The sequence below is a fragment of the Indicator indicator genome, chromosome Z (genome assembly GCF_027791375.1).
Source record: "Indicator indicator isolate 239-I01 chromosome Z, UM_Iind_1.1, whole genome shotgun sequence".
Lineage (NCBI taxonomy): Eukaryota > Metazoa > Chordata > Aves > Piciformes > Indicatoridae > Indicator > Indicator indicator.
Genome location: NC_072053.1, coordinates 3,401,374 through 3,473,462, shown reverse-complemented (window position 1 = coordinate 3,473,462; position 72,089 = coordinate 3,401,374).

Here is a 72,089-nt window from a genome sequence, read left to right as displayed (position 1 = left end):
TAGAATAAGAAAGAAAAGAGGGGAAATAATGAAAAACATGTAATGTGCAAACAGTTTATGTCTTACATATGCAATACATGATACAAGGAAAGGAGAGAAATAGGGAAGGAATGCAGAGGTAGTGCAGAGCAGAGGTAAAATGTCACAATTTATGATATTTGGGACATAATCCAGGAATTGTATCCTGCCCTGAATTATGTCTGTGGATACCCTGAGGCTGTAGGGGACTACACAGAGTTCTAGTAACACAACGAGGATCACAGAAAGCCTCCTTAACACCAGCTTTCAAAACACAGGCTTTCAGGCACAAACACATTACAGGACAACGAAGGCAGTAAATTTCCTTTTAAAAAGTGTTGAAGCATATTGACATGCTTGATTAGCAGAAGTAATGCAATGCTGTATCACTTTAAACTCAAAATGAAATTCAAAAGCTTGGAGGAACTCGCAGCCACTGAAAGATCCAATATTATTTTTAGGGTGGATGAACAGTAAACATGGAATTGGTTTACAACAAATCTAAAACACAGTGGCTTCAAATGCTCAGTTTGATACAGGTTTATTTTTACCCAATCTCTCTCTTTTTTTTTTTTTTTTTTTTTTTTTGTGAAGTTCCATCAGTTCAACCTCTATTTTTATTTCCCGTTGCAGAAAATATTCCAAGAGTGTGTTGTTACTTGGTGTCCTGAAGGGTCAAACCCCCAAACATGCCCTAGCCCAGACAATGTGCTAAGCACCTGCAAATATGTTTACCTGCACAGTTCCTGGGGTCCAGATGGCCAAGGTAAATGTCTAGCAGGTGTCATTAAGGTTGTAAGCACCCCTGAATGTGCTAACCTGGACACTTCTGGGGTCCAGACAAACATGTACCACTTGTAATTAACTTTGTAGCACAGCTGGGAACTGTGTGTGCCCCTGCCCATGTTTGGATATGTCCCATCCCATAGGTGCAGTTATCAGGGTCTGGTGTTACCAAAGGGCTTTAATTTTCTTGGGACAGTATTTAAACCAGCCAAGAAGTCAGGCAACTTGCCTTGTTCTCACCCAGACAGCAACAAGAGCCAAGTGCTGCTGGAGTAGCAGCTGAAGAACCTGCTCTAGCAGACCAACAACTTCAGCCAGGCTTTGCACCTGGACCGAGGCAGAAAGCGGAAAAGCTCCAAGGGAACTGAATCCCAGAAGAGGCTGCAGCCCAGCAACAAAGCATGACAAGAGAGAGGCCTCCTAGCCCTGTTTGAGCCAAGGGCAAGCTCCAGACTGCGACTGGGCATGACAAGAGAGAGGCTCCTTAGCCCTCTCCGAGCCAAGGACTGATCAAATCACAGCCACAGCATCTGGGAAGACACCAGACAGAGGAGCAAGTTGTGAGTCCCTGGGCAATCTGCCACAGAATCCCACTTGTGGGAAACCACAGCTCACAGCACCTGTATGTCCAATTGCTGTATTGGAAAGGTTAGATCTGTGCTTAAATCATTTAACTGTCTTTAGATGTGCAGTGTAAAATCCACAACTGAATAATTGAACCTGTGAATGCATTTTGTAAATAAGTTATGGTGGTGTTTGAAGAGACTGTTGCCAGGAAATATTAATCATAAGATATATAAATATATACCTTTTTATTACACTTGGCTATTATCAATTTTATATGAATTCTTTACTCCTTCCTAACTTTGTCTCATATTTTAGTGTAAGGAAAGGTTAAGGGAAAATAAGAAAGGAAAGCTATTCTTGAAGTATATCCAACATGATCAGAATACCAAACAGCTTCAGCAAGTTGTTGCAATAAATACACAGGCTAATATTTCCAAAATTACCTCTGGACAAAGTAGAAATACATAGAGGAACAATGGATTTTTTTTTCCTTTCCTTAAAAAAAAAGCTTTCATTTTCAAAGCCTTTTGTTTGTTTGTTTTGTGGGGGTTTTGGGGGTTTTGTTGGTTTTTTTTTTCTCCCTTTGAAATTTCTTCTGTTTTGATCATTCATTAATGTGGACATTCTGATTTTTGCCTGAATGTATCACAATAACTCACCAGAGAAATGATGATGTGAAGCAGACTAAAATAATTGATTTACATAAGTGATGAATAATCAGGTCAATTAAGGAATGAAAGCAACTGAATCACTTATACGGCCTGATCAAAACAGACCAACATCACATAGTTTGTGCTTGATACAGCAAGCACATCTTCCACCATAAATAGCTGTGGAGATAGAAATATTTTGTGGCATGAGTAAAGCTGTCAATATCTTGCTGTTACTGATTTGTACCAGGGACTGCAGCCTTGTGCAAAGGAGTGTGACCTGTTTGGTTCGTGACTAACTGCTGGAGAAAATGGACTGATGGCTGCCAAAACTGAAAAGCGTGGGTTGTGGATAGGCTGGGGGTAGACATGAACCAGGTCCTGGTTGCTGTGCATGACAGATGGCTAGATGAGCAAAAATGTGATGCAATTAATGCCCATTACAGTTTTTATTAGACTACAGCTCCTATTGCAACATGGGCAGCAATTAAGCTCCCACTGTTATCTCTTATTTTACTGCAGCACTGGTGCTCCTTGAAATCAATACTTGTGACTAAAGAGAAACAAATTATAAACACTTATGAAACTCAGGTTTAGCAAGATCAAATTTTATGTGCCTGAGATGCTATCAATAGCACACATGTAAGACTGATGCAGAATTTTTACTAAAGAGTATAACTACTGTAAAGTAAATCAGTTTTTTTCAGGGTACAGCATCAGTTGTCCATCTTGCAATCAATAAATGTCTTCTAACACAAGTTCTTTTAACCAAAATTGCTTTACTGAATGGGAGAAGAGCTGGCCTCATTCCTTCCTGACAAAGCTTTGTCAGAGTACTTCAACAGATACTTCCAGGCTGAGGATGAACTTCATGAAAGAGTTTTATATGTTGATTTATTTGAGGACAGGTAAACTACTGTGCAAAACACGACAAAACAAAACAAAACAAAAGCAAAACCAGAAAAAGAAAACAACAAAACAAAACAACTCCAAAGAAAACAAACAATTAAAAAAAACCCAACAAACAAAAAAAACACCAAATCAAAAAATGGTTGAGGTTGGAAGGAAAAATATTTGAATATTTGTTTTAACTCATAGGATTGCAGGATGTTAGGGGTTGGAAGGGACTTCCAAAGACCATCAAGGCCAACCCCTCTGCCAGAGCAGGGCCATTGGCTCTAGCACAGGTCACACAGGAAGGCATCCAGATGGGTCTTGAAAGTCTTCAGAGAAGGAGACTCCATAACCTCTCTGGGCAGCCTGTCCCAGTGCTCTGTGACCCTCACAGTGAAGAAGTTCCTCCTCATGTTGAGGTGGAACTTCCTGTGCTGTAGTTTACATCCATTGCCCCTTGACCTGTCACAAGGTGCAATTGAGCAGAGCCTGTCCCCTCCTTCTTGACACCCAGCCCTCAGATATTTATAAGAATTTATTAAATACCCTCTCAGTCTTCTCTTCACCCGACTAAAGAGCCTCAGGGCTCTGAACCTCTCCTCATAGAGCAGTGCTCCAATCCCTTAATCATCCTGGAAGCTCTTTGCTGAACTCTCTCTAGCAGATCCTTGTCCTCTTGAACTGGGGAGCCCAAAACCAAACGCAGTACTCAAGATGAGGTCTCACCAGGGCAGAGTAGAGGGGGAGGAGAACCTCCCTGAATCTGCTGGACACACTTCTCCTAATGCACCCCAGGACCCCACTGGCCTTCTTGGCCACAAGGGCACATTGCTAACGTGGGTAATCTGTTTTCCATCCGGACTCCCAGGTCCTTTTCCACAGGGCTGCTCTCCAGCAGATCACTTCCTAACCTGTTGATTTACCTCTTCTTCAAAACCTTTAAGATTTCTCAAGTATTTTACTCCACTATCCTAAATTAATATATCTGAAAGATGAAAAAAATATGTTTGAAATTTGAAAATGAGATTTTTAGACAACCTGATGCTGCTATGTCTGTTCTCACATATTAGAAAATCCTGAAACACCACTTCAGGTTAAAGAAACACAGGATCTACAGTTGGTGAAGGAAAAGGTGTTGCTCTGGGATGAAAAATAATGATTTTCAGAGCTCTATTTCAATAACAAACGAGAACTAACTCTCTTCTTGTACATTCATCTCTATGGGTTGTTGCTTCCTGATGTTGTTGGAGTTTTATTGCAACTGGGCAAGAGGCAATAGGGCCAGCAAAGAGTAATATTGCAGTCTAATATGGCTATTGCTCGTATGAAAATGAGCCCAAATGGCTTCTGTCTATTCTCTCTACCCTCAGGAAAATTAAAATCACTTCCATGTGCATTATAACTAGTGCACTTCAAAACAAAAATGAGCAGCAATAAAAAAATAATCACTTCATTTTCTGTTTATACACCATCCTATATTTACATGTGTACATAAAATGATGATGAAGTCATCATTTAGCACAATTCTTTCAATTATGTGAATGCATTTTGCTCAGAAGCAGAGACATTTTGCTATGAATATTTCACCCAGCTTCAGAGGTGTTATTATCCAGCCTGACTCATAACATTTGAACCTGTAACCAGTGAGCTGCTGAAGGAGGAACAGCTGACATTTTAAAAGATGCAGTTTCTTTTCTTGATAAGCCTGTAGCTGTAGCTCAGATAAAGACACTTTCTTGAATCTGTGCCTGCTGATGTAAATTCTCTGCTGTGTATTTCACTGTTTGGGAGTTTTGTAAATGAATTGTGCTGCATAGAAAGTTAGGAAAAAAGACAAGCCATGCAGGGAAAAAATAGTTCTTTGTATTGTTCATTCTCTTTATCTTTTTTCCCTCCTATTTTTTCACACCTTCATCATTGCACCATGCTTCCACATGTTTTTCTTTTGAAAACACTCCTCCACTTTCAGCTCCCACTCTTTTTTTTCTTCCAGTCTGCCAGCTAATTAAACACATAAACCTGTGAGAAAGCCACAGTTAAGCCCACTCTGCTAACAAAGACGACTTCTCAATAGGCCTAATCTCGAATATGTTTCAGATGCTTGGTGAAACTTCTTCATGAAGCAGTACATTTAGCCACACGGCTGCCACTTGAGGTTGGTGATTACCCACAACTGTAAGGCAGGGACTCAGCACTGCATCTGCATGCAGAAAAGTTTAATGAATGCCCCAACTATGGGTCTAAAAACGTGACACTTGTGTGCAGGCATTGGTACATGCAAGAACTTTATAGAGTGGACACTTAAAGCACTATGTCGATTGTTGTTAAATAAACTCATTCCTGCCATTAGCAGCAGGCTCATTCTGTAGCTCTTGTCACTAATTGGGGTGTAGACACCAAAATGATAATGCCTTAAAATACCCTGGGTAGATGGATGGAGGGAGAGCTAGGCTTTCTTTGCAGTCAAAACCACTTCTGCACTTTGCCCACTTTGAATAACAGGTTTGTGAGCCCTGTGTGCCTGGTTTATTCAATACACCCTTGCTGTATTTGCTCTTTAAGATCATCTGTTTTTCACAATTACAGAACCATTACATGCAAGAGGATTTACTGTCTATAGTAAATATAACTAATTACTCTTGGTGCACATAACTGTAATTTTATTTGGCAAGTGTAAATCATTTCTCATTCAGCAAATGATCCTGTAGAAAGCCTGGTAAACTAAATGCTCTTTCACTTAATGTTGTTAAATAATTAAATAAAAAGAAGTTCAGGGTAAATGGTGTGGAAGTAGTATCTAGCATCACTCTTATCAAAATATAAGTTATTCAAAGCCAAATGAAAACCCTAAGCAAAGAAGCTGTTCCCTTATCTCTCATAGGAAAACAAACAACCAACCAAACAACCCTAAAACTGTATATTAACTAAATATATAATATATTTAGTTTTAATTTTATGGTATTAGTTTCCTGCAGGACTACTGGTAGCACACACTGGAGTTTCATTTTTGGAGTTACCAAACATTTGCCTACTTCCTTGACATGTCTTGTAGTCAGATATAATTTAATAGATGCAGTAAGAGGGAAGCAAGAAAAAAAAAAATCACAATTATACAATCTACCACACATATACTAAAGTCTTATTAATGGAATGGATGAACCAGAAATAGTCAATGTAGAATAAACTTTTAAGAATATCCATCACTGTTGGCTATTAAGGGAAAAAAATGTTTTTGTATATATAAGAGTTCTGAGATTATCTATAAATGGATTGAAATGCAGAAAGGCAGAAAGAAAAAGTAGATAAAAGTGAAATTTTGTTTCAGCAAAGTATAATAGTTAATGTTTTAAGTCCTCTAGAGTAATTGATGCAATCTATTCCTTAACGATCAAGAAAAACCTGGCAAGGTCTGCAAGTAACCAAAAAAAAAAACATTTTAAAAATAAAACTAATTATTTTAGTCAAGACAAGAATGACTGCAAGAACCTGCAGAAGCAGCTAAGAAGGTTTGTGTCCGGAGAGGTCAAAGGCAGGTGGAATTCAGTATCAGGGCATGTAAATGAAGAAGTTCTGAAAACAGTTCAAGAATAGTTTGAAATACTTATGCCCAGGTTGTGATTTAAATACAGGTGTTTTCAAAGGAAAAAAGAAAGCCAAGAAAGTACTGCAAATTGAATAACAGAAGATTCTCTGTGCCAAACATTACAGAATCCATTTTTTAAAAGGGAATCAAAAGAAATTGCATGATAGATGTACATAAAAAAAAAATGTGAGCAGAAGGTGAATCACACACAGAACGTGTGACAAGGATGTTAGATGAAAATACAATGAGAATGAGCAATGTCTTGGTTTGTAGCATGTGTAATATGCCTATGGAAATAACTGCCATCAGATACCACAAAAATCTGTAGTTTCTCATTCCAAGAAAGACATTGAGGTGCTGGAGCATGTCCAGAGAAGGGCAACAAAGCTGGTGAAGGGTCTTAAGAGAACAGTTCTTACGAGGATCAGTTGAGAGAACTGGAGAAAAGGAAGCTGATGAGAGACCTCACTGATCTCTACAACTCCCTGAAAGGAGGTGGGAGAGAGGGGGGGCTTAGTCTCTTCTTCCTAGTATCAAATTATATAAGATGAGGAAATATACTCAAGTTAAACCAGGGGAGGTTTAGATTGCATATGAGGAAAAATTTATTTCATAGAATAGAATCATGGAATCAGCCAGGTTGGAAGAGACCTCCAAGATGATACAGTCCAACCTATCACCCAGCCCTATCCAATCAACCAGACCATGGCACTAAATGCCTCATCCAGTCTTCTCTTGAACGTCTCCAGGAACAATGACTCCACCACCTCTCTGGGCAGCCCATTCCAATGGGCAATCACCCTGTCTGTGAAGAACTTCCTCCATGGCACAACGTGGGTCCCTTTCTGTCCGGCTGCTCTCCAGCCACTCTGTCCCCAGCCTGTAGTGCTGCATGGGGTTGTTGTGGCCACAGTGTAGAACCCTGCACTTAGCCTTGTTAAATCTCATCCCATTGGCCTCTGCCCACCCATCCAGCCTGTCAAGGTCCCTCTGCAGAGCCCTTCTACCCTCCAACAGATCAACTCCTGCTCCTAACTTGGTGTCATCTGCAAACTTACTCGATTCCCTTGTCCAGATCATCAATAAAGATATTGAAGAAGATGGGGCCCAACACTGATCCCTAGGGGACACCACTAGTGACAGGCTGCCAGCTGGATGTGGCACCATTCACCACCACTCTCTGGGCCAAGCCCTCCAGCCAGGTCTTGACCCGGTGGAAGGAACAAGTGAGGAAGAAGTTCTTCACCATGAGAGTGGTGAGAGCCTGGAATGGGATGTCCAGGGAGGTGGTTGGGGTCCCATCCCTGGAGGTGTTTGCAGCCAGGCTGGATGAGGCTCTGGCCAGCCTGCTGTAGTGTGAGGTGTCCCTGCCCATGGCAGGGGGTTTGGAACTAGATGGTCCTTGTGGTCCCTTCCAACCCTGACTGTTGGATGATTCTATGATTCTGTGATTCAGTGCAGAGTGAATCTGTCCATACCATGACCTGCCAGCTTTGCCAGGAGCTTGTTGTGGCAGACAGTGTCAAAGGCTTTGCTGAAGTCCAGGTAGACTACAGCAAGGGCAAGACCACTTCCTGCAAGAGTGGGCAGGCATTGGAACAGGCTGCTCAGGGAGGTGGTGGAGTCACCATTCCTGGAGGGGTTCAAGGAAACATGTGCATGTGGTACTCTGGGATGTGGTTTAATGACCACGTGTTAGGTTGATGTTTGAACTCGATGATTTCAGAGGCCTTTTCCAACCCAAAAAATGTTATGATTATCTGAAATCAAGACAGATTTAGATGCTGGTATAAGTATTGAGGTTATCTGTACTTGTATTAGATAGGTTCTGTACTAATTAAAGAATAAATACCCAACTGTTCCACTGTGTGAGATAGTTGTGTATGCACAGCAATAGAATAAAGGCAGGAAGAGGAAAATCCTGCTTGGCTGTAGTGTCTGCACTTCCCTGTGAGTCATGTGGCCTGGACCAGTGTCACTTAGGATGCTTACAAAGAAACATCTGAGTGATCTGCCACGCTACTGCAGATTTCCTTGATTCCTATTTAGAAATGGGTTAACTGTGAGAAAGTTACTTCCAATTAAATGTGGATCTGGCTGTAAAATGCAGCAGCTAGTTCTTTTTAGCTTACTTTTTCAAATCAGTTACAAAGGCTTTGAAAAATGATACTGAAATAACATTTCAAGTATATCACTGTGCCTTATGAATTACAGAGCTCTTGAGTAATGGCACTTATTCAACATCACACTGACAGTAGTACAAAGTGTAAAAGCCAGAAAACTTCAGCCAACAGACAGCACAGTGTCAGTGAAGTAAAAAGGAGGGAGAAGAAATGAGCCAAAGGCATGCACTGGTCAGATCCATCAGCAAACAAACAAAGCTGCTAGAGTATCCATCATGATGCCTCCAGTGAATTGCAGTTGACTGGAGGCATGCTTCACTGTGTGGAATCAGAGCTTATTTATTTTCCTAACCTCATTTCACTGGGTTGAGGCTCTACAACTTTACAGGTCTCCCAGTCTTCCACAGTTTGAAGTAAGTTCTTGCTGAGCTGTATATCAGAGCATCACAAGAGTTGCAGGGCCACCCTTGTGTTTTAGTTATTGCCTGCGTTTTATCTGCTGTTTCCAGACCAGGAGGTCACTGGAGGCATGGAGGCATGCTGTAGGACCAAGAGACAATAGCAATTTCCAGCCCTTTGTTAGGCTATCTGCATCCACAGTGGGGAAGGTTTGCACTGTTACAGCTATCTTCGCTCTAGAGCTTTGTCCTCTCCTCTGCAGCATCTGTGGCACAGAGTTTTACAGCAGCAAGACTAGTTTGGTCTGCAGAATTTCTTTACCCATTTCATGTCTTGTCTAATGAACATGAGTGATCTCTGCAGGAAAATGCTGCCAACTCATCCAGGTCCTGTCTTGTCATCCTTATGTGTCCCCTATTCTCGAAAAAACAAACAAACAAAAAAAAGCCAACCAAGCTTACCTCTGGGCACAAGTAAAAAGTGCCACAGAGGGCTAGAGGTGAATTAAAATTGCCTTTGGAAATATATCAGTTAATGGAATCATATGAGCAATCTATTTTTATGGGGTTTGGGAAATGAGCTCCACTGAGGATCAGGAACGGTTCCTTCACCTTAATAGATAGTACTGCAAGAGGAGTGTACTACTGGAGAAAGTAAAAGGATGAAGGCCACAGAAAAAATCATTCTTTTCTCTGTGGCAGCACCTCTGGGCTTTAAAGTAGTTTTCAGTAGTCTAAAGATATTCTCACTGCTGAAGCAACATTACTTAATCTGTAATGTTTGACAAAGTAATGTCCTTTCTTCCACTGAAACACTCAGAGTCTGATTTCCAGCAGTGATAACTCTCCAGTGTATGCAATTTCATACTGGTCAATGCAGCTAAAAGATAGGAGAAGAAATGATGACATTGCTTCCACTCTCAGTTTGAACCTGTGACTTTTTACTCCCCTAAAAATAAATACTACTGGTTAAAAAAAAAAAAAAAACCAACACATAAAAAGCACAAGTTCTTTGAAGACAGATGTGATCTGAGTGTAAAGTGAAAGCCCTGAGTCTTCTCCCTACTCTCTACCACTGTGCTGTGTGACCCTAAGCAATGTCTGCCTCAGTTTCCTCATCCAAAATCATCAAATTTTCTCAGAGGCACCAAGGGCTCATGCTACATGACAGATATTTGACCTTTGTCGCCCACTAAAAGTCAAAGCACTGCAACCACTACAACATCACTGATACATGGTTTAGTTAAAGCAGTAAGTTTTGTGTCCAAAAGAGAGAGAAATGTTCACATTCTCTACAAAAGGCATGTCCCATTTTAACAAGTACAACACGGGGAGTAGCTGAAAGCATGGCTTAAGGATAGAAGAAGCTTTTTCCTAGTGATTATCAGATGCATCATCCTATCTGACCATCCCATTTTTGAAGTAACACAGAGAAGGCTAGGGAATCACAACTAAGCTATGAAGAGGAAAAGCAGGATATCAAAATGGTATTGCATATGGAAACACTACAACACTGTGCTGGGCTACACCCATCCTGGATGGGGGCTGAAAGAACCCAGCCCCTGCCAGTGGACAAAAGAAACTTGTTCCTGGTGGGCAGAGAATGACTTGGTTTCCCCCGTCCCAGAAGGAGGGGTCCCATGGGTCAAAGGTGGTCTATTCCAGTCCCCCTTCCTGTCCAGTAAGCCTATAAAAGGGTAGACATCTTTTACTGCTTTCTATCTTTCTTGCCTTTCTTGCTTGAAAGGAGATCGTCTGCTGCCACTGCCTCCTGCACTGACCAGGCGGTCAGGGCCTATTTCTTCCAAACTGAATTCACTCACATTCAGGGAAATACAAAGCCATCCAGGCTTGGTTTTGTATATTTTCCTCTGTACCCTTATGCCTTACCTTTGTGAACCCTCCCTGTTACTGAGATATATATATACATACCTCTTCTACTTCCAAACCGATCCTAGACTATTGCTTTCGTGATTTTACCTCTCCCTTTTTTTCCTACCTTACTGGGAAAAGGGAGGGGGGAGAAATCTTAATCTGTTAGAATTTGAATTTATAAACTCCAGTTAAAGCTCAAACCAGCAGAAACACACACACACCCCAAAAAAAAAAAAAGCTATTTTTTAAATTAAAGATGACAGTTTATCCATGTGCTGGACAAGCAGTAGTGTCTGGGTAGCCCCCATGATCATCCATCAGTAGAAATAATCACAGTAGTTTTACCTAGAAGTGACAAAACAGAGTAAAGGATTGCAATTCAGATATTCAGATAGACCTTGAGTAATGAATTTTTAAAGTCTTCCAGCTGAGCTGTTGAACAATGTCCTTCTGATTTTCTGTAAAACAAGAATCTGGACAAGATTCATCTCTGAAGCATTATTCTTTTATTGAGAGACCAGGGCTCTTCCTGGACACATCCTTGTCAAGTGTAGGATGCTGGGTTTTGATTGCTTCCAAGAAAAAAAAAAAAAAAAAAGACTGGGGGAGAGGGGGGATTGTGTTATTTATGCTGTATTTATTTGGAATAGTAGCTCATGCTGTGACATTAATCTGATCTGAACAACTCTGCATGAGAAGCAGTTTTCAGCATTTCTGCTGAAATTGCTGGAAGCTGAGTTTTGCCTTTATGGAGCCCCTTCCATGTGATACCTTTGGTGAAATTGCAGGCTGTCATACCATACAGAGTTTTTTATCAATATGCCTTCAGAAGTACCTACTTTGCAGGACGTCTTCAGCCTGCCCCAAACGCAATGAAAGGGTTTTCAATCAATGTATCCCTTTATTAGGGAAGATGAAGATCAGAACATCAGCCACAGCTGGTGATTTAGGGCATGTTGAATATGTTTGAGCTTTCCCAGTGCTCATCTTCAGACACTTAGAGCAATGCTTTTCTTGTTGTTGTATTGGATTTTTTGTGTGAAAACTCCTTGGATATTGCCAAGGTAAGAGATCTCGTGTGCTGTTGACTTAGGGGCTTAGCTGTAGGGGCAACAGCTGAGTGACAACAGAGCCAAGAGCTCTTTATTGAAGACAGAAGACAGATTTGAGACTAGAAACCCATTTCAGCATCCAGTGGTTCACAGGAGCAGCTGGACAAAATCTGGCTTTTAGAGGAAGGTCAGGAAATTGAGTGGTGCTAGAAGTGGCATTACCAAACTGTCTCTGGATGCAACCGGGGACCTGGTTAGAGATGGATTGAGAGAACATGCACAAGGAGAGGTGTTTTCTTGACCTGCAGAAGAACTATAGGATGCCTCTTCTGGCCCTGGGTTGTCCATCTGCCTCCCTCCCTCCCCCCTCTCTTCTTCCATGATCACGAGGGACACCTTTAAGAGGTATTATGGGATATATTAAGATTATAGCCTGCAGGTCAATGGAGGTTCTTCTTCCTCTCTGCTCTGCCCTGATGAGGCCACACTTGGAGTAACATGTCCAGTACAGGGCTCTACTGCAGAGAGTCCAACAGAGGTCCACAAAGATGATGAGGGGATTGGAGCATCCCTTTTATGAGCAGAGGTTGAGAGACCTTGGGCTATTTATCTTGTAGAAGAGAGGGGATCTTATCAATGCATATAATTATCTAAAGGGTGGAGATCATGAGGATGGGGCTGTGCTCTTTTGAGTGGTGGGCAGTGATCAAGCAAGGGGCTCAGGTACAAACTAGAAGCCAGTAGGTTTCATTTGAACTTAAGGAGAAACTTGTTAGCTGTGAGGGTGCTAGAGCACTAGACCAGACTGTGCAGAGAGGTGGTGGAGTCTCCCTTCCTGGAGAGAGGAAATCTGCTTTAACAGGGGAGTTGGACTGGATGATGTGCAGAGGTCCCTTCTAACCCACATGGTTTTGTGATTTCATATGAAGTCACCACATTTCCTTTCTGCACTCTCCATACAGACACACCTGCTTCAGCATCTGCAGATTTTCAGCAGTCAACATCCCCATCCTCCAAACACCTTCCTTTTTTTCCAAGCATCTGTAAGATCCCTCCTCAATATTCTCTAGGCTAAAAAGCCCCAAGTCCCACAGCCTTTCTTCATAATAGCAATGGGGATGAATAAATAAATACAGCTATGTTCTGCAATGAGCCCTCCCCTCCTTGCCTGGCTCTTGAGCATAAGGAGTTGTGAGAAGGCAGCAGGAAGTAGAAGCATCCATCGGCTCTGGCAGCAGCAGTCCCCTGGGGACTGCGTGGCTGTAGCTACAGGCAGAGCTGTGTATCCCCTCCGGCTCTGCCATCACTCTGACTGGCTTTACTGGGATGATGCTGCAGAAGTAAGTAACCCAGACTTTGTGCATTCATTTCTAGGAGGGGGAAGATGGGCAGGACATATTTCCAGCCCTAGGCTCTGTATCACCTTCCTGTAGATGAAAGCAGAGAAGGCAGCTGCAGGCAGCAACTCTTAAATCAGTACAGTTTCCCACTCAGCCCTGCTCTGCCATGCTTGAGAAGGCAGAGCAATAATGCATGGCTGTCTTTCCACAGCCCCATGGATGTGGGGCTCACATTGTGCAGCCTTCCTTTCTGATCCCCACATCCCTTTTATTCCATGACAATAACACAACTTTCATGTGTTTTTCTGTAAAAAGAAAAGACTAATTAACTATTAAGCACTGAAGGCTGTTTTTCAGCCTTGTAGAGGCACAGAGATGCAGTGGTGGAAGGTGACATAGAGAAACCTATAAACTATGAAATAACTGCAAATATAACTACTGCAATAACAAAGTTTATTGTGATACTTGATCTGTCTTCCTTTTCTTTATTCCCAGAGATATTTGCTTTGCCTTAGGGTGCCTATAAGCAACTCTGTCTATAGCATGACAGTCACCATGGTGCTTATGCATCCTCTACACGGTTTTGAAGGTTTTTTAATTCCCCCATCAAGGTAGATGCATTTCTCTGTCCTTCTTTGGGAGAGGAGGTCCTGCCACTCAGCTAGTCCCTCTCTTAAGGAAAGGTCTGCTCCAGAAAGTTGTGCTGTACTCCTAAAGAAGATCTGTAGTCCTTTCATTTTTTTACCTGCAAAGAGTTGAAAGTAAATGTGCGTTGGCTAGTCCAGGCTGCTTTTCCCTGAGTGCAGTCAATGCATTCCTGCTCAGCATGTTTGGGTATGGGGCACAAGGGGACTGTGTAGCTAACAGCTTGCCCTTTGAGAAGATACCTCAATAGGGAGATTATCAATAGGGCAATTATCACCTCTACATGAAGATCTGTCTCTAAAAGACTGCTGCATAGCAGAGCTATAAGCCATCCTCTAAGCACCCTGTATCTTAAGTGATGTATGATAGCTGGAGGCACAAGGGATCTGTTGCAACCATGACTTTGCAGTAGAGATCTCTCCAGTCCTCTAAGGCTGCCTCATCACTTGGAGAGTATGCAGTGGAGTTAGGCTGGACTGCCACCTCATGGGAGCCCTGCACTGTGTCATTAGAGCAGCAGAAGCTAGAGGCATTACCCATTCATGGAGAGGGACTTGTGCTAAAGGTTTTTGCCGTCTCAATTGATTTCACTGAGAGCCCTGCTTGTAGCAGTGCAGTGGAAAGGTGGGCCCAGTGCATTTACCCATGTTCCTCCCGATATTTGCAGATGAAAGCAGGAATTTAGATGAGTTCACCATTTGTTCTCCTCCAAATTACAAAGAGAAAACCCTTCCCCACCTCCCCCAAATACCAGACTAATAGTTTTTTTACAAACAGTATGAAAAGACTTCATATCTCTTGCTGGATTTACCACCTAATGATGAAAATGATGTTAAGGTAACAATCTGGATGGTGCACACCTTCACATGCTCCTATCAAGTTTATGTCAGCAGCAAGGTCTGAAAGGAGGCTCTTTAACAGCTTTGACTTTTACTGGCCCCAGAAAGCTCAGAATTAGACATATTCTAATAATAACCATTCTCCTTAACAGATTTAGTCTTCAGCCTTCCTGTGCAGGGTCAGAAATTTGCTATGTAAATTTGCTTTGTCAATTACTATACCCAATAAAATGACATTAGTCGTCTGCATTAGGGTTTCCCAGAATTACTACTATTGCTGCTAAAGGGGCTGCTTTACAAAAGAAAAGGACACTGCAGGTGGTTCCCCTACAACAGCAGCACCAGCAGCAGCAATTATTAGCAGTGAACAAGACATAGAACACAATACTGGGGTTTAGAAGGTAAAATGTGTCGTGTGACAGAGGACGGAGTTACAACGTAGTTATCTCCTGACCCAAATACAATGTGATCCTGTTTTGAAGTGTTGATGGGTCTATAACTATGTTCCACAGCAAGGCTTAAAGGTTAAGGTTACCAGCTGCACACTACAAAGGAACTGTGTTGTAAGTAGGTCCCATGATACAATTGCATTTCTAGTATAGGAGAAAAAAACAAAACAAAACAAAACAAAAAAAGAAAACCTAAATAGGCAAGATGCTGCAGATCTCTCCCCTTTCCTCCTTGCGTATGCATACACAGTTTGCCCTAAGGGTATCTCCAGAGAACTGTGCTCCTCCATTTACTGTAGTAGGAAGTGCTTTGATATGATGACAGGGTCACTGTCTATCAAAATTGAGAGATCAAAAGATTCACAATTAAGTACTAACAAGTCATCAAAGCACTTTATGACAAAATTTGAAAGAGCCAAGCCCTTCTCCTCATTAAGCAGTGACATTTTCCCATTGTCTCTTCCAGCAATTTAGTTGCTATTTTGGAGTTCAGTTGGGCTCCTTCATCGAATATACCTGGATACTTCAGCTTTGTGAGAATAGAGAAAGGGGTTTGGGGGAATAAAAAGAAGAGAGAGTCTGACCTCTATGGTGGTTGTCAATATCTCAATAGATAACTTATAGTTCTTCAACACTTAATGCCAAGTACTGGCTGTAAGACAAGAGGCAGAGAATGAGGTCTACCCTAGTAGTGAGAAATTCCTAGGAATCTGAACACTGTTGGTCAGATGAACTGATGGAGATATGTGAAAGCTGCGAGCTTGCTTTTGCATCAGGAGAGTTCTTTCATGTGATGGTGTTATGTGCCTTCTAAAAGGTAGGTTTGAGAAACACAGGTACAAAGCAAAGTCTAGAAGTCAAAAAGGTGAAGAAATCAATTTAATAGATTCTAATTCAGAGTTTGTGCACTTCAGTATCTTCCAGATTTCTTTGGCATCTGTTTTTAGTGCAAGCAGCACAAGTTTTCGTTGTTATGCCAGTGACTCCTCATCAAGGTCTACCTGCTCCATCGGCTGGTCAGAAGATCTCAGCTCTGTCATCATGCCAGATGAAGTGCAAAAGTAGATGTCACTTCATTTCTCACAGATCTTAGCTGAAATGTTGAAAATTGGCCCCCTCCTGATTTATTAAAATCTGCTCTAGATTTTAAAATAGGGGAGGTTTTTCCATCATCCATCTTCCTGGACACTAATCTGATCATCTCTTCCAAAGTTAATTTCTTTAATGTTAAGTGATGTCACAGTTGGCCACCTTAGACACCTGCTGTTTCGTAACACAGTGCTGGAATCTGTTGCTGAAGAATGTGCACAACCCAACAGCAGTGGAAGATCTCAATGCAAAGTTTGGCCCTCCTCCTTTTACATAAATAATGGTGGACTGGGACATTGCCTAGTCCACTCTGATAAAAAAGTGGTTCTCCTTGCCTTTTGTTGTCATAGAATTGTAGAATTGTTTTGGTAGGAAAAGACCTCTAATATCATTGAGTCCAAGTATCTATCTAACACCACCATGGCCATCAAACCATATCCAGGAGTAATTTGTCCTGAAGTTGTCATATGGCAATGAGAGAGAACCCCAATTTTGCTGTTTTTTTAATGCCAAGATGTGTTTTAAATCATGGCACAGGAAAAGCTTCTTAAAATCCTTTTGGGTTTTGAATTAGCTAGGGTTCTGTCTTTATATCTGATAAAGCTGTTCAATGTTGTGGTGTTGAAAATTTGGGGATGCAAATGTGAGAATATGGCAAATTATTGCAATGCATGTTAAAACCCATTAAATGTGCTCCAACGTGCTTTGCTGAATGGCACCTTTCTGGTTTCTGTTGCAGGGCAGTGCTGTGGAAACCAAGACATAAGAGATATCATAAAATGCAGACTGAGATTCAGAGGCACACAATCTGCTTAGAAAGGAGGCCATAGGAGTCAATTAGACCAATAAAAATTGGGCAGTGGATTAGTTACATCCCTCAGGTATTTGCCCTATCTGTCCCACACCACATCCTGGTCTCCAAACTGGTGACACATGGGTTTGATGGGTGGACCACGAGATGGATAAAGAACTGGCTTGATGGCCACACCCAAAGAGTGGCTGTCAATGGCTCCATGTCCCAGTGGAGGCCAGTGACAAGTGGAGTCCCTCAGGGATCAGTCCTGGGACCAGTCTTGTTCAACATCTTTGTTGGTGCCATGGACAGTGGCACTGAGTGCACCCTCAGCAAGTTTGCTGATGACACCAAGCTGTGTGGTGCAGCAGACAGCTGGAGGGAAGGGATCCATCCAGAGGGACCTGGACAGGCTGGAGAGGTAGGCACAAGCCAACCTCATGAGGTTCAACAAGTCCAAGTGCAGGGTCCTGCATCTGGGGCGAGGCAATCCCAAGCACAAATCCAGGCTGGGCAGGGACTGGCTGGAAAGTAGCTCTGAGGAGAGGGCCTTGGGGGTGCTGGTGGAGGAGAAGCTCAACATGAGCTGTCAGTGTTAACCTGCAGCCCAGAAAGCCAACCAGAGCCTGGGCTGCATCAGGAGAAGTGTGGCCAGCAGGTCAAGGGAGGTGATTCTCCCCCTCTGCTCAGCTCTGGTGAGACCCCACCTGGAGTACTAAGTCCAGTTCTGGAGCCCCTATTACAAGAGGGATCTGGACATGCTGGAAGGTGTCCAGAGAAGGGCCACCAGGATGAGCAGAGGGCTGGAGCACCTCTGCTATGAGGACAGACTGAAAGAGTTGGGGCTGTTCAGTCTGGAGAAGAGAAGGCTCTGAGGTGACCTTCTTGTGGCCTTCCAGTATCTGAAGGGGGTAAAAGAAAGCTGGGGAGGGACTTTTTAGGCTATCAGGGAGTGACAGGACTAGGGGGAATGGAATAAAGCTGGAAGTGGGGAGATTCAGGCTGGAAGTGAGGAAGAAGTTCTTCAGCATGAGAGTGGTGAGAGCCTGGAATGGGTTGTCCAGGGAGGTGGTTGAGGCCCCATCCCTGGAGGTGTTTGCAGCCAGGCTGGATGAGGCTCTGGCCAGCCTGATCTAGTGTGAGGTGTCCCTGCCCATGGCAGGGGGGGTTGGAACTGGATGATCCTTGTGGTCCCTTCCAACCCTGACTGATTCTATGATTCTGTGATTTTTATCCCTAAGGTAAAACCATGCAGTTGATTCATGAATCAGCTCCTGAACCGCCACTGATTTCAGCATGGTTTATTAAGAAAAAACAAAATCTGGACTGGGTCATGCTAATGTGCCAGGCTGAAAACCAGCAAGTCAGGGACTGATTTGTGAGTAGGTCAGTTCATTCTGAGCTAGCCATCCACCTCTTTAAGGAATAGGTCAAACACTTGGAAGCAGCAACAGCTTTAGCATCCTGCTTTTATTTCACTGTCTCGAAACTATCTGCCCTCCTAGACCCACTGGAGGCTCCCTTTTCCCCTTCTGCAAGTGCAGCTGTGCCGTTTCACAACTTTATGTTTATTTCCCCTTTTGTATTTCCAAAGGCACTTTACTGTCCTAGCCCAATTTTACATAAATAAATAACCAAGTAAGTAAATAACAAACAAACAAACAAACAAAAAAACAAATAAATAAGTAAAATAATACCGTTTCCAATGAACTTCCTTGTGGAGTTATTTATTTTAAACAACATATAAAGTGTGAGATATTCATGTGAACTCTTTCCAATTTTTTTTTTTTGGAGGGGGAGGGGTCATTTTGCCTACAGAAATCAGGCATGCAATAAATGTATTATATATAATTCACAGGAAAAGTTTTAAAATTAACATTACGTCATGAAGAACTGTATATGACTAGTTAGCTATATGCTTTAAGCCTTACTAGTGGACTAGAGTCACTGTTGTTTTGTTACAAGTAATTTGAAGACTTGAGGCACATCTCAGAAAAATTAGGGGGAAATAGATATATGCCCAAATTTAAGCCTGTGAACAGCCTTAAAAGGATGAATGGCAGACAGCTCACTGGACCGAGTGTCTTATTAATTCCATCACTGGTTTGCATCCTATTCAAAATTCAAAAAGCAGCCTCTTGCCACAACTGGTGTATGTTTTGCAGTGGTCTACTGGAGTTTCTTCTGAATGAATGGGAAGAGGCAGCAGTGGAGAAGACTCAAGTGTGTGGCTTCCTCATCTCACTAAATTTACAAATTTTTTCCATTCATTTGAAGAGGTCACCTCAAGCATTCAAACTAGAAGCAATGTCAAATTTTATCAGCTCTCACTTACTTGGAAGTGAACTTTTTGAGAGTAGTTACAAACTGTCAGTGAGAGGGCCAGAACTGGGGTGGGCTCATTTGGGGTTTCCATTTTTGGAACAACTCTAATGGCAATTAGTAAGTCACTAAGCATAGCCCTCCCTAGCCATTTAGGTAATTTAATATTGTTAAATGTTTCTAAAATAAGAAGTGGGTTATAAAGTATATCATTTAACTTAAGAGTAATTTGTTCCATCATTTAAATTTCCCCAAAGGATTTTACCATGGTACAGTCTTCCAAAGTATGTACAATGTGCCCATAACACCTGGGTCTTTAATTTCAGGAGATGCCATCCTCATAACTTATCTTACTTGTGATTGTTTCTACCTGATAAGTTTCTTTCCCTCTTATAACCATGGTACACAGATATACGTCAACATTCTTCTCATATCTACATAAAGGTTCACCACATGTGGAATGGTCCAGATTGTGTGGAACATGCTCAAGATGTGTTTGTGTGAGCACAAAGGTGTACAAACACAAACGGCTCCCTTTTAGCATCCCCTTCATTGTGAAAACAATCCTGAAGAGAATGTTATTTGAAGATGTCTTGCCAGAGCACCATAAACAGGAATGCCTTGCTCTGAAGACCATAACTACCTAACCTCTCACTACAGTTCTGTCTCACATTATCACATCAAAGTCTTGATTTCACTTTAACTTTGCTTACCTTCACTGCTTTTTCAATTCTCTATTCTCCTTCTGCTTTAATGCCCTGTATTAGTACAGTAAACTCCTTATTAAAACTACCATTGTACTGTACTTTTTTGGCTTGGGTCTCCTGGGACACACAGTGAAAAAACACAACCTATGGCAGGTTAATTAATAATTAGTCATTAATAATTTGCCTACCATACTCTTAACTTGTAATAAAACTTACGGTTTTAGCAATTTCATTCTTTATCCAGACATAACACTGCCAACTGTTGTCCTGTCAGATGCCATAAATTTGTTTGCATCAGGCAGAGTAATGCATTAATGACCCTCTTGGCACCAGATAATCACTGTCCCAAGAGGCAGCCCAACCTCCATCTGAACTTGTGGTCAGTAGGTGGCAGGGGATGCCATGGGGGGGAAAGTCCATTCATCTGAAAAATAAAATTAAGATCCTCCACCCTCACAGACATTTGAAGTTTCCTGTGGCGTTTTGCATTTGAGTAAGTTATTTCACAGGACCCAGCAAAATTCCCTGGACAATCCCTCTGACCAATACCTTTTAGTTGGACATTCCTTTAGAAGCTTCTACACAGCTGGTTCATGTCTGGGTGGTCACTGCAAGTGGGAGGCTAGCTTAGTTATTTTGGTGGGATCAAAATTTAATGATTTGACTGGGTGCTAAATCTCCCTTTACACTGATAGCCCTTTGCCTCCCATCCTCCTTGGGAACATGCTACTTTGAAATGAAAAACTGCAGAACAGATACTTTTAAAATAGAAAACACTGACCATATTTTTTTTTTCCTTCTGAGACACCTGTGGAACCAAAGTCATGCTGTTTTGTGGCCCTCCCTGCTATCTAGAAGCATGGCCTTCCCTTGGGACATATTAATTTCTAATATTTCTCTCCTCATAACTTCATTGTTGCATGTTTTAAAGCTGTCTACAATGCCTCAAACCTTGGGATGTGCCTAAGGAATGAAGTGGAGCTGCTGTAGCTTTAACAAATGCCAGCAGGCAATTAAAATATTCTATTTCCAGCAAGAACTGAATACTTTCCAGCATGTTTATTTTCCTCAAAATCAGTTCTTGTTCTATTGAATGTAATGCAGCAATGTGTTGTTGAGTGAAAGCAAATGTTATGACTATGAAGTGAAATTTCAGACCTGTAAGTCCCACTGATATCATAAATATTTCAGAAATCCAAGGCTAAAGGCTTCTTCAGTGGTTAAAAAAAAATGTATTTTGACCATGAACTTCCATACCATTAACTCTGCCAGACATTCATCTACTACCAATATCAAGATTTTGGCTTAACATGCAGATGTTTTGCTTTTATAAATCATTGTTTCCATTTTCCAATGGTGTCGTCTTGGGTTTTTTCTGCAATCTGGAGGTTTAGGAGCAGGCTAATTAATAAAGGACTCCTTCCCCTCCACTCTACACTGGTGAAACCACACAAAAAGGATTGTGTGCAGTTCTTGACACCCCAGGGAAACTCAGGAGAGTGCCCAACACAACCTATGAGAATGATTAAGGGACTGGAACATTTGTCTAACGATAAAAGGCTGAGAGACCTGGACCTGTTTACTCTGCAGAAGAGAGGACTGAGGGGAGATCTAACTAATGTTTATAAATATCTGCAGGGTGGGTGTCAAGAAGAAGGGGGCAGTCTCTTTTCAGGGGTGTCCTCTAATAGAACAAGGGGCAGTGGATACAAACTGGAACACAGGAAGTTCCACCTCAGCATGAGGAAAAATTTCTTCACTGTGATGTTGATGGAGCACTGGAACAGGCTGCCCAGGAAGGTTGTGGAGTCTCCTTCTCTGGAGACTTTCAAGACTTTATGACCTGCCCCAGGTGATCCTGCTTTGGCATGAGGGTTGGACTCAGTGATCCAAGCAGGTCCCTTCCAAATCCTAACATTCTACAATTCTATGATTCTAGTTAATTCCTTTCAATTTTTATACAACTGATAATCACCTCATGATAACTTGTAGTTTCATATTCCTGCTAGCACAATTACAGGAACTGTGAACATAATGGTAAAATCTCTATATCTGCAAAATAACCCTGGTTTTAGTATTATGGATCTTTTCACTGAAGACAACAATATAAAATTGCCTTTGTGTTACTGATTTTAATTACAGTGCATGCAGTTATTTTCTTTGAGCACTGAGAGGCAGAGTTGTTTCCCATACTGTGTTCAGACTATGCCCGGTAGAGATGCTAGCAGGCTCTCACTCATCTGCCCAGCTGTTTGTCATGATGTAAAAGCAGCTGTGCACAATTAGACAAAGTGGCCAGTGGGATTCAGCAGAGGCCCATAGGGAGCAGAGGTACAGTAAGACAAGCAGATGGTTATACCTTGTTTTCTCATAAAAAATTTAGTCATATAATGGCTTGAGACCATGCACTGTCACTGAAACTGGCCCAAGGCATGTAAGGAAGGAAAACCCATCTCTAACCACATGGAAGACAAGAAGGTTACCAGGAGTAGCCAACATGGATTTACCAAGTGGAAATCTTGCCTAACTAATCAGATAGCCTTCTATGAAGTTATGACCAAGTGGGTAGATGAGGGCAGAGCAGTGGATGACTTCAGTAAAGCTTTTGATACAGTCTCCAATAACAACCTCATAGAAAAGCTCAGGAGATGTGGCACAGATGGCTGTCAGTGAGGTGCATTGCAAACTGGCTCCACAGCAGAGTTCAGAGGGTTGTCATCAGTGTCACAGAGTCAACTTGGAGGCCTGTGGCCAGTGGTGTCCCCCAGGGATCAGTACTGGATGCAGTTTTGTTCATTATCTTTATCAATGACCTGGCTGAGGGCATTGAGAGTCCCCTCAGCAAGTTCTGATGATACAAATCTGGGGGGTGGCTGACACCCTTCAGGCTGTGCTGCATCCAACATGACCTGGACAGGCTGAGAGCTGGCTGCAGGCAAACCTCATGGAGTTTAATAAGGACAAGTGCAGGGTCCTGCATCTGGGGAGAAATAACAACAGGCACCAGGACAGGTTAGGGACTGCCCTGCTGGAAAGCAGCTCCACAGAGAAAGACCTTGGAGTGCTGATGGACAGCAAGTTCTGCATGGAACAACAATGTGCTCTTGTGGCCAAGAGAGCCAATGGGATCCTGGGATGTATCAAGAAAGGTGTCCAGCAGGGCTAGGGAAGTTCTTCTCCCTCTCTATTCTGCCCTGCTGAGACCACACCTGCAATACTGCATCCAGTTTTGTGCTCCCCAGTTCAAGAAAGACAGAGACCTGCTGGAGAGAATCCAAGGGAGGGCCAGGAGGATGATTAGGGGACTTGAGCATCTCCCCTATGAAGAGAGACTGAGATCCCTGGGGCTGTTTAGTCTGGAGAAGAGAAGACTAAGAGGGGATCTAATCAATGTCTATAAATATGTGAGGGGTGGGTGTCAAGTGGAGGGGGCCAGGCTCTTTTCAGTGGTTCACAGTGATAAGACAAGGAACAATGGCTTCAAACTGGAACACAGAAGATTTCACCTCAACTTGAGGAGAAACTTCTTTATAGGGAGGGTGACAGAGCACTGGAACAGGCTGGCCAGGGGGGTTATGGAGTCTCCTTCTCTAGAGATTTTCAAACCCCACCTGGATGCATTCCTGTGTGGACTACCCTACCTGCTCTGGCAGGGGGGTTGGACTTGATGATCTCTTGAGATCCCTTCCAACCTGTGATACTGTGATACATATGCAAGGGAGTACAAGCTCACACCCTCTGAGAACATAGCTTTATCTCCTTAGAGAACCAGATACGAAAAAAATTTTAAGCTAATCTCATGTCCTTGCACCTTTCTCTTGCCCGTTGTCTGTTTCATCTCCATGGGCAAATTGTCTTTTTTTGTTGCCTTGCCCACCTGAGATGCATTAGTTCAACAACTGATGAAGAGAAGAACTAAAAATCTGAATTCTAAAAAATGAGCCAAGCCTCATTAATTTTTTTTTTCTTCGAATGGTTTTTTGTTAAGGAAATCTCTTTGTATGCCACTCTGAGTTTGAGGTAAGGTTTCATTTTCCATGCACTCTCATTGCTTATTAAAAAGAGAATATTTACCATCTGTCTCATTGTGTTTCCTTCATGGCCAAGGCAGTGAAAATAAACAAAGTGTCCTTTCTGTTCAACAGGGTAATCAACACAGAAGATTATGGTCTTGATAGGCGGCAGAGAACATTTTATGCTCCTGGGAAGAGGAGAGAGATCTGAAAAAATCAGAGGCAAAATGTGCACAGGAACATCCAGAAAGACTTAGGAGGGAAAGAAAGAATAGTGTTTTGAGGTTTGGAAGACTGAGGTTTGACTCATGCATGGGAAGAATCCTAAAGGATATAATGCCTCCACTATAGACCTCACATCAATTTTAATTTCTTTAGCTGATTTCCACTTTTGTAGAATTAACTTCTTTCCAATTAGACATGCCCTTAAAATAAAATGCCCTTGATCTTTGCTAATATTTGTAATGGAATCAAAATCCCTAAGGATAAAGATACTAGGATTCAGAGGCAAGTCTATGCTCATTTTGTATTTACTTTTCTATTACTTTTCTTTAATACCCTTCTTAGCCTGAATTCAACTTTGGAAGTCCACAAGGACCAACTACAAAACAGTCCTCCCTCCTTCCCACTCTCCCCACACATCCCTGTGCTGGGAGGCAGCAATCTCCCCTTCACTGGAGATACACTTTCTGGGTGCAGGGTCAGAATAAGTCACTTTCTGAAGAGAAATTAAAGTAGTATCTTCTTTTACAAACATAGAGATGAAAGGAAATCTTGTTCAGATGTCCAGTTACTTTTGAAAACTGACTTTGTCTTCTCTTGAAGCCTAGAGAGCTGGTGGTAAAGACAACATTTCCCTAGCACTTAGGGCAGGACTGCTAAGCCTTGACTATCCAAAATAATTACATTTTTTTCATCAAAGCACTTCCACCATTAAAGGCACCTTCTTTTCAGCAGCCATTTTAAAGTGTTTTCTAGTTCCTGTCTGTAAAATGCAAGTTACATTCAAAATTCTGCTTGTGTATTTCATTGAGGTTTGTTTCCACTAATCTTTTACCTCAAAACCCCCAGTTATTATCAATATCACTACTTCTGGTGTCACAGACTGTGAGTGAAATACCATGATGGTAGCAGCAGCTGGATAAAGTTCAAGAGAAAAAGGGAAAAATGCAAGAAAGGAATCACAATGGAAATGGCATTCCCCTATTTCTTGGATATCAAATTCAAGCATATTGTGGTGGTGTCATAGATAGTTGCACACATTGAGAAAGAAAACTCATGTGCCCTTTGAAGCACTTTTTCATTCCAATTTTTCTGAGCTTGTGACAGACTTGGCAATGTCTCTAAGCAGATCTACCCACCCAACCAAGTATGTGTCAAAAAAATGGCCAAAATGTCCAGGGCTTGTTAATCCTCAAGTATAAGTTGTCAGTTTGAAACGTGGTGGTAAGGTTGCAGCCTACTCCTGCAATCTGGTCACTTGAAATGGCCTGTGCTGTTGGGTATCACCCCATCGTGTAGCTGATGTTCAGCCCCTGGTAGTACTCAAGACACCATTTCCACAACCCAGCCTTCTTTCCCATCCAGCCCAGTTCTTCTCCTTTTACAAATAAGAAAACAGATAGAGGGAGTTGACACCATGCTCTGTGGGTAATGATGTCCAGAGTTTAACCTAACTTAACCCACACATAGCAACCACAGGCAAGGTCAAGGCTGCTTCATGCACGGAACTGAGTATGAAGCAATAGCCCTTGCAAGCAAGATCAAGACCTTTTGGAAAGGTTGTTGCCTTTCTCTCACTGTGGAGGTGATTGTCATTAATTCCCTGTCTTTTCATCCCTATGTAGTGGCCATATTCACCAGTGACACACTTTAATGAGTAGCACTTAATATAGACACAAGCTTCTGTCGTTTTCCCTGCTCATCTGCTTCTTTCTCCCATTTTTTCTGTCAGCAGCTCTTCGTATGCCACAAAAGCTTTCACAGGAAGCTGCACACCAGGGAAGGAATGGTGATGTGGTGCTTGTCTGTGTAAGGGCAGCCCCATAAATGAGAGCAGATTAAGGGCACTTTAAAAAGTCAAAAGAACATAAAGGATGAAGGGGTGTGATGAATGAAACTGTGTTTGAACATCATGTAGGCATTTTCTTCATGTCATCTGAGGTTATTCAGACCTTTTCTTGTCACAGAGTCCAACCATCTACCTAACACCAGATGGTCATTAAACCATGTCCCAAAGTTCACTGTCCACATGTTTCTTGAACACTTCCAAGAACAGTGAATCCACCACCCCCCTGGACAGCCTGACCACTTTTGCAGGAAAAAAAAAAAAATCCTAATATCCAAGCTAAACCTTTCCTGGTACAACTTGAGGCCATTTCCTTGTGTTCTATCACATGATACTAGGAAGCATAGATCAACACCCGCTTCGCTCCAACCTTCTTTCAGGTATCTGTAGAAAGCTGTGAGGTCTCTCCTCAGACTCTTCTCTAGACTAAGCAATCCCAGTTCTCTCAGCTGCTCCTATTAAGACTTGTTCTCCAGACCCCTCCGAAGCTCGGTTGCCCTTCTCTGGACATGGTCCAGCACCTCAACATCTTTCCTGTAGAGAGGGGCCATAAACTAAACTGAGTTTTTGAGGTGCAGCCTCACCAGTGCCCAGCGTAGGGGTATGATCACTTCACTGCTCCTTCTGGACACATTATTCCTGACATGGAACAGGATGTTGTTGGCCTGGGCCACTTGAGCACATTGTTGGCTCATGTTTAGATGGCTGTCAAATAACATCCCTAGATCCTTTTGTGTTAGGCAGGTTTCCAGCCACTGTGCCCCAAGATTGTATCACTGACTGATGTTTGACCCAAGTGCAGAACATGGCACTTGGCTTTGTTTAACCTCATACGAATGACCTAGGCCCACTGATCCAGCCTGTCCAGATCCCTTTGCAGAGCCTTCCTACCATCAAGAAGATCCCACCCACTTTAGGATCATCTGCAGACTTACTGAGGGTGCACTCAATCCCCTCATCCAGATAGTTGATAAAGATATCAAAGAGAACTGGCCCCAGCTCTGAGCCCTAGGGAACACCACTTGTGACTGATCACCAACTGGATTGAACTCCATTCACCACCACTCTTTGCGCCCAGACATCCAGACAGTTCCAAACCCAGCAAATTATTCAAGGCATAAGCAGCCAGTTTCTCCAGGAGGATGCTGTGAGAAATGGTGTCAAAGGCTTTACTAAAGTCCAGTTAAACAACATTCATGGCTTTTCTTTCACATTAGCATGGTGAGATGTGCTCCCTTCTCCCTCCTGCTACCCCAACTAAAAATACTTTAGTTCTTTGAAATGTTGCCTTCAAAATGCTCTTACACTAATTCAAGTGGAAAGTTTCACATTTGACCTACTGGGAATTTTACCATAGGACACAAGGCCAGTTCTGTGACACCTACTTTTTCTTCTGCTTGTTACTTTGGAGATTTATAACACCCCTCACTTCCAATGGCTGCTAAATTATTGTCTCCCATGCTCACAAAGTCCTCAGAAGGATTTTGTTCTTTTGCTATGTCTAGCAGCTGCTGTATTGCAAAGAGATGAGGAAGTCACCGATTAAAAAAAAAACCAAAAACTTGCCTTATGTCTGTTTTCAGCCGTTCTGGAAGACAGCAATTCAGCAATCACAGTTCCTACAGCTCTGCAGAGAAAATAGTAAGTGAACAGATAGTATTCAGTCAGGAGTAAAAGGTCTTCTCACAGTGATTATCAAGGCATCACACCTCCACCTTGGGAGAGATCCACATGGATTTTGGGATCTATCTGAACTCTAATAGTCTTTCTGTGCATGGGAGGTACCCGCTCCAGGATTTTTGCACCACAGTAGGAACAAAATATGGGTTTATAGAGTGAGTAGAGGAGAAGGACAGGGGGCATCCACACAGTGACTGCTAGTAAGAGGTAAGAGCATTTCCTACACATTTTAAGGCCGAGAAAATTCAGGGAGAAGAAAGCAAATATTAATTCCTCCCCTTCTGAATTTCCATCCCTTTTTAAGGCAGACCTTAAGAGGGCTGGCTTTACAGTTCTTCAGTTTTCCTGCTGTATCTGCTGATCTGAGCTTTGTCTCCATGCGCATCTTCTGAGAACAGAAGGATGGTGCCCTCCTATTAGAAGGAACAAGAGGTGCAGTTTGATCAGCATGATGCTCCAGCTGAAGATAAAGCACCTAAAGATGATGGAACAAAGAGCTAATGAAAGATGTGCTTGCACATAATATGAATAAGTGATTGGACAAATCTCTCCCTGACAGGGGCAATTTAGTCATATTTCTTTAGGGTAACATCATCACTTATAGGACTGTAAGGGTCTGTCAGTTGCCAGTTTAAATCACAATTTTTGAGGTTGAAAATTTTGGCCTACCCCAAAATACATCAGGCATAGCTACAATGTATCATATCAAGTGCCAGCCAAGAGATACATGTATTTATTTTAACAAGTGAAAAATACTTTAATCTTTTGAAATATGATTGAGCTTTAAAAAAGTAACACAAAATCACTGAATCACAGAAAGTTAGGAGTTAGAAGGGATCTCTAGAGATCAACTACTCCTGCCAAAGCAGCATCACCAAGGACAGTCTGCACAGGAATGCATGCAGGTGGGGTTTGAAAGAAGGAGACCCCACAATCTCTGTCGGCAGACTGTTCCATTGCTCCATCACTCTCACTGTAGAGAAGTTTCTCCTCACGTTGAGGTGGAACCTCCTGTGTTCTCGCTTGTACCCAATGTTCCTTGTCCTATCACCAGGCACCGCTGAAAAGAGCCTGGCACCTTCATCTCGACACTCACCCCTCAGACATTTATGGATGTTGATAAAATCCCCTTTCAGGTTTCTCAAGATTTAACAGCCTCAGTTCTCTTGGTCTGTATTCATAGGAAAGATGTTCAAGTCAAGCATAATTGTCAGTCTTCAGAGCCCAAAAAATGATGTGCTATACTCTCCCCTTCCGAATTCAAAGTCTTAAATTAAAACATTTAGAGATACACAGATTGACATATACAGACTTATTTTTATACAGACTTACAAACACATACATATATATATAAATGTCGATCTGTGTATCTCTAAATGTGTGTGTATATATAAATATATATATAGATATATATACATGCACATATATATATACACACGCATACAGACACAAGAGTTCTTTATTCCTCTTCTTATTTCTGAGATATTACGAAGTACCTCAAGTGAAGGCTCTGAGGTGACATTATTGTGGCCTTCCAGTATCTGAAGAGGGCTACAAGAAAGCTGGGGAGGGACTTTTTAGGCTATCAGGGAGTGACAGGACTGGGGGGAATGGAATAAAGCTGGAAGTGGGGAGATTCAGGCTGGATATGAGGAAGAAGTTCTTCCTCATGGGAGTGGTGAGAGCCTGGAATGGGTTGTCCAGGGAGGTGGTTGAGGCCCCATCCCTGGAGGTGTTTGCAGCCAGGCTGGATGAGGCTCTGGCCAGCCTGATCTAGTGTGAGGTGTCCCTGCCCATGGCAGAGGGGTTGGAACTAGGTGACCCTGTGGTCCCTTCCAACCCTGACTGATTCTATGATTCTATGATTCTGTGATTCTATGATTCTATGATTCTATGATTCTATGAAGGACTTGTTTTCTTCACTTGCTAGTTCAGGTAAATGTTCAGGTTTCTGTTTTGGTTTTCTTTTTTCAAGTTTGTTTGTTACTGCTTTTATTCAGAGGATTTTTTTAAAGACAGTCTGAAATTTTAGAACTTGGAAAAATTGTTCCAGACATCACATCATATTTGTAAGGGCTTGAGCACTGAAGATGGAAGCTCAATGTAATTTAGGTTTAGCAGATTATAATCACTTGAGTTTAGAGGAATGGAAAATAATTGCATTCACCTTTCACAATTATTTCCAAGAGCACAGTTAAAAAAAAAAAATGGTTGAAATCATAACACTTTGTTCTGAAAATTTTAGCAAGGGAAATTTCAAGATGATAAACAAATCATTTACCAGCTTCCTTCTAAAGTAGGTGTCCAGTGAAAAAACCCACCATCCAGAAGCTGTTTGCATGACCAGGTCCATTGTGTGTAGTTGTTACAGGATGGGTATAATTGTTGCTTAGACACTGTGGACCAAAGGCTGGATGGAGACTGGCATTGGGATGGGGCAGCTCTATGTCTGTCTGTGGTCTTGCCCTTTCCACAGGTCACACACATCTGGTATTGATATTGCATCTTACTCATAGACCCATAGATGAATCTTACTGTTAATGTGATGTTTTGTGAAGCTTTGTAAATTAAAAGCAAGCTGACTCTTTTGTGCAGTGGACAGATGTACAGTTTAGAATAAACTGGCTGCCAGAGGCACCTCTCACCGAGGCCAGTGGAATTCAGTGCAAGCCTTCGACCCCACCTGGAGTACTGTATCCAGTTCTGGAGTCTCTATTACAGGAAAGATCTGGACATGCTGGAACATGTCCAGAGAAGGACCACGAGGATGATCAGAGGGCTGGAGCACTTGACAGACTGAAAGAGTTAGGGTTGTTCAGTCTGGAGAATAGAAGGCTCTGAGGAGACCTTCTTGTGGCCTTCCAGTATCTGAAGGGGGCTACAAGAAAGCTGGGGAGGGAGTTTTTCAGGTTCCAGATAATGACAGGACTAGGGGGAATGGAAGAAAAATAGAAATGGGTAGATTCAGATTGGATGTTAGGAAGAAATTATTCCCCATAAGGGTGGTGAGACACTGGAACAGGTTGTCCAGGGAGGTGGTAGAAGCCTCATCCCTGGATGTTTTAAGGCCAGGCTCTGGGCAGCCTGATCTAGTGTGAAGTGTCCCTGTCCATGGCAGTGGGGTTGGAACTAGATGATCCTTGAGGTCCCTTCCAACCCTAGCAATTCTATGATTCTATGATTCTCTGATACTGCTGGTGGTGCACCTCATTGAAAAGGCTACTCGAGTTAAAACTCATCCCTTGGTTCTCCTCTGCTTGTCCTTGATCTTACATGGCCTGATTTCTAAAATACAAATGAGTTGAGGTTGTTGGAGCAACCACAGATTTGACTAGCATGTTCGTTCACTGGATTTCTCTTGGTAGCAAACCCCAACACGGAACTTGCTGGCAGCCAGCTCAACATCTGTCTTGATCTCATTTTAAATGTTTTATGCAATGATTTAAAATACTCCAATATGAAATGGGAGGGGGAGGTGTGGGGGGTGGAAAGTTGAACTAAATTATCCAAAGAGGTCCATTCCAACTCCTATCATTTGTGATTTTGTAAGGTAGTGTTTCCTTTAGTGTTCTCTCTAAAAGTTAAGGCTGTTTCATTTTTCCACTTAGAAGCAGTGGGAATATCTTGATTGAAATGATTTTTTTAGCAAGACCAAGGAAAAATATTAAATCTTTGAGTTAATATTACCTTTTGGCTTCACACAATCTCTGATTTCATTACACAGGAGTGACTGAGAAAACCTGAATTTCTTTTTCTCTCAAACAAATTATTGTCCTTACCGATGCTCTGAAATTATCATCATCTTTTAATTCAGCCCAAAAAAGGCATATTCATTGTTTAAGCAATGATAGACACCATTCAAACATACACTTCAGCAAGCATCTGGAGCTTTAATTTGCTCTAAACTTCATGACATACTTTCCCTCATTTCATAACAATGTTTTCACTTTGAATGGGACTATAGATGCTGCATGTGTTGCAAAAGATAATTAACTAAAGCAGCTTGAAGCTGCTGACAAGGTTCATGGGAAAAAAATACCAAAGTAATGAAACCTGCTTTAGAACTTGGCCATTTATTTATCCATCTCCAATTATATTTATCCATTTCCAGTTACATTTATGCTATGACAGGCATAAAGACAAATTACTCATTGAGTTTATAGTTGTGACTGCCTGGTGTAGGGAAAATGACACAAGGAGCAGTTCTCAGTGCTTTCAATCAGAAAAAAAAAAAAAAAAAAGCCATTTCTTTCTATGCCTATGACTTGTGTTTTGCTTTATTTTTTCCCCTAGCTTCTTTTACATCTTCATGCTGTCATTTTGCTGTGAGTCATGATAGCCACAAGAAACACATTGCTTGGCTTTTAAGAACAAAAGACCCATGAGAATCATACGGAGTGAAAAAGAAATAATCATGGCCTAAGTCAACACAAACGAAATTGGACAGACCAAATCCTCTGATCCACTGCAGATCACTCATTTTAAGGTGTATTGATATCTTCCCACTAGAAGGCACCAAGAAATAAATTGCTAGTAGTGAAACCCTATTCACCAGCACTGGGAAAATCAGGGCCTCATTACCAGTGCTGGTACAATGCCACATGGACATGAGGTTTGTTATTTCTAAAGAAATGCTCTTTTCTTGAGGCACTCCTTTAAGGTGCATTGCTACTAGGGATAAAGATGAATATGCCTAAAACAAGGACAGTGCACTTAGGACTTTATGCCTAGCTGACTGCTTTCCATCTGACCCAAAGTCAGCCCTCAGAAGGTATAGTACTTAATATCAATAGTGGGTACAATGTACCTTCTCACAATTAGTAAAAAGTGCTGTTTTGTAATTAAAGGGTGAAGTGGGGCATGACGAACATATGGAAAAGGAGACCCTTAACAAGTGATGGAGCTGTCAAAAGAAATTGCTAATTAGTATGCATTTGATGTGTACTACACCGATTTTAAGACTTTGCCTGGAATAAATTGCTACGTTGGGCATTCGAAGGAGTGGTGAGATTAGCATTTACAAAGGGGCCAATTTTCTGTCTTCTTGACTCTTTTAAATGGAGGAAATAACTTCCAAGACTGAAGCAGTAGTTAGCCCATCAATCATCCTCACAGCTGGAAACTGGGGATCCCAAATGCTGAGATGAGTTAATCTGTCAGTTAATAAATTCATAGTGGCACCTTATGGCTCTGGGTGACTCCACACTGGCATGAGGACAACACTGTTTATGCAGGCATGCTGCTTTCTCAGGTACACCCCCTGGCAGATCACTTTGTTCTGGAGGATCAATTTACTTTGCACAGTAAATTGACTGAATTAATCAGTTCACAGCACATAATTGTTGGCTAATCCCAGGGAATCCCGTCCTGCCCTAATGGGAGAGACAAGGGGTGCTGGCGAGTTTCTGGCTCTGTCTTGGAGGCTATTTTCTTTGGATATGATGGACATTGATTGAAGCTGCTGGTAGCTGGATACACAGCCTGTATCAGCTTTAAGTGACAGAAGTAATAGGAGGACCAGCTTCCTTCAGTAAGGCTCTTTAGCTGTCTCAGCCATGCTGCTGCAAAAAATTGTCCCTGGGGAGGAATGCACACACAGGTTGGTACCACCAGTTTGAACACTGGCCTGCACTTCTTTAAAACCCAAACACCAAACTGTAGGCTAGCAAACAAATAAAAAATAAACCCGATGTTTTTAAAGCCACACCAGCAGGGCAATTTAATACCAGGCAGAAATAGGCCATGTCTGAATCAAATAAGGGCTCACCCAGGTGTGCCTAGGCACTGCAAAAGATGTAACTTTCTAGCTTTAGCCTTGGAATTCCTCCATTTTAAAAGTGTGTTTGAAGACTCTAATGAAATACATGTTTTTATATTTTATATTTAATATTTCTGGCGGTGGTATCTTTAGACACTGCCGTAACTTGTTTACAAAGTATATTTACAGGTTCTGTTATTTGGTTGTGGGTATTACAATCCACATATGCAGACAGTTAAATGATTCAAGCACAACTCTGAGAATTTCCAATACGGTGATTTAATTTGGAAAGCAAGGTGCTGCGATCTGTGGTTTCTCACAAGGGGGATTCTGTAGAACATTAGCCAGGGACTCACACCTTGCTCCTCTGTCTGGGAAGATCTTCCCAGATGTTGTAACTATAATTCAAGCAGCTCTTGGCTTGGAGAGGTCTAAGGGGCCTCTCTCCTTTCATGCCCAGTTCACAGGTTGGAGCTTTCCTTGGCTTGGAGAAGGCTAAGGGGCCTCTTTCTCTCTCTCATGTGCTCCGTCACTGGGCTGTAGCCTTTCCTCCTTCTGCCTCCAGCACAGGGCTCTCAGAGTGTTGGTTGCCTTGCTCCAGGTGCAAGGCCCAGGTTTATGTTGCCTGCTAGGTAAGGCTCTCCAGCTGCAACTCCAGCAGCATGTGGCTCTTGTTGCTGTCTGGGTGAGAACAAGGCCAGTTGCCTACCTTCTCAGCTGGTTTAAACACTCCAAAGACAATTAAATGCCTTTTGATAACAGAGAAACCTGCTAGCTGAACCTATAGAATGAGGCATATCCAAACATGTCCAGGGGCACACACAGTTCACAGGTGTGTTACAAGGTTAATTACACTTGCTACATCTTTACCTGGACCATCTGGACCCCAGGACATGTCCAGGTTTGCACATTCACAGGTGCTTAACCCACTGCCTGGGATAGGGCATGCTTTGGGGCTTGTTACAGAATCACAGTACCACAGTGTATTAGAGGCTGGAAAGGACCTCAGGAGATCATCGAGTCCAGCTCTCCTGCCAGAGCAGGACAAGACATCATTTCAAAACTCAGTGATTATGTTTTAACTTAAGTAATAAAACTCATCAGTCTGCAAGTGTACAAAGTATCCCATTTAATTTTTTCTTTGTATCAAGCTGCTTTTCTGTAACCAGTACCTTTCTGCTTACTTTCCAACAGAAGCAGTATCATCTACTTCCACTTTACAAAAAAATCATGTCTTTTTAACAACTATAATAAATAACATATTTCAAAATATGAAAATTATTCCTCTTTGGAAACTGTGATGCAGCTTTAAGTAGAGTTTCCCAAAGGTGGAACTGTAGCACTGGTCAGCTAAAAAGACCACTTGTTAGAGGATTTCCCTATCCTGTCTCCACTTCAACATTTTAGTGTAGGCTGTGGGAACTTTCCTTAATTTATAATTTGCTGTTTATTTCAGTCCTTTGTGGACTGACCTTGGTGGAAAACTGTGACCTAACATACATTAAAAGATGGTCTTTATGTAGGATACTTCAATTCTGAACTGAAGGAGCTAATTCAGAGACTTGTGAATTTAACTGGAGCTATTTTGTTCATTTTACAATATGTTGCTTTTGGACATTCATCTCAGTGTGTGGAGCTCCTCTCCTTGTCTTGACAGACAAGCAACTGTAAAAGGTAAATGTTCCTTCCTTTTCCCTGTCCCTCTTTTCCCCCTTTCTTCTTCCCCTCCCTTTCCCCTTCCCCAAACCTGCTCATTCATTTTAACAAAAAGGTCCTGGAACATGGCTCAGGCTCTCAGGACTTCTTGGCTGAGTTCTCTCTGTCTTCAAGGAAATTTTATCTTGTCTTTTTTCAGCAGTAAAAACAAGTTTAGAAAACAACTGTTCAGGAACCCTCCACAATTAACTGAAAAGCATCAGTGGCAAATACTTTTGAAACCAACAGAGAAAGCAGTAAAGCAGTGTGTCCAGCTTCAACAGCATTATGCAAAAGTAAGATGTGGGGTTTTTTCAGGATGTAGGGCAGGTGATGGCATGATGGATGAGCTCAGTTCATTCAGCTGAAGAACATCTCTTCACCTGCACTTTACTTTCTCAGAATGGCTGATTGGAAGGGATCTCAGGAGATCATCAGGTCCAAAAACGCCTGTCAGAGCAGGGTCACACAGGAATGCATCCAGGTGGGGTTTGAAAATCTCCAGAGAAGGAGACTCCACAACGCCCCTGGGCAGCCTGTTCCAGTGCTCTGTCACCCTTACTTCGAAGAAGTTTCTCCTCATGTTGAGATGAAATCTTCTATGTTTAAGTTTGTACCCATTGTTCCTTGTCTTATCACTGTGAACCACCCAAAAGAGCCTGGCCCCCTCCACTTAGCACCCTCCCCTTACATATTGATAGACATTGATCAGATCCCCTCTCAGTCTTCTCTTCTCCAGACTAAACAGCCCCAGGGATCTCAGTCTCTCTTCATAGGGGAGATGCTCAAGTCCCCAAATCATCCTTGTGGCTCTCCCTTGGATTCTCTCCAGCAGGTCTCTGTCTTTCTTGAACTGAGGAACCCAAAATTGGACACAGGATTGCAGATGTGGCCTCACCAGGGCAGAGTAGAGAGGTAGAAGAACTTCCCTAGCCCTGCTGGACACACCTTGCTTGATGGATCCCAGGATCCCATTGGCTCTCTTGGCCACAAGAGCACATTGCTGTTCCATGGAGAACTTGCTGTCCAGCAGCACTCCAAGGTCTTTCTCTGTGGAGCTGCTTTCCAGCAGGGCAGCCCCTAACCTGTCCTGGTGCCTGTTGTTATTTCTCCTCCGATGTAGGACCCTGCACTTGTCCTTATTAAACTTCATTTGGTTTGCCTGCACCCAGCTCTCCAGCCTGGCAGGTCACATTGGATAGTTTAGTTTAAACCAAGTTTCATTTCAAAGCAAATATTTTGTAGCTGAGTTCTGAAAATCTCTCTGAATCTGGCTTTGTAATGTAAATACAGACATATCTTATCATAGAATCATAGAATCATTAAGGTTGGAAGAGACCTCTAAGATTATCAAGTCCAAACATAAGCGGAAATTGTCATTGCTACTAAACCATGTCCCAGTGTGCCATATCTACATTTTTTTTTAACACCTTCATATGGAAAGCATTTAAAATCAGCAATACAGCAAAATTAACGTGCACTTTATATTTATCCTGGTGTTTTTTTTCTGGAGGTTTTTGTGGTCTGAGAATTTACAGCATCATCACTGCGGAAGGACAATGCTCGGCACAACAATGGGCATCTTGTTCTTCTTGGACCTACATTCATCTGAGGAAAGTGTGTAAGAGAAAGGGAAAAGCTGTATCACATGATTACTCTCAGCCCATAGGCATCCCCTTCAATGCTGCTGCTCTAAATAAAAGTGTTTAATGCAGCCTTGTGCATTGCCCTTGCTTTCTAAGCTGTATAACACATCTGGTAATAGAACAAGGTGTTTCTAAACGCCAGGAATACTTCTGAATGCACTCCAAACAGCAGCATCAGTGTATCAGAACAGATGTGGGCATTGCTAGCTAGTTCAAATGAAAAGATGGTACAAATTCTAAATGTTTCAGTCTAAGGGATTCCTTTTTTTGGGTTGCTAATATTTCTATATTGATGGGGGGGGGGGGGGGGGGTCCCTTTCCCTTTCCCTTTCCTTTTCCCTTTCCCTTTCCCTTTCCCTTTCCCTTTCCCTTTCCCTTTCCCTTTCCCTTTCCCTTTCCCTTTCCCTTTCCCTTTCCCTATCCCTTTCCCTTCCCCTTTCCCTTTCCCTTCCCCTTTCCCTTTCCCTTCCCTTTTCCCTTTCCCTTTCCCTTTCCCTTTCCCTTTCCCTTTCCCTTTCCCTTTCCCTTTCCCTTTCCCTTTCCCTTTCCCTTTCCCCTTCCCTTTCCCTTTCCCTTTCCCTTTCCCTTTCCCTTCCCTTTCCCTTTCCCTTCCCCTTCCCTTTTCCCTTCCCCTTCCCTTTTCCCTTTCCCTTTCCCTTTCCCTTTCCCTTTCCCTTTCCCTTTCCCTTTCCCTTTCCCTTTCCCTTTCCCTTTCCCTTTCCCTTTCCCTTCCCCTTCCCTTTTCCCTTCCCCTTCCCTTTTCCCTTCCCCTTTCCCTTTCCCTTTCCCTTTCCCTTTCCCTTTCCCTTTCCCTTTCCCTTTCCCTTTCCCTTTCCTTTTTTCCTTTTTTTTTTTTTTAAACTAACTTCAAATATTCCCAAGCAGTGCAAAACAATGGCAAGATATTAGTGAATTCCCGCTAGACTTGTTCTCTCTCTGGACACCCTACAGAGAAGATGCCTGAGGTCACAATTGCCACCTGACACTGAGGCAACACATAATCTTTTATGGATTCTTGGCAGAATGATGGCAGCAGTTACATTTGCAGTTACAATTAAAGCTTTCTTTTCTTATGACAGCATAGAATTTATTAGTAGAATGGCACAGAACTTCTGCAAGTGGGTCAATGTAGCACAATTTATAAGCAGTGCAATAATTATAATAAATATTTTGTAATTAAACCGATTTTATGGATGGTGGTCTTTGGTGTTACACTTCCCTCCACTGTGCTGGAACCATTACCAGTGACAAGCCTGGGACCTTCAAGACCAGTGGGAAGAGAATCATCCTGAAACCCAGGAACCTTGAGAGAGGGGAAGAAGGAATATTTGGTTTGCCTGCTTGGCTCAGAGAGTCTTCAGGGACTGATAAGGAGGGGAAGAGAACAAATGTGTGACCTGCTTGGTCTCAGAGAATGGCCCCTGCAGTAAGCAGATTGCTCAAAACCTCATCCAGCCTGGACTTAAACATTTCCAGGAATGAGCTGTCCACAACTTCGTTGTGCAACCTGTTCCAATGTCTCACCACTCCCACCCTAAAGAACTGCTTCCTAATGTCTTGTCTAAATCTACCCTGCTCTAGTTTTAAAACATTGCCCCTTGTCCTTATGTCCTTATAAACAGTCCCTCTCCTTCAGGTACTGGAATTATCTGCATATTCCATCCTTAAAACCAAGCAGAATCATCAGGTGCAAGTTGCTCTGGGATTTTACCTTCCTTAGCACTTCAGTCTCTTCCAGAGGAGTAGGAAACCACAGCAACTCCTCATTAAGAAGCATCACTTTCGCATCCCTGCAGCCTCTGCTCAGGGGCAAATACCTTGTGAAGGAACTCCAGAGCAGAGCTTGGAATTGCCCACTTAAGTTTGGACAGACAGCTTACCTAAATCAGAAAGACTAAATGATCTGATACTGAGAGATTTCTGCTCCCCAATTACATAATTGACTCAAGGCAACATGAACCCTCAAATTGTCCTTCCTGCAAATTCCAATATTTTCTTGCTTTATTCAAGTCCTCACACAAAAATGAGCTTGCAGAAGGTGCCTGACCTTACACTTTGCTGCCTTGCAAGGTCTACAATACCAACACTGTGAAGGAACAAAGGGAACAGCAAACTTCAGCTGATTCATTATCTCTCCTTAGAAGGTGTCTGAATCCTAGTTTCCTGTTTTGCTTAAATATGTTCTTTGGACATATTATGAGGTCGAAATGTGAGGCTCTTTTGGCTTATATACATAAAGAATCACAATTATTAGGACTAGAGGAGACCTCAAATAGCTCTTCTGATATCTAAAAGAAAATTTGTACAAAGAATTTCAAAAAAATATGAACATTTGTGCTTCTTTATTCTTCTCAATGAAAAGAGTTTCTTTGCAAGAATCAGCTTCATAACTAACCACACTTCTGGAACTTCAAATTCTTGACTGCAATGGTAGGAAAAACTTTCCCATTTTTCTTTTAGGGACAAATCCTTGAGTTCCCATGTATTTTCTAATTCAATTTTGTTTTTTCAGACCTTTTGTAAATCAGTCTCCCCATGTTCCCATGCTCCTTACACACAATATCTCACTGGCTGCTAATTGCAGACAATTTAAGCCTATTTCTTTTCATGCTCATAGAAAAGACCATGATGCAAGCACTCCACAGGTAACAAGGAGAAGCAGGAGAGGAGAGAAACTGTTCAGGAATTAACAATTCTGGCCTTCCCATTACAGTCATGTAGCTGAGAGTGGAATTTGAGATGCAGCTGTAACAACCTATAGTGTCTAGTGAACTGCCCTATCTGCTTATGTCGTATCCATCACCCTCAATGCTTTGGGTTTTATGTCTAAATATTGAATGAAGGTCTGGACAACCATAATAGTGATGCTAACTGAAGATATTTAGCTGCTGAATGTGTGTTTGTGTGTGTGCCTTGTTCCCACAGCCTCCAAGGCACCAACTGATGATCCCAGGTAAAAAGCATCATCTGCAGTGGTGCTGGAGCCAAGTGCCCTTGTGGAGACCTGAAAAGTAAAACATATCATAGCTTCCTGCTAGGTTGCACTCTCCAGTCTGCATAGTGCATAGTAACAAGTGACCTGTTAAATGATGACAAATCCTTCAGCTACTGGCTTTAGACCTCTGACCTCTTGACTCCCTGTCTGTATCCAGGGAGCAGCCTAGGGAAAAGAATGCAATAAATGGCTTGTAATGTCATGGTCTCAAAAGAAATTACATCAAAACCAGCTGTTACACCAATAGTTGTTAAAGACTGACAGCATGTTTACTGAAACAGGACCTTTACATTGTGTGGGCTTTTGCAATTGCTGAAGGTCCAGAGCTGCTCTCCCCTCCTCCCCTTTATGGAAACAGTAGTAAATGTCATTGCAAGTAAATATGTCCTGCCATCCTTTAAACTATGAGCAAGACGTATTTGATTGCAAACTCTTCTTTCTCTTTTTAATTAACTGTGTGGGCTGTGTTTGTCCACTCTGAGCTTTACAGTGCTGTCTTCAGAGCACTGGAGTGACTCAGCATGTAATTTCTGCACATCCAGTTGCCTCTGACTGATGTTTAGAATTTGTTTCATTATAATTTAGAATTTCTCTCTCACATTTCTCTTTTTTTTTCCCCCAAAACATTGCATAGATATACAGGGTTTATGATGAAATAAATTCTATGTTTGATTCATTGGTGCAAGCACCTGACATGATTTGAAGTACAAGTTAAAACAGTGGATGCCAATTTTTTTTCTGTGTAATGCTTGAAATACAGACTATGGTTTTCTGTTCATCCATGCCTGCACACAGCAAACTAGCAAGCATCATTGGGTGGGAAACCAAAAAGTGAAAGAGCATGTTGGTGTTGGAGGAGGTCACAGAGGAATACCTGCTGTTAAGTACCTCTTAGAGTTCTTCAAATCCAAAGCAGTTTTCTAGCAATTATTTGAACAATGGTAGAGATGAAAAGAAGGATGCATGAGGAGAACCAAAGCTTTCTTGCTACCTGACCTTTCCTGATTTCAGCATATTTTTTCAAAGCTCCACTTTGTGACTATTCTCTCTACACAAACTCTATACCATAATCTAAAGGAAAAAAAATTACATTAGAAGTTCATCCAGTAGCTTCAGTGAAGCCTTAGATTTACCTCTTCAGTCTGTAAGATGTAGTAATAACAATAAAACTAAATTTAAAGACAAGTATTTTAAGTCACAGAGAATAATTATTTCCAGAAAGAGATTGTCTGAATGGGTCGTTTATGTCTGCTGCTGGTGCTTGTGAAAAGTGGTTAAAAGCTGAAGAAGTCTGGCAAGATGAGGCAGATACAGTGAGTTAGTGTGAAGACAAGTGATGTTGACACAGAAAACACTGTATCTTTTCTATTGTTGGATAACAGATGGAGAGTAGCATCTAACCTGGAGACAATATATCTGTTAATAGACACAGAGTCCTCCTAAATTAAGCCAGTATTGTATCTCCAGCACCTAGGATCTGCCTCTTTCCCTGTCAACAACGTAGTCTTCCTACTTTTCCAAGACTGTCCAAGCTCAAAGTACAGCAACATGCTCAAAATAGCATTCTCTGAAAGGCCACACATGCATCTTGATATTAGTTATAATTTAGGCTTGAAAAGATAACTCTTCTATCCCACTGTTTAGTATTCCACTACAGTAACTCTTGGATTTTTGACCCAGAGAGCACAGGTCTGGTTTTGGGAGGATCTCAGCCTACATCCAAAGAGAGAATCCTGCTCTGCATATATGCTGGATGAAACACCTTTTCATCCAAACCAGGCCATTACATTTCTAGAAATGAACAAGTGAGCAGAGATCATGGAGTTTGATGGTTTTACAGACCTGTTTGTACAGACACTTCTCAAGAAGAATGACCTGGTGTCCTGCTCCCTGTTTTCCTGATCTACACCCTACACAGCCCAACAGAATGGGCTAAGGCCAGAACCCTCACCTGGCAGTAACTTAGCTTCTTGACCCCTTTCTTACTGTCCTCCAGGATCTTGCTTTTCCAGCCCTCTGATGCTTTCCAAAAGAAAATATTTAAACAATCTGCATGGGAAACATTTTCCACTGTTTCCCATGCAGAAAAATGTAAGACAGGATCTGAGGTCATCAGTGTTTCCTCTTCTTTCTCTCAGTAGTCTAACTAAAGACTGGCACTTAACTGAAGTTAACCCTGTTCCACACACTGCTTTGGGAACCTGGTGTTTGGTTTGGAGGAACGGATCATCTCTGAGCCTGTTAACTAAAATCAAGACCATCTCTTTGCTGCACAATGGATCTCAGGGCAAATAGAAAAAAGCTGAACAAGAGAATAAATTTACATTTTAGAGCTTCAAAAGCACATATTCTTTACAATAGTTTTGCAGATCTAGTTGGAAACAAAGTGGTTTATGTACCCAAAATGTATTCCCTTAAATTTCAAACCCCAGTGGGTGTAGGACCAAACTGAGCTGCCTTCAAGAAGGTTTTTCTGTTGGTGGTGTTGGTTTGTTGGTTTTTTTTTTTTTTCTATGCTATATTTCAGATCACAGTCTCACAGTATATCAGAGATTGGAAGGGACCTCAAGAGATCATCAGGTTCAACCCCCCTGCCAGAGCAGGATCACTTAGGGTAGTCCACACAGGAATATATCCATGTGGGTTTTGAAAGTCTCCAGAGAAAGAGACTCCACAACCCCCTATGACAGCCTGCTCCAGGGCTCCGTCACCCTCACTGTAAAGAAATTTCTCCTCATGTTGAGGTGAAATCTTCTCTGTTCAAGTTTGAACCCATTGTTCCTTCTCTTATCACTGTGAACCACCAAAAAGAGCCTGGCCCCCTCCACTTGACACCCACCCCTCAGATATTGATAGACTTTGATCAGATCCCCTCTCAGTCTTCTCTGCTGCAGATCAAATAGTCCCAGGGATCCATTTAGATTATACCTCCCTTGTTACATGTATATAGACTACAAATCTCTGTGTTTGACTATTCTCTTTAATGATCTGCAAGAAGAGGACAAAAGCTCATTCTTCTCATGTCAAGGCAGAATGCCTACTGAAATGTACTGGAGAAGACAATTCAGTATAACATTTCTTTGATTTTCTCAAAATTATATTCTGCTTCTATTGGTCTTGGCCCTGAGTAAATTCGCATTTTAAGAAAAAAAAGAAGAGAACATTTTTATCTTCTTTAAGTACCAAAGAAAGAGATTTATCTGTACCAGCTAGAAGAAACATGTGGCTGCTGCTGGTTTGGAAAGGGACACCTTATGCAGAGCAGCAGCAGGAAGGGAAATTTACATAACCTATCTAGGTTACAAGTAAAGGAGCAGATAGGAAAAAAACAACAGCTTCTGTTCTTTTCAAAGAAAAGCTAGGAGCAAAAAGATTGTCCTGAGGCTTCTTTTTCTCTAGCTTTATATTTGCCTGATTCTCCCCTTTTCTGGGTTTTTTGTTTTTCATTTTGTTTTTTGGGGTTTGTTTTTTTGCTTGTTTGTTTTGGTTTTGCTTGTTCTTTTGTCATTTCCCAATACAGGACAAATCAAAAAGAAGTATGCTTGCAGGAGTGCATGTGCAAGCTTGCCAGCAGATTAATAGTGGTGCCATTTAATTTCTTTATTTGTTTTCAATTATTTTGTTTACTCCCTTCAATATGAAGGATTGCAAAATTAATTCCTCAATATTAGAATCATAGAACCAGTCAGGGTTGGAAGGGACCACAAGGATCATCTAGTTCCAAACCCCCTGCCATGGAGCATATTGCCCATGAAGAACAAGTATCATAGAATCATAGAGTGGCCAAGCTTGGAAGGGACCTTAGAGATAATCTACTCCAACCCCACTGTCATGGGAAGGGAAATCACTCATCTAGACTTGGTTGCCCAAGGCCTCATCCAACCTCATCTTGAACACCTCCAGGTGGGTGGCATCCACAACCACTCCGGGCAACCTATTCCAGAGTCTCACCACCCTTGTACGGAAGAACTTCTTCCAAAGATCAATTCTAAACCAACTCTCCCTCATTTTAAAACCATTCCACATAGTTCTGTGACTAGACACCATTAGAAAATATAGCTTTTATGTTTTAGATGGCTTGTTTCAGATTGATTGTTAAGTACAGGGAGGCTTTGGAGTCATCTCCACTGTCATATATCTTGCTTTTATTTGCTTAAAAGAACTTAGTCAGACTTCAGTGTTCTGTTGCTCTATGCATTTCTTTGAACTACCCAGTCATAAGGCAAGCAGCAGGTGAAGACTTGATTCCTTCCTTTAAAGCCCTGTGACAGTCTCTGACACCATGTTGGACTTGCAGCTGAAGCTGGAAGCTAAAGCATTTTTATTCTGTGAAAGGACATCATGCTAAAGGTCTGCTTCAGAGAAATGTTCTTGCATCATGTCTTCATCAGGGAATGTACCTCAGCCAATCTGAAAGGAGTGAAAAACACAAAACCTGTCATCTTCTTACTATGAGGAGATGGTGTCAGAGATGTCACAGGATCACAGGAATGCAGGATGTTAGGGGTTGGAAGGGACTTTCGAAGATCATCCAGTCCAACCCCCCTGCCAGAGCAGGACCATAGAATCTAGCACAGGTCACACAGGAAGGCATCCAGATGGGTCTTGAAAGTCTCCATAGAAGGAGACTCCATAACCTCTCTGGGCAGCCTGTCCCAGTGCTATGTGACCCTCACAGTGAAGAAGTTTCTCCTCATGTTGAGGTGGAACCTCCTGTGCTGCAGTTTATATCCATTGTCCCTTGTCCTACCACAGAGTGCAACGGAGAAGAGCCTGTCCCCTCCCTCTTGACACCCAGTCCTCAGATATTTCTAAACATTGTTTAGATCCACTCTCAGTCTTCTCTTCTCCAGACTAAAGTGTCCCAGGTGTGTCAGTGTGAGCTGAAATTCCCCCCCACCGACAATAATCAGGCTAGCCCAGTCTGGAAGCGAATGAAAGCTGTATTTACAAAGCAGAATCTACAATCTACAATGAAATGCAATGAATATGTACAAATATACAAAATTCACAACATTTACAAATATATACAATCAACAGAAAAGCACAACCAATCTCCCTTTGCTTCCCCCCAAGGGGACCCTTCCCAAAGGGGCCTCTCTCTCTCCCAGGAGCTTCCCCCCCAGACCCCCCTGGACAGAGAAGCAGAGTTAGTTAAGCAGAAAGTTGTTAACTTAGCTGCCAAGGGCAGTACGTGTTATCTTCAGCCAGAAGAGAAGAAGAAACAGCAGCCAGACAGCCCAGCAACTGCCCCCACTGCAGAACGCAGAATGTGCAGAGTGCCTACTTTGTTTTGGGTAATAGTTCTTAAACATTTCTATCTATCCAATGGAAGTGTTTAGAACAATCAGTATTTTGCTTTCTTACACCCAATAGTGACTTATTTACACTCTTTCACTTTCTCTGTTTTGAACTTTGCAAGGAAAAATTAAAAAGACAGTTTCAAACCATCACACCAGGTCTCTCCACCTCTCCTCATAAAGCAGTGTTCTAATCCCTCAATCACCCTGGTAGCCCTCTATTGGACTCTCTTGGGTAGATCCCTGTCCCTCTCAAGTGAGGGAGCCCAAAACTGGATGCAATATTCCAGGTGAGGTCTCACCAGGGCAGAGTAGAGGGGAAGGAGAACCTCCCTGGATCTGCTGGACACACTCCTCTTTAATGCACCCCAGGATACCATTGTCCCCTACACCAGGTTGAAAGTCAAGCCCAAACGCAATGATGATCTGAGCAGCAGCCTACATCCACCACTCATTCTTACCAAAACAGGGCTCCATCAGCCAGTGTGCTGTGAGTCATGCAACTGTCCCCAGCAGATGGGAAATTCTCCAGGTCCCAAACACCCTGAGATAACCTTCAATCAGTCCCTTTAGTTCTGAGCCAATGCCTTTTTGTTGTTTTATTTAAACCACCCCCTTCCATTTGGACACAGGCTGTAGAAGAAGTTGTATGTGTATAAATCCCCTGGAGACATACATGAACATCCATGCAGGTTTTCATAAGGCACAGAAAGGAATTTAGGGAGCAGCACTACTGGGAAAGCTCACATCCTGAAGCTTTACACATGTACATGACCAAGGGCAGCTGATATAAAGTGGGGAATTTCCACAGTGTGGAAAAAAAGCTGGTGCAGACCTCAGAGCAGAGCTGAAAATTATCCTCCACAAGAAATGGTGTGTACCAGTGAGGGGGAATCTCTTCTCAGCTCAACTTGAACCAACTTGCCTGCCCCTGGATGCCAAAGCTGCAGGTACCTGATGTGAAACAGTTGCAGCCAAGGTCTACTGGCTTGTTGCAGAAGAGGTCTAACAGTGCTGCACAACTTCCAAAGCAGTAATTTCTTCAGATTGCTTGGCCACAAACCTGTTCAGTTTGAGAGTACACTGAAAACTATCAAAGACAGAATTTTCCAGTGGGTATAGAAATACTCACCCAGAAATTCTTAATGGGTCAGACACCCTTGTTTTTTCAATCACTGACATTTTGCCCCTTTTCTTTGCTAAATCATATCTGTAATTTTACTAAATAGTTCCTAATGCTTTAAACAAAGTGCTCCCACTAGTTTCAGAGGGAAGTTAACGAGTTTACCAGTTCATGGATGTCTGGTGTGTTCAGGAAAAATTGTTGGGAAAACACTGAAATAATCTTTAACAGAAGATGTAATTATATTGAAAAGGTTTCTACTCCCTCACACAATGTGTTCAAGTTTTTTGTGTTTCAAACTGGATCAACATTTGTAACTAGAAAGTGCACTTTGTGCAAGGAAAATTGTTTTATAAATCACAAAATCAGAGAATCACAGACTGTTAGGGACTGGAAGGGACCTCTAGAGATTACCTAGTCCAACTCCTATGCCAAAGCAGGATCACCTCAAGTAGGTCACACAGGAATGCATCCAGGTGGGTTTTGAATGTCTCCAGAGAAGTAGAGTGCACATCCTCTCTGTGCAGCCTGTTCCCATGCTCCATGGCTCAAGATCATCGTTCTGACCACCAGGACACCCAGGTCCCTTGCCCTTACTCTGCTCTCCAGAAGGTCAGTCCCCAGCCTATAATGGCCCATGGGGTTGTTCTTTCCCAGATGCACGAGTTACACTTGCCCTTGTTGTATTCAGTTTCCCCCCTCCCAACTCTCCAGCCTGTCCAGGTCCCACTGAATGGCAGCACAGCCTTCTGGTGTGTCAGCCACTCCTCCCAGTGAATGTATTGGATAGTACTGGTCCCAGTACCAAGCCCTGAGGGACTCCACTAGATACAGGCCTCCAACTAGACTCTGTCCCATCGACCACAACTCTTTCTCATTTCCTTCAACCAGGTCACATTCCATCTCATTACCCAATCATCTGGACTACACTTACTCAGTTTATCTGTGAATAAATGCAGAATAAGAAGCAGCAAAGTTTTTACTCTTCTCTGTAGATACCTTTTTATATATAGTACAACACACTTGCAAGATGATCTTTTTATACATCAAGACAGCTATGAACCAGTCAGGTTCTTCTGGAAATGTACTGAGACAATTGTTCATTTATATTAATGTCTCCTTAAACCACTCCTCATACCTGTTAGACCTGTAAAGGGACATTAAAATGTCATTTAATCCCAGATTAAGGACTTTTGCCCTCCATAAAGGGTAAAGGAGCACAAATGCCTGTTAAGTTCACTCTCTTTAACAGAAAACATCTGAAGGACACCGCAAAATTGCATCCTTTGTAGTTCTGCAATGAGATGAATCTTCAGTCTAGATTATTATCTTAGTAATAGGAATAATCTTTGCATTTTTGTCAGTATCTCAGTTGCATAGTGTGGGCAGGTTTTATCTGCTGTTATTTGTAAAAGCTAAGTCTGAAATATAGACTGAAATGTATGTTTTAGAGGCCATTGATGTAGAAACTGACACCCTTCAGGGTGTAGACATCTTTGGCTGAGTCACTTGTAAACTACTGCAACTAAATGACAGTTTACCAGCATGCAAAGCTGTTAGAAATGCACAGATGAGTAACTGAGTGGGCTGGAATGACATGTTTGATCTCATTTGCTGTTGATCTTATATGGTTAAGTTTATCAATCAAAGCCCACAAGCAGAGGACAAAACATAGAGATGGCTGTTTGAAATCCTCAAGCAGACTCCTGTTCAATACAGCATATAATATTGTATAGATATTATTCTAATATGGATTATGAAGCTGTACCTCAGATGTGTGGCTCTCTCCCGCAGTTAGCAAACTGCCTCAGAAGGCAAGAGAAGAGACCTATACCACAGAATCATAGAATGGCCTAGCTTGGAAGGGACCTTAGAGATCATCTACTCCAACCTCCCTGCCATGGGCAGGGACACCTCTCAACAAGATTATGTTGCCCAAGGCCTCATCCAGCTCAGCCTTAACATCTCCAGGGAGGGGGCATCCACAACTACTAAGGGCAACCTATTCCAGAGAGCCACCACCCTTGTACTGAAGAACTTCTTCCTAAGATCCAGTCTAAACCTACTTTCCTTCAACTTAAAACTATTCCCCCAGATCCTGTCACTAGATGCCCTTATGAAAACTTCCTCTCCAGCATTTCTGTAGGTTCCCCTCAGTTATTGGAAGGCAGGAGATGGGTTGGAGGAGGTCAGAGGTCCCCAAATGTCTGTGTATAGTAAATACTTGTCATTTAAACACTGCTTATTGACCACATGCAATAGGTGTACCATATGCAAGCAAAAAACCACATGCATACATCTGTACACTTAGATATCAGCTACACACAAATTTTGTACACACATGCATCTGTAAATCTATAGAAATTTTGCAAATGTTCATGTTGTACAGGTCAATCATACAAATTTATAACAGCATGTTTGTATACTTTGCGAATGTCTGCCTGATAGCCAAGAATGGAGTTTATAAACATATACCTGCACATTCAAATGTGATACACCACTTTCATCCAGAGGATCTAATTCTTTCCTCCCATAGGTTAGCCCAGAACTGCTCTAATTTCATTGAAAAAAAATATATTACTACAGATTTACTCCAGCACAGGAAGCTTCAGACTCCAGATCTGCCAATTCGGTACCTAATAGGCTTCATTCTTAAGATAACAGATTTGGGAAAAGCAAGTCATGTCTGCTGTCTTTCTTCCTTTATTTAATATTTATATTACCTCACAATGCCATGTGGAATATACTTACCAAATAATGTCTGCAACTTGGTAGCTAAGTGATGAAATATCTGTGGTCTTGTTAGAAGTCACAGCTGGAAGTAAAATTTCTTTCTTTTTTTTAGCTTAAGTTAAGATCTCTCTAAAGGACTCCTGTAGGAGTAGAATAGAAGGTGAACCTGGTCTGGAGAGCAATTTCCATGTAATTTTAAAGAAAAGAAGGAAAATCCACCAGCCTAATTAAAAAAATATTTCCTTTATAGTCTGTGTGGCTTCAATCCATATTTGTCATAAATCATTCCAGGTCTCGTGCACTCTCTTTTCATGCTTCTTCTAGAGGCTCTCATTAATGAACTACCTAGTAAGGAAACCACCTTTTCCATGATGAAATCTAATCATTATATGAAATTTCCAAAGGAAAATTTAAATTGTTAGGAGTCCCAGACTTTGGAGATGACATAAAGACTCTGGTAGAAAGAAGACTTTCCCCTGACTGAGGAGGATAATTTAGAGATCAGTTAAACAAACTGGATACCCGTAAGTTGATGTGTCCTGATGGGATGCACCCACAAGTGTTGAAGGAGCTGGCAGAAGTCATTGTTTGGCTGCTCTCTGCCATCTTTAAAAGGTGCTGGAGAAGAGACAAGCTGCCTGAGGACTGGAGGAAAGCCCATATCACTCCAGTCATCAACAAGGGCAAGAAGAAAGACTCAGGAAACTATACTTCAGTCAGCCTCACCTCCGTCCCTGGAAAGAAAATGGAACAGTTTGTTCTGGGCATTATCTCAAAGCATGTGGAGGGAAAGAAGGTGGTGGATTTGCCAAGGGGAAGTCATGTCTGACTAATCTGACAGTCTTCTATGAGGACATGGCTGGATGGATGGAAGTCATGTCTGACTAATCTGACAGTCTTCTATGAGGACATGGCTGGCTGGCTGGCTGGCTGGCTGGCTGGCTGGATGGATGGATGGATGGATGGATGGATGGATGGATGGATGGATGGATGGATGAGGGCAGGGCAGTAAGTGTTTTCTACCTCAAGTTCAGCAACTCTTTTGACATTATCTTCCACATCATCCTCATAGGCAAGCTTAGGAAATATGGGTTAGATGCATGGACAGTGGAGTTGACCGAAAAATTTCTGAAAGACAGAACTCAGAATGTTTTAATCAGTGGCACAGAGTCTAGTTGGAGGTCTGTAACAAGTGGTGTTCCCCACCAGTGTCGGATCCAATCAAATTCAATATCTTTATCAAGGACCTGGATGAAGGGACAGAGTAGACCTTCAGCAAGTTTGCCTGTGACTCAAAACTGGGAGTGGGGGCTGACACACCATCAGGCTATGCTGCCATCCAGCGTGACATGGACAGGCTGCAGAACTGGGCAGAGAGTAACCTCATGAAGTTGAAAAAGGGCAAGTGTGGAGTCCTGCACCTGGGGAGGAATAACCACCTGCACCAGTACTGCTGGTAAGCAGCTCTGTGGAAAAAGACCTGGGAGTCCTGGTGGACATCAGGATGTCCCTGAGCCAGCAATGTGTCCTTGTGGCCAAGAAGGCCAGTGGCATCCTTAAGTGCCTCAAGAAGAATGTGGCAAGCAAGTTGAGGGAGGTTCTCCTCCCCCTCTACTCTGCCCTGGTGAGGCCTCATCTGGAGTACTGGATTCAGTTCTGGGGCCTCTGATTCAAGAAGGGCAGGAAACCTCTTGAGAGGGTATAAGAAAAGGCTATGAAGATGATTAGGAGACCAGAACACCTCTTATGAAGAGAGGCTGCAGGACAAGCAGACAAGATTCTGAGATTCTAAGACTTGCCTCTCCTTAGCCAAGAGAAATGAAGACGGAGGAGGGATCATATACATACTTACAGGGTGGGCTTCAGGAGGATGGGGCCAGTCTTTTTTCAGTGGTGCCCAGTGACAAGACAAGAGGTAACAGGCATAAACCTCAATGTAGGAAGTTCCATCTAAACATGAGGAGGAATTTCTTTAATAGAAGCTTGGTGAAGCACTGCAACAGGCTGCCAAGAGAATTGGTGGAGTCTCCGTACATGGAGTCATTCCAAACCCTTTTGGATGCTGTCCTGTGCAACCAGCTCTGTGTGACTCTATTTTAATGTATTGTTGTATTGCCCATTGTTTTTCCTGCTCATAGTTTCAATGAATTTGAAAGAGTCGTTAATACCAGTAATAACAAATGTTCAAGTTTTGTCCACATGTGCAGTCACCCTGGATATTAAATGTTGTCTAAAGGGTTTTAAATTAATGTAGAGTCCTTAGAAGAAAGTTAATATATTTTAAATTTTGACTCCAAAAGAAATATTTCGTTTTCCCATTATTTTTTTGGCAATCCATGGTGAAATGTTTTTTTATAGACATTGATCAGATCCCCTCTCAGTCTTCTCTTCTCCAGACTAAACAGCCCCAGGGCTCTCAGTCTCTCTTCATAGGGGAGATGCTCAAGTCCCCTAATCATCCTCATGGCTCTCCCTTGGATTCTCTCCAGCAGGTCTCTGTCTCTCTTGAACTGGGGAGCCCAAAACTGGACACAGGATTCCAGGTGTGGTCTCACCAGGGCAGAGTAGAGAGGTAGAAGAACTTCCCTAGCCCTGCTGGACACCTTTCTTGATGGATCCCAGGATCCCATTGGCTCTCTTGGCCACAAGAGCACATTGTTGTTCCATGGAGATCTTGCTGTCCAGCAGCGCTCCAAGGTCTTTCTCTGTGGAGCTGCTTTCCAGCAGGGCAGCCTCTAACTTGTCCTGGTGCTGTTGTTGTTCCTCCACGGATGCAGGACCCTGCACTTGTCCTTATTAAACTCCATGAGGTTTGCCTGCAGCCAGCTCTCAGCCTATCCAGGTCACGTTGGATGCTGCACAGCCTGAGGGGTGTCAGCCAACCCCCAGTTTTGTATCATCAGAACTTGCTGAGGGGACTCTCAATGCCCTCAGTCAGGTTGTTGATAAAGATTTTTCTATTTAATTATTATTTATTATTCTATGAGGATGTTATGGGAGACAATATGAAAAGCTTTACTGAAGTCAAGATATATGACTTTCTTCACTCTCTAAAATAATGTAATTCATAGGGAAAGGCTTGAAACAGAGCTTTTTTTTTTTTTCCTAATTAATCTATTTCTTGTTGAGGAGATATTTCATTTTGCCTACATAGTTGAACCTGTGTGGTTTCTCTAGCACACAATATTTTGTTTCCTAGGGAGACAAACATCTTTATGGACAACTTTTTAAATAATATTATCATATTCTAGTATAATTATTGTGATTTTTTGAATGAAACTATTATCCTGAGGTAAAGTTCTATCTGAAAAACATAGTTCCTCTGTGATGGATATTAAATTGTTGTTCTGCAAAAAGAGATGCTGCTTGAGGGTTTGTGTTTCTTTCCATGTAGACAGCAGCTGAAAACACAATGTTTAATTTGTTAGGCTGTGCAAGAAGGACAACAGCACTTCCCTACATCATGGCACTATTTTATGGGTAAGTACACTTGCAGACTTGGAAGTTTTCCAGTGGCAGGCACACCAGTGTCTGAAACGAAAACAGATAAGCTGATTAATAGGGTATTAACTTCATCCAGCTATCATTGCCATCACATAATAGTTCTGCTGCATAACATTTTCTCGGTTAGAAATTTGGAGCCTCACTTATATTTGTCACCCAAAAATTGGAATAAAACCAAAATTTTAATGACATTGTGCCAGCTGCGAAACAGCAAAGAGGCTGAAGGACAAAGTTCCTATGGACTTCATCAGTGTTTTGGATTGTATTGTCATAGACTATCTTCAGGTAGAGTGTGAACTTCTAACATGCAGAGGACAAGACTTGTAAAAATGTGAAAGATTAAATGTTACATTTATTTCTAGGAAGAGTTTTCACGAAATGCCCAGGGCTTCTTATTCTAGAGATAAAAATATGAAGTAACCAGTTACACACATTCTGGAATTAAAAAAAAAAAAAAACATATAAAATGACAAAGAAAAGCACAGAAATACCATGGCAGAGACACTGCTGCCAAAACATAGCTTTCTATTGGTAACAATTCTGTGCTAGTGGACTGTTTTCATTTTAGGTAATATATGAGGTATCATACAGGTTAAGCTCTTTTTTAACCTATTATCGAGGATCTATAAAGTTTTTACACTCTCTAGGTGTTGCAAATTTTGGCAAAATTATGCTGCCACTTAACTTGCAATCAGATTTCCAAAGATCTGATACTTGCCATTCCCACTGGGGAACTGTAGGTGCTGCTGAAGTTGCACAGTTGCATAAGAGAGGCAGGTGACCTAATCACAGCCTGGAAGTATTGGTTAATACTTTTAACACCCTCTCAAGCAATCTGTTTTCCTGCTTCTGTGTGATAGTGGGGGGATACTTTGCATTCAGTGCATTCCTCATCACTTGGGGGGTTTTGGGTTGGGTGTGGGGAGGATTTTGGCATTCTTGAGGTAACTTTCCCAGAGCACTAGCCTGTATGGATTTTAGCTTGTTAGTGAAACATGCTCTGCAAATAGCTCTGACTTTGCAAGTGTCATTGATTTCATTTTAGTTTAAAGGAGGAAAAAAAAAAGAAATCATCGAGGTCTGTTCAAAGCTGCTTGAATCCCAAGGACTTCAGAGTACCTGGAACTGAGTGTCTTTATTATGCTTTAAAAGAAAATTGGTTAACAATACAGTCCAGACAATGCTGGGAGCTTGGTCTTCCAGTTTATCTTGTTATCCCAGGGACCAATTCTCTAAGCACAATCTGTTTCCAGTCTTTTTGTTATCAGAGTGGAAAGATCAGTGGCCTCTGACATGGTGTGTGTTGTGGAGTGAATCAAGGGGGACTGTACCACCAGAATGAAGGACAAAGATTGGTGCAAGGCTGAAAACAGCTTTGGAGCCTGCTGAGCAGAAGATGTTGCCCAGACATCTCAGGGAGCTCAGTTTTTGCTTGGTATTTGGCTTTCCAGGATGTAAAGAGCTTTCAGAACTTCATATGTAAATGTTCACAATTGAGACAATCCATGTTGTGGTATCACCAAGTCACTCAATTCAAGCATCTTCAGATGGCCTAAAAATAGGCCTGTCAGTCACAATTGGAAGAAATTACAGAACTTCTAACAATCTGGCATAGCTGAATAGAAAGGTTTACAATTCCCACCATGGGAGAAAACACAGAATAAATTCTGATAAAAATATGGGGGGCTTTCCCATAAATAAAAGAATGACTATAATTATCTCTGTACTGATGTTGCCTGTCTCATCAAAACAGCCTCAAACCACTGCTTTCCAGAGCATGATTTTCTGACATACAACTTATTTGTAACTTAGACAGGAATTGCATTGCAATATCAAGCAAAAAGTAAATGAATTTTTACTCCTTTTTCCACACGAAGTCACATAAAAAACAATGCTAGCCTTTCTTCTAAAAAGTATAAAGAGAAAAAAATTAAAATATTATTTAATGTGGAGTATACACACAGTATACCTATACTTTTCAAAGCCTGTCTTGGAAAAGCTTATTACCTATGGCACCCATTGATGTTCTTCAGAAAAAGTTCAAAGATTTCAAGCCAAGAGAATTATCAGTCAGTATCCTCTTCACTGCAGTGTTGGCCAAACCAAACTGTCTGACTGAAAGTTGAAGTCTGGTGGGTTCTCCATTTCTCTGAGAAGTGTCTCTGCTGCTGTGCTGCCAAAGCAACCAGTACCAATGGTGGCCTGACTGCTACACCTGATACATGTTTATCATCCTTAAATGAGCTTCCACCCATGGTAGCCTGCAAAGTCACCACTGCTGTGCAAGAAATAGAGGTGCAATACAGTTAATGTTGCCCAAGAGAGCCTAATTTTATCAATTAAAAAAAAAATTATTTCAGAGAGGTGATCTCAAAACTTTTCAACAGCAATCTTAGGCAGTCCTAGCTACCCTGATAAATAAGGATTTGTGGGTTTGGCTTTTTCCATTTACCAGACTATCTTTTAGCAGACTACTTTTCTCTATTGAAACAGAGCAGAATTATTAAAGACACCCTTAATGATTTAGATCAATTGCTGGTTTGGACTGGAATGATTTCTGCCTGCCAGGAGTTTTCAGTGTAATGGAAGAACAGCAAAGAAGAAAATACACATTTTTTTTTTTTTCTTACCTCTTGTTCTCCCACTCTCCCTGAATGAGCCATGCTTGATTACATAAGTTAAGCTTGTAGCTAACACCTCCCTGACTGCTTGTGGGATAGATCATTGGTCTAGTCTTCTTGGCTGTTGGAAACCATAAATCTCTGCATTAAGGAGACCGTGATGGTCATAGTGCTTGAACATGTCTTTGATTAAAATAAAAAGGAATTCTGTAACAGTGGTTCTAGTCAATAGCTACCTATTTGTCTATAGGGGCCATGGCATTGTGGCACATGCAACAGGATAACACACAAAATCATACATCTTCTGCACTCTACCCTGTTTCAAATTATGCCTCTTAAAACATGTACTTCCATGGGAGAAAATTTGGCCAAACACAATTCACTCACTCTTATCTGAATGTATTATTTGATTCAAAATGTAACAAAGGGACTATGTTTGCTTGGCAGATGATTCAGCTCCAATTCAAAACATGCTTAATTTCACAGAATCACAGAATGATAGAGGTTGGAGGGGCTTCTGCTTAATTTGGCGTGAGAGTAGATTGTCTTTTGGCTTAGGCTCTTTCTATGTATGATACCATTCTTTTTTTTTTTCTTTTTTTTCCCCCTATATTAGAGAAGTTGTTTTCATGAGACAGATGTCTTCTGAAACTATGAGTTAAAAGATAAAAACTTATCCAGGAGTTAGCCAGTTCAATAAAGCAAAGTGCAAGGTCCTTCACCTAGTTTGGGGCAATGTTCAATACAAATATAGGCTAATGAAACTGAGAGGAGCCTTTCAGAAAAGGACTTTGGGGTACTGGTGAGTGAGAAACTGGACATGAGCCATCAGTGTGCACTTGCAGCCCAGAAGGACAATAGCATCCCAGGCTGCATCAAAAGAAGTGTGGCCAGCAGGTCAAGAGAGGTGATTCTGCCCCTCTGCTCTGCTGTGCTCTGGGAATACTGTGTGCAGTTCTGGTGCACCCAACACAAGAAACACATGAACCTGCTGGAACAGGTCCAGAGAAGGGCCACAAAGGTGATCAGAGAGCTGGATCACCGCTCCTCTGAAGACAGGCTGGAAAAATTGAGCCTGTTCAGCCCAGAGAGGAGAGGGGGAGACCTTGTAGGAAGTCTGGGGATGGACTGTTTAGAAGAGCCTGTAGCAACAGGGTGAGGGTCAGTGTTTTTAAACTGAAGCAGGGTAGATTTGGACATAAGGAAGTTCTTTAAAATGAGAGTGATCAAATACTGGAACAGGTTGGGCAGGGATGTGTTTGAGCCTCTGTCCCTGCAGATATTCAGGACCAGACTTGATGTGGCTCTGGGCAGCCTGATCCAGCTGGAGGTGTCCCTGATGACTGCAGGGTCATTGGACAAGAAGACCTTCAAGAGTCCCTTCCAACATGATGCAAACTGTGAATTTGTGACAGATCACTTATCTTCATCACATGAGCTTCCTGTTGACTGTGCAGCATAATCAGAAAGTTTGACAGAGAGAATCCATTGAAATACCCTCAGAGCCCACCAAAATAATTTTTAGTTTGGAAACTGGATTAAGAAATACTTGATTGTACTACGCCTTTCTTCTTTTTAACACCTCGGTTTTATGATATGTAAATGTTTGTACAGTGTCTGGGAGGTATATCACTGAAAATGTGCACTGCATGCAGGGATTTGTCTAAAAGGCATCCATAAGGAATAGAAACTTCTATTGTCAAAGACTGGCAACAGAAATGGACAAAGATGTATGTCTGAAACAACACAAAGTTCAACGTATGGCCTGATGATAATTTTTGCCTTTTGTCTTTCTGATCTATTCAAGGGAAGAACAAAAGGGGGTTTAAAAAATTACAATCAAATGGCAATTTAAAGAAATTTCAAATGTTCACAAACACTTTCATGAAGGTTTTTGTTTGATTGGTTGGTTGGTTTTGGGGTTTGGGGTTTGTTTTTTTTTTGGTTGGTTGGTTGGTTGTTTTGGTTTTTTGTGGGGGTAATGTTTAGGTACATTGAGTCAATGTACCAATGAAATGTTTTGGTACATTGGTTATTGGTTTTCTGATTTCATGTTGGGAAATGAAAAAAGGGAGTGCAGGATTTGGGGGGCGGGGGGGGGGTGTCTGCCTTCAGCTGTCTGAAATATCTCAAGTATTGAAGAAAAAAACCCTAAAAATCAAAATTTTGTGATTTCTAAATAAAGGGCTTGCACACATGCCACTTGTGAGTTTCTTCCTGCCAAGATCAATGCTGCAGAGCTTGTCTTGAAATACTTATACTTTCTCTTAAAATATTTAATGTTATAACTGATGATTGTTTCTTTATGTCTAGCAGCTTTTTTTTAGATAAAACTTGTTTTTTATTGGATTAATGTCAGCTTTACAGGCATGTGAACTGGCATTCTAATTTGGACACTTGCTCCTTAGTGTTCCTCGAAGTTTTATCAGCTCAGGGTCAGGGTGACCCTTTCTGCTCTCAATAATTTTGTATTATAAAGTACCATATCTATTATATACTTCACATACAATTTTTGCAGAATTTACAGAGTGAGTTGTACAAACTATACACTATTGCCCAAACAGATCAATATTAAAAGGTTAATTATGCAACCATGTGTTTAAAACCATAAGTGAAAGTATGTGTATGTATCTGATTTACACATCATCTAAATAAATAACAGAGAAACTGGAAATAGCTCCAGGAGAAAAGCAAATATGCAGAGCAGCATAATGGCTTTCTAGCTCTGGCAGGGAGTCCTGCTCTGGCAGGGGTGCTGGACTTGATGATCTCTGAAGGTCCCCTCCAGTGCCTATCATCCTGTGATCCTGTGAAAGATACTCTTTCCAGCTCCCACTGTAAGTATTCACAAGATTATTATGACGATATGTGCATTTAGGCTTTAAAAAATGTTACAAAAATGATGTCATTCTACCCAGCACTCTCCCTCTTCTCTGCCAGTGTTGTCTAAATGACCACCACTTTTTAGTTGATTTTATCCCATTAATCTTGAATGGCCAAAAGAGCCAAGGAAGAAGTTGCTTGGTTTGGGTTTTTTTCTCCTTAGCTGTTTCAATTTCTTGCATTTGTATCACTCTTATTCTGGGGTGTGCACCCTAGATGGTCAAAGCCTGATCCCTTGTCTATGTTTTATTTTTGCAAGACACTACCAGTACAAAATCTATTTCTATGGTGAGGATCTACTCCTTTTCCCCCCTTTCCTCATGTGAAGATGTTTTGATGGTTACAGACCTCCAAATCAGATCTCCAAACTGGATGCTTGTTTTGGGCCATAGTCCATCTTGATGATTAGCAAGTGAGGTTAAATAAAAAGCAGAGCATTGAAAGTAAATTCATGTCCCCTTCTAATTTTTTCCAAAATCTCATTTTACTTGAAACTTACAAAGCCAGAGGATGAAGTCACAGGAAAAAGCAATGTCTGATAGATTTAGCAGTCTTAACTTATAAGAAGACTGTTTCTGCCTGGTGATGTTGTGTGTAGCAAGGTCTCGGTCCGGAGGAGATGTTGTGGTCGAGGGGAGGCTTATCTATTAATTATCCTCACAGCAATAATTAATAAAATGATATGGCAATGGGTATTAATGAAACAGTAATCCTTTATTATGAAATATGCCAAAACTTATTAAAAGGATCATTTGTACAGTTGGAAGATATATTTACAGAGGATTATGCAGTCTCAGTCAGGGCAAATACAAAACTGTTCTATGCAAATTAGGAGGCAACAACTTGGAAAGAGAAGGTCCCTGAGAGCAGGTATTGCTCAGTTACAGTGGGGAGGAAGCTCCATAAGAACCGTTAAACCCAAAGGGCAGTGAATGAGTTACTCACAGCTAGTTTCACCCACATAAGGGATGCTGCTGCTGCATTGGCTTTGGGGCGCTCTTGTAAGGTGCAGCACAGCAGATTGCTGGCAAGAAAGGTTTACTGCCTGGTCCCAGGCTGGTCTGGCTTCAAGCTGTTAACGACGCTCTTGGGGACAGGCACTTGTGTGGTTCCTGGGTAAACTGAGGCACAGCACCATTCTGGTGGCAAGGGGAAGCAGGCTCGGCGGCTCTGGCTGCTAGGCGACTCTGGCTTCTCCGGCTTGCACGTGTATGGCTCGTGGCTTTATCCCAGACTCTGGACCAGACACTCGAGGCAGGGCAGGGCTTGAAGCAAGGTTTCAACAGATTTGAGCAAGGCTTGGAGCAAGGCTTCAACAAGCATGAGTAAGGCAAGGCAAGGCTACCTAGCCACTTGTATACATACAAAATGCCAGAGGTCAATTGGTCCAATGAGGCACTAAAGCTAACGTGTAGCTGCCCAATGGAAAGTGTTCTGACAGGCTATGACCATAAAAGACAGAAGCAAGGACCTTGTATCTGGGGGAGCTTACATGCTCTCAGCCCAGACAAACATCTTGTTTACCAGACAGGCAGGGGTCCTGTCCCCTTTGTTCCTTTTCCCGCACTGCCCTGTTTTTGTGGCAGGAAGGAGGGGAGAGAAAGGGACCTGCCTGGACATCTTGAGGCCTGACTGGCACAAACAAGACCAAAATATCAACTGCAAGGCTATTTATTAAGAGAATAAAGTGGATGGAACAGAGGAAGGGAGAGAGGAGGAGGGGGAGAAATGGAGAGAGAGAGAGAAAGGAAGGCATTATATTATCACCCTTCCCCTTCAGCCCCAAGAGGATTTGGGCCCGTGGAAGGGTGCTGCTGCATCCTTGTTGGCTTCTGCTGTCCAGCCTGGAGGAGGGGAGGGAGAGATCCCAAAGTCTGAGAGATCCCAAAGTCCAAGTCCAAGTCCTTCTCTAAGCAGCCTTCAACCTATGGTGTCTTCAGTAAGACGCCTTTTCTCTTCTCCAGGAGTTCTCTTTTCCTTCTTACTGCAGGCAAAACTTGGGGCACAGCTTTGCTGGTGGTGGTGAAGAGAGGGTTCCTGGACTGCTTCCAGGCTGGATGTTCATAGTGATGTTTTTTCTTCTGTGTCTGTCTCTTTCTCTCATTGTTTTCCTCTTCCTGTGCAGGCATTACTCAGGTCTTTTATACAGTTTTTTAGTCACAGGATTTTGTCAGGTATGTGTCCTGGTATTGTCCCTAGGGGATCTTCCTGTGTATTCCTTGTGTGTTTACAGGGGTATGACAGAGTGGGAGGCCTCCTCCTTTGCCTTTTACCTGCCCATACACACAATACACATAAGAGGCTTATTGTGCCAGGGGGTGAATTCGTTGTCCTTTTCACCATCTTGCCTTTCTAGGGTAGAGATGATCCTGTCTGTGCACATTCCAGAGAGTAGGTACCAGTGGCGTCCACCCATTACACATTTCTGTTGCATCTTTCCACCATCCCCAGGACTTCCAGGGCAGCTGCATCTGGCAGCTGCAGTCCTCTGTTAGAGCATATCTTAGTTCATGATACAATCCCAAGGCGATTTGCATCCAGACAGGAGAAGGAGAAGGAGAAGCAGAAGGAGAAGGAGAAGGAGAAGGAGAAGGAAGGAAGGAAGGAAGGAAGGAAGGAAGGAAGGAAGGAAGGAAGGAAGGAAGGAAGGAGGGAAGGAAGGAGGGAAGGAAGGAAGGAAGGAAGGAAGGAAGGAAGGAAGGAAGGAAGGAAGGAAGGAAGGAAGGAAGGAGGGAAGGAAGGAGGGAAGGAAGGAGGGAAGGAAGGAGGGAAGGAAGGAGGGAAGGAAGGAAGGAGGGAAGGAAGGAAGGAAGGAAGGAAGGAAGGAAGGAAGGAAGGAAGGAAGGAAGGAAGGAAGGAAGGAAGGAAGGAAGGAAGGAAGGAAGGAAGGAAGGAAGGAGGGAAGGAAGGAAGGAAGGAAGGAAGGAAGGAAGGAAGGAAGGAAGGAAGGAAGGAAGGAAGGAAGGAAGGAAGGAAGGAAGGAAGGAAGGAAGGAAGGAAGGAAGGAAGGAAGGAAGGAAGGAAGGAAGGAAGGAAGGAAGGAAGGAAGGAGGGAAGGAAGGAAGGAGGGAGGGAAGGAAGGAAGGAGGGAAGGAAGGAAGGAGGGAAGGAAGGAAGGAGGGAAGGAAGGAAGGAGGGAAGGAAGGAAGGAAGGAAGGAAGGAAGGAAGGAAGGAAGGAAGGAAGGAAGGAAGGAAGGAAGGAAGGAAGGAAGGAAGGAAGGAGGGAAGGAAGGAAGGAAGGAAGGAAGGAAGGAAGGAAGGAGGGAAGGAAGGAGGGAAGGAAGGAAGGAGGGAAGGAAGGAAGGAGGGAAGGAAGGAAGGAAGGAGGGAAGGAAGGAAGGAGGGAGGGAAGGAAGGAGGGAGGGAAGGAAGGAGGGAAGGAAGGAAGGAAAAGGAAGGAAGGAAGGAAGGAAGGAAGGAAGGAAGGAAGGAAGGAAGGAAGGAAGGAAGGAAGGAAGGAAGGAAGGAAGGAAGGAAGGAAGGAAGGAAGGAAGGAAGGAAGGAAGGAAGGAAGGAAGGAAGGAAGGAAGGAAGGAAGGAGGGAAGGAAGGAAGGAGGGAAGGAAGGAAGGAGGGAAGGAAGGAAGGAGGGAAGGAAGGAAGGAAAAGGAAGGAAGGAAGGAAGGAAGGAAGGAAGGAAGGAAGGAAGGAAGGAAGGAAGGAAGGAAGGAAGGAAGGAAGGAAGGAAGGAAGGAAGGAAGGAAGGAAGGAAGGAAGGAAGGAAGGAAGGAAGGAGGGAAGGAAGGAAGGAGGGAAGGAAGGAAGGAGGGAAGGAAGGAAGGAGGGAAGGAAGGAAGGAAAAGGAAGGAAGGAAGGAAGGAAGGAAGGAAGGAAGGAAGGAAGGAAGGAAGGAAGGAAGGAAGGAAGGAAGGAAGGAAGGAAGGAAGGAAGGAAGGAAGGAAGGAAGGAAGGAAGGAAGGAAGGAAGGAAGGAAGGAAGGAAGGAAGGAAGGAAGGAAGGAAGGAGGGAAGGAAGGAAGGAGGGAAGGAAGGAAGGAGGGAAGGAAGGAAGGAGGAAGGAAGGAAGGAAAAGGAAGGAAGGAAGGAAGGAAGGAAGGAAGGAAGGAAGGAAGGAAGGAAGGAAGGAAGGAAGGAAGGAAGGAAGGAAGGAAGGAAGGAAGGAAGGAAGGAAGGAAGGAAGGAAGGAAGGAAGGAAGGAAGGAAGGAAGGAAGGAAGGAAGGAAGGAAGGAAGGAAGGAAGGAAGGAAGGAGGGAAGGAAGGAAGGAAGGAAGGAAGGAAGGAAGGAAGGAAGGAAGGAAGGAAGGAAGGAAGGAAGGAAGGAAGGAAGGAAGGAAGGAAGGAAGGAAGGAAGGAAGGAAGGAAGGAAGGAAGGAAGGAAGGAAGGAAGGAAGGAAGGAAGGAAGGAAGGAAGGAAGGAAGGAAGGAAGGAAGGAAGGAAGGAAGGAAGGAAGGAAGGAAGGAAGGAAGGAAGGAAGGAAGGAAGGAAGGAAGGAAGCTGTGAAATGATTCTTTGCATGATCATATATCTGCTCAATGAAATAGTTTTGATATTGTGTATGTTATAGATAAATTTATACAAAACTTTTTGTTGTATGATTTTTTTCAACTGGCAATAAATGAAACTAAACTCACTCTTTTTAAATTAAAATCTGACTCACCTCCCTTATTTTAAGATCAACTGGTAACAAGACATCAAAGATGTACCTTCCTAATGAGATCCCCCATGGACTTAGTTCTTGTTAAGTGCTTTTATTAACACCAGACTGTACACTGCCATTGCTACACAGACTCACGGAACAGTAGGCAGCTACATCAATGAATTACAGAAGGGCTACAGCTTGAATAATGATGTTAGAATGTCACAATCAGGAGACTGGTTCAGTAAAACCAAATGTAACCAAGAAAAATTCTTTGGAGGGCAGGGGCACAAACTTCAAGGTTTTCAAAGGTAGTGCAGTCTATCAAATTTGGGCATAAATGTAGCAGTAGAGTTGCTCACAAGGTCCTTCATGTACAATAAAAGTTAAATACCAAACTGGCCTTGATCTAGGTGTTATTAGGAGTGGGACTGCAATACTTTGCCCTATCCTTATGGGATCATAGGGATAAGAAAACCTGAAAAGAGGTTTGCAGAGTCACAAACAGTGGCCACAGAGGCTGGGGAAAGGTCACACAGCAAGCACCTGAGCTTCCTTTTTGCAGGCAGATGGGAGCTTGCTGTGCTCACAGCTCAGATGGACTTGACATGGCCAGACCCAGGAAGAAATCTCACAGCAGGCAATGATGCAGATTTTGGCAGGCAGAGAGGCACCCAGGGGCCTGTGACTGGGCTCATTGGCAGTGCAACTTCTGATCCTATGCCATTGCCACACTGGGAGCTGCACAGTTGCTTCAGCTCCCTGCTGCCTTTGAACTGAGAAACTCAGCTCAGGATGGTAAGCTCTCCTTATGGACTCAGGGTTATGCCAGGTGAAGAAGAAGTCTTGCTCCAGCTCAGATTTAGCAAAAACCTCTGAAATAATTCATCTTTGCAATGAAGTGATGGTTGTTACACCAGAACAACCTAGCATCCAGGGAGAAGCCACTGAATTGTTGAGTCTTGCTGTTTTATCACAAAGTTTATTCAAGTTAATATCAACAGTTGTACTTACAGAGACTAAGGAATCTTACTGGAAATAAATAATTCAATGTTTAGCTCTTAGAGATGGGGAAGAAAGTCAGCACATAAGCTCTCTCTTCTCAAATAGCCTGAAACCTCACAACAGGATGCAATATTCAAGATGAAGAGATATTTGCAAACCAGCTCAGGGCAGACCTGAGCTGGCTCTGGTTTGCATGGAGGCTGGAACAGGTAATGTCCAGAGGTCCACTCCAGCCTTCACAGCTGTGTGACTCTAGATGAGTCCTGGTCACTTCCTGGCCTCTACCATCTTAAAATCAGGTATTCAATTTGTGCTGGTCATTCAAGCTCACCCTCACAACAGGGGAGGACAGCTATTTCTAAGTGATTTTTAGACACCTAACTGGTGATGAGAGCCAACACAATCTGAAGATGTCTCTACTATATCAGAGAGAAGATGTTTCACTTGCATCAGACTTTTAACTTACAGTCAGATGTGGAGATCTCAGACATGACCAAAGCCCTAATAGGGTGCATTTAATTTAAAGACTTTGTAACCCAGCTGCCTGATGGAGCTGGCTATGTCCTTCATGTATTATTTGAGATTTACTTGTGCAACTATTTTATTGTGACCAGTCTCCTTTGTTCCCTCAAGAGTATTTTTGCTCTCACATTTCTAAAGACCCCTTAAGTACTTGCAAATTAGAGGAGAACACTTCTAAAAGCAGATTAAGTTTCTTAGATTTGGGGGTGACATTAGCTGTGGGCTCAATACAGTTATTGTATTTGTTTTAAAGGATGCCTCTAGACATCACTGGCTTAGGATCATTAATGATGTCTGGCAGAAAGGTTACAATACTAATATGGAAAATGACAGTGTGGAATACATTTATTTTCACAGTTCATTCATGATGCTTCAGGGCATCATAACTGCTTCAGGCTTAATCATATGTGAGTTAAGGACCCCACATTCACTAGAAAGCAGTTAATGAATGCTGCATGACAGTGCTCTCCCTCCTTTTTATTGCACACAGAGCCTTAATATTGAATTAAGACTAGGTAACTCAGAACTGGGACCAGTGTATTGAAATATATGGCACACGAAGCTAAGCATGCAGAGGTACAATACTGCATGCAGATACCTACAGACAATATGCCAAAAGCCTCACCAATTCACACAGAAAACATATTGGGAAACACCTGTTTTGAACTTGCAAAGTGGTATTTCAGACTCTACTGTCAATGAAAGCCACAGGAACAGCAGGAATACAATACAATGCAAGTGTTTCCAGAGCCCCGTGCTCCATGGAAGAAAAATCTGCAATAAGGATCAAGAATTAAAAGTGATGATGCAGCTGAAGAAACTCACTGTGCAGCATAAGGTCATTGCACCCACCTCCTCTGTTGAAGTCATCTCAGCTCCAAGGTATGGAATAAAGCTCTCTGGCCTGAAAATACTTCTAATTAGCGTATTAATATGAAGATGAATTGTTTCTGAATTTAATCCTGCCTAACCATTTCCAGGACATTTGCAGACAGGCTGTAGCTTCAGAAGTTCCTTGTCACAAGTGCTGTGTCTGACAGGCTTAAATGATGCTGGCTCAGAAAACTTTCTTAGAGAAAGAGTTTAGTGAAATGCATAAAACCTGTGAGAGGACAGAATTAGATATAATTGCCAATAAACCATATGCAGTGCATGCAAGGACACAGAACCCTAAATTACACTGGTTTAAGTAAAACCAACCTGGTATTAAAGGATTGGAAACAATTAAATTAAATATTCTACATAAATATTCTCTTATTATTATTAGGATTCATAATAGGCAAAAATGACGAAGCTAGCCTATGAAAATACACTTCACAGAGCCTCCTGATCAGAAGTAATTTGAAGCTACTGCCAGTTTATGCCTGACTAATGTGTACATGTACATCCTGATATGTCTATTAGATGGATACAGTCAGCAACACAAAGCCATTTGGGAGGCAGGTACTAGAAGTTTGACCTTATATACAAATGATGCACAGGAAATCTTCCACACTTCCAGTCCCACATAGCCTGAGCCCTAATAAACTGTAAAGGATATTAATTTCTTCTTTGCATGTCTGATGAATTGATGGAAAGCCTCTGCTGCTTGTTTCACTGCCACAGGCTCCTTCAGTCTAATGAAAAGGAAACATCCACACATGCTTTATGCTTGGCTCAGTTCTTAATGCAGCATCTCCACGAGCTTTTCTGTCTTCCTCTCACCTGATTTTGCTGAATAGAATCTCATGTTAAAATAAAATATTACAGGTTTTGTTGTAATTGAAAAAATGCTGCTCCTTGAGAGCATCCCTTTTAGTGTACCATAGTACAGAGCAGAGAAAGCTTGCAACTTAGTCAATCAGTTTGTACCAACTTGTGTGTTGAGGTGTTTGGTGAGACTTCACTTTCCTCTGTTAAGCTGGATAAACACTTGATAATTTGAGGGAGTTGATTTGACAGTGTATGTCCTGCACACACCCCAAAAAAAAATTAAATCAACATTTTTCAATGCCTATCTTGACATAAAAGGAGATTCCAAAGCTTCTTTTCACTGATTTCACACCTGTACAAGATGACATTTGAGAATCCCTTCCTACCCAATACATTCTATGATTCTATCATTACCTTATCACGGAGACTTTTGTCTCTCAGCAAGATAGCTGCAACAGTTTATCGGATCCAGAGCTCCAGGACAGCACTGCCTAAAATTTGACCTGATGCCTGAGGACTATAGCATGGCATAATTCTAGCTGGGCCCCTAAAACTTCTTACATTTTTCCTGAATCACTTTCACAAACCAGAGACAAATGTGGCACAGTCATGTATCTCACAAAACCTCTCTCCTTATTAAGATCTGAAGATCCAAAATGTCAATATAATGAAGAAAGGAAGGAGTCAACATGGATTCACCAAAGGGAAGCCTTATCTGACTAGTATGGCAGCCTTCTGCAAGGGCATGACTGGATGGATAGATGAGGAGAGGGAATAGACATTGCTTACCTTGACTTCAGCAAGGCTTTCAACACCATCACCCTCAGCATCCTCATAGGCAAACTTAGGAAGTGTGGGTTAGATGAATGGACAGTGGGGTAGATTGAAAACTGGCTAAAAGATAGAGCTCAGGCAGTTGTGATCAGTGGCACAAAGTAAAGTAAAGCTCTTGACACTGTTTCCCATGGTATTCTCATGAGAAAAAATGGTCATGGCTTGGATGAGCACTGGGACAGACTGCCCAGGGAGGCAGTTGTGTCACCATCCCTGAAAGTTTAAAGGTTGTTTAGATGTGGCACTTAGAAATATAGTTTAGTGGCAAAATTTGTAGGCTAGGGTTGATGGTTAGACCTGATGGTCTCAAGGGTCTTTTCCAACCTGAATGATTCTACAATTCAGATGATTCTCATCCAAAGCACCATGTCCAGTTCTGGGTTCCCTGGTTCAAGAGAAACTGGGAACAGCTTGGGTACAGCAAAAGGCTACGAAGATGATTAGGGAATGAGAACATCTTTCTTATGAAGAAAGGCTGAGGGACTTTTTAGTCTCGAGAAAACTGAGGGGAGATCTTATCAGTGCTTATAAATATTTAAAAGGTGGGTGTCAGGTGGATAGGGCCCTATTCTTCAGTGGTGCCCAGTTGACAGAACAAGACATAATGGGTACAAACGTAAGAAGTTCCACCTGAACAAAACATCAGGAGGAACTTCTTTACTTTGAAGGTGGTTGAACACTGGAACAGGTTGTCCAGAGAGGTGGTGGAGTCTCCATCTGTGAAGTCATTAAAAACCATCCTGGACACAATTCTGTGCAACCTGCTCTAGGTGAACCTGCTCTGGCTTGGAGTTTGGACTAGATCTCCAGAGGTCCCTTCCAAATTCTATCACTCTGTGATTCCGTTTTTTTATTGGAACTTTTCCATGAGTGTCAAAAATGTCATCAGAAAGTGCATTTGTAGACCTTTATCTCTGAAAATCAGAATTTTCCCATAGAATATATTTGTTTAAATAGTCCAGGAAGTCCTCACTGATGACTAAAATCCCTCAGATGACCTTTCTGGTGGATACAGGAACAATCTGACCCAAGAAATGAGAACACAACTGGTCAATATGAAATCTCTCACTTGTGCTTTTCCAGTGGCTATATCAACACTGACTACTTCAAATCATCTAATGAACAAGATATTCAGACTTTTTATATTAAAAAAAAATATTAATAGTTCATAAATTAAAGACTCTGCACTCTCCACCTTCAATTTTATCTAGTTCATATTATTCCATTTACCATCTCTCCTCTTGTATACTGAGTTTCCAGTGGTGCTCCTAATTTTGAGTGTTAACAAGTTTACATTAGTACAGTACCACGTTTTCTGCCAAGTTGCCAAGGTAACTAATGATTACATCACTACTGCTGAAAACTGGACTAAGTACTAGTTCTGTAAGGAATTCACTTCTCATTGCCCTCTTGGCTGATGCTTCTCCTTTCAACACAAACATGGGCCATCTCTTGTTTTTGCTCCATGGTCATGTCGTACTTTTCCAACTAATACAGATTTTGCCAATTTACCAGAGCATTTACTTTGTAGCAGCAGATCAGGTGTTCTAATGAGGTCAGACAGGCTTTATCTATCTATGTGTCTCTATCTCTATCTCTATCTTGCTCTGTAATCTCTATATCTCTATCTCTTTGTCTCTCTTTCATCTCTCTGTCTATGTATCTATCTCTCTTTCTATATCACAATCATTCTCCCTTTCTATCTCTATCATTCTTTCTATCTCTAGCTCTAGCTCTATTTCTCTCTCTCTATTTCTATCTCTGTCTCTATCTCTATCATCTCTATATCATCTCTATCTCTATCTCTCTATATATATTAATATCAACATCTATATCTGTATCTATATCATCTATATCATCTATATCTATATCATATCATCTATATCTATATCTATCGTCTATATATCCCTATCAGCTTTCTGCTAAGCATAACTAAAACTTATAAAGATATTCTGTTAGTTAGTCATCTCTATCTCTGTATCTCCATCTCTACCTCTATCTATAGATCTAGATCTATATCTATCTCTGTATCTATATCATCTATATCATTTATATCATCTATATCTATATCATCTATATATCCCTACCAGCTTTCTGCTAAGCATAACTAAAACTTATAAAGATATTCTGTTAGTTTAGCAAAAGACTACTTTTAGGACAATCATGTGCCACATGAATTTCAGCATAAGCCGAATAAAACGCCAAAACACTCTCTAGATAGATATGGAAGACACAAGAACTGCTGATGTCTAAGGATGTCAGCTGGGCAGCTAAAATTAGAGGGCCCTTCTAGCTGAGAACAGCAAGTGGGTGAAAAAGTTGACTTGCTGAGGGCCTTCTGAGGAATTCTGAATGAATTACAGAACAATGAGATAGCAGTAAAAAAAAAAAAATCACAAAACCCACCAAAAAAACTGAACACCCCTCCCCCCCCCCAGAGTTAATGTGTTGAGTTTATGCAATAACTACCTCATCTAGACAAGATTCAGTGGGCTATACATGATCACCCCAGTAAAACAGAGTCATGAAAAATTCATGAGTTCTTGAACTTCACTGAGAGCTAGCAACTCCCAACTTCAGACTAAAATAAACATTAAAAAATAAGTACACATATGTCTTCAAGATCTCTGTATTTTCACTAGGATAAAAAAAAAAAAAGTTTTGTAAGATCTATTCTTCAAACAGCACAAGCAAATTGTCCCATACCTGGATAATTAAATTCATATCTAGAGAATTTGTACTGGAGAAGCCATGGCTTTATGGAGTAGAAGCCTGGAGATTCAAAACATCCATTTAACTTCATGTAATTCTATTGAATTATTGTAATGTACTAATTATTCTCACACTCTCTTTGGGTGTGATGCTGGCAAATACTCAGTCATAGTTTTGTGACAACTTGAGCCAGAAGGTATACTTGAAATCATAACACTTTCTGTGCTACAAGAGCACAGGGTGCAGTCTCAGAGACTGACAGCAAATAAAGCTAAGCTATTATATCAAAAACAGAGTAGTGATTTCTCGTAGTTAAAATAGGTTCAATTTACAATTAATCACATTGATGGAACAGCAGAGTAATTTAACATGCCATGATATGGCACAATGTAACATAATGTAACATTAACATAACATAACATAATAATTTAATGAAATACAACATGACATAATGTAGGATAGGATAGGATAGGATAGGATAGGATAGGATAGAGTAGGATAGGATAGGATAGGACAGGACAGGACAGGATAGGATAGGATAGGATAGGATAGGATAGGATAGGATAGGATAGGATAGGATAGGATAGGATAGGATAGGATAGGATAGGGTAGGATAGGGTAGGATAGGATAGGATAGGATAGGATAGGATAGGATAGGATAGGGTAGGGTAGGATAGGATAGGATAGGATAGGATAGGATAGGATAGGATAGGGTAGACTAGACTAGACTAGACTAGACTAGACTAGACTAGACTAGACTAGACTAGAATAGAATAGAATAGAATAGAATAGAATAGAATAGAATAGAATAGAATAGAATAGAATAGAATAGAACACAAATCCAAAAGTACTGAAAAATAAAGTTTCACTCTGAAAAACAGTTTAAGACTCAGAGATCTGAAGGCTCTGAAACTGTGATTCCCTGTTGATTTTTTTTCTCCATTATACCAGTTCCTGCAATTTCATCATACTTTTCACAGTATATCATGTTTTGCTTAAAATAATAATTACCCGTGGCAGGAAATTGCATGAAAACTTCAGCTTTCATTTTAAAAATAGTCTCGATAACATCCTGTTTACCAGAAAAACTCACAAATAAGGGGGGAAGAAATACAACATGTCGAATACTATTTTTCACTTTGTCTCACCCAGCTGTGTAATTCCATCAGCATGAGTAATGATATTTGAATGGTTTAGTCTGAATTAAAAATTTGTGTTCAAAAACATATTTGTGTTTGGCGTTTTGGGTTTTGTTTTGCTTTAATTGATAGTAGATTTATGACTGGAAATAAGTACTTTTCCAAATGCATTTAATAGTTCATTTGCAAAAGCTGACTACAATGGATAAAATGAAGTGTATTGAAAAGATGCATGTTTGTTACCTAAATTTTGTCTGGATTGAAGAAATATCTAACATCCAGAACCAGATTTGCCAAACCAGCAAACCACATGCTGGCAGCTAACATTTCCTTTGCTGTTTCAGACAGTCCATGAGCTCCCTGTGTCCCAGAAGTTTGAAAAATCATTGTATTCTGACAGATCTGATGGGATTCTGGATGTGTATTAGCAAGGAAAAGCAGCATAAAATTTGGGATCAGCATGAGGATGCAAAGCACTACATGGTATCATAGGACTTTTTCCCATGAACAAAAAGATGTCTTAGAGGTGCATTGAGCCAAAATGACTCATATGCCAAAATGACTCACAGGTCATTCTGTTGGTAATTGCCCAACAGAAGAGGAGGTTGTGACTCCAGTCTATAGGCAAATGAAGAGGCAAGACCAGAGAGAGGGTCTGGGGGTCACATGCATGTAATAAAATATATATTTATATATTTTGATATTTCATATTTCTGGTGGTGGTATCTTCAGACACCAACATAAATTGTTTACAAAGTTTATTTACAGGTTCTGTTATTTGGTTGTGGGTATTACAATCCACATATGCAGACAGTTAAATGATTCGGGCACAAATCTGAGAATTTCCAATACGGTGATTTAGACTGGAAAAAAAAGTGCTGTGATCTGTGGTTTCTCACAAGGGGGATTCTGTAGCAGATTATCCAGGGACTCACAGCTTACTCCTCTGTCTGGGATCTTCCCAGATGTTGTAACTGTAATTCAAGCAGCTCTTGGCTTGGAGGGGTGTAAGGGGCCTCTCTCCTCTCATGTCCAGAGCTGTAGCAGTGCTGCTCTTCTGGGACTGGGTTCTTTTGTGGCTTTTCCCCCTTCTGCCTCCAGCACAGGGCTCTCAGAGTGTTGGTTACCTTGGTCCAGATGCAAGGCTCAGGTATGGTTTGCCTGTTAAGACAAGCTCTCCAGCTGCAACTCCAGCAGCATGTGGCTCTTGTTGCTGTCTGGGTGAGAACAAGGCCAGTTGCCTACCTTCTCAGCTGGTTTAAACACTCCAAAGACAATTAAATGCCTTTTGATAACAGAGAAACCTGCTAGCTGAACCTATAGAATGAGGCATAGCCAAACACGTCCAGGGGCACACACAGTTCACAGGTGTGTTACAAAGTTAATTACACTTGCTACATCTTTACCTGGACCATCTGGACCCCAGGAAATGTCCAGG